Source organism: Leptidea sinapis, chromosome 1 (assembly GCF_905404315.1).
Source record: "Leptidea sinapis chromosome 1, ilLepSina1.1, whole genome shotgun sequence".
Lineage (NCBI taxonomy): Eukaryota > Metazoa > Arthropoda > Insecta > Lepidoptera > Pieridae > Leptidea > Leptidea sinapis.
Genome location: NC_066265.1, coordinates 13967012 through 14039100, shown reverse-complemented (window position 1 = coordinate 14039100; position 72089 = coordinate 13967012). Strand labels below are relative to the sequence as shown.

The 72089-nt window shown below is 35.3% G+C and overlaps 3 protein-coding genes across 4 annotated transcripts in view; 2 read left to right on the top strand and 1 right to left on the bottom strand.

Annotated features, from left to right (window-relative positions):
- LOC126966852 (cytochrome P450 6B2-like) overlaps positions 1-1002 on the top strand; it is a 23821-nt gene extending 22819 nt beyond the window's left edge. For both annotated transcript variants that reach the window (XM_050811122.1, XM_050811130.1), the window contains exon 2: positions 114-1002. In XM_050811122.1, the coding sequence (XP_050667079.1) occupies positions 114-292 (179 nt within the window). In that variant the 3' untranslated portion in view covers positions 293-1002. The remainder of the gene's footprint in view (positions 1-113) is intronic.
- A 24507-nt stretch (positions 1003-25509) lies between these two features.
- LOC126979598 (cytochrome P450 6B5-like) lies at positions 25510-27805 on the bottom strand. The gene is made up of 2 exons (XM_050828974.1): positions 26446-27805; positions 25510-25673 (listed from the first exon to the last, which is right to left on the bottom strand). Exons 1-2 carry the CDS (start codon positions 27803-27805, stop codon positions 25510-25512), a joined length of 1524 nt encoding a protein of 507 aa, XP_050684931.1.
- Positions 27806-42670: 14865 nt separating this feature from the next.
- Positions 42671-70844, top strand: LOC126966792 (protein unc-93 homolog A). The gene is made up of 7 exons (XM_050811052.1): positions 42671-42795; positions 45294-45500; positions 49419-49559; positions 50929-51663; positions 57510-57776; positions 62629-62892; positions 65455-70844. The coding sequence occupies exons 3-7, from the start codon at positions 49455-49457 to the stop codon at positions 65665-65667; spliced, it is 1584 nt and encodes a 527-aa protein (XP_050667009.1). The 5' UTR covers positions 42671-42795; positions 45294-45500; positions 49419-49454; the 3' UTR covers positions 65668-70844.
- The last annotated feature ends 1245 nt before the right edge of the window (positions 70845-72089 follow it).

The following is a 72089-nucleotide window of genomic DNA, read 5'->3' as shown; positions in this document are numbered from 1 at the left end:
TCACCATTTAAATATGCGAACCGATGAGTTTTTGTTACATTAAAAAGACCGGTTCATAGTTGAATTAATCTTATTTTTTAATTTGTAAGATGGTAATGATAGTTAATTTGCAGGTATGAGGTTCGGAATTATGCAGATGACAGCTGGTTTGATGACAGTTCTTAGGAAGTGCCGCCTGGAGCTGGCAGAGGGAATGCCAGACAAGTTAGAGTTCGAACCTCGAGCGGTAGTTGTGACACAAACAAAGGGTGGGGTCTATCTTAAGTTGATACCTCGAGATAATGTCGTGTAGATAATAGTATTTTATGCAACTGTTGTAAAAGAAGGGTCAAAAAACGTAAGTAGTGCAATGTGAACCGCATGCGAACATCGCAATCAATGACCCTATGAGCTAGTACATACACAACTAATACAACGTGACGCGTACAATTTTTTTTTCTACGACGTAATTTGAAATGAAACAAACAAAATACCACAAGTTTTCGAGGGCGGGAAATGTATTGTAGACGTATGGGTACTTCTTATCTCTGGTCAGTGGTTTTTCTTTTACTTCAAGGAATGGCAAAGGTACATACATACAGCCAACGTACAAATATAAAATTTACAAAAAAATTTGGCGACTATTTTGTACCTGCGGTAAACAATGATTTTTTAGTCCTATATTTTATTGAGTCTTTAAAAAATATATACTCTAAGTAAGCCTCTAAGTATAGATTTTTTTCAAAGATTCATTAAATGGTATTGGTATGTACCGTACCTACTTAAAGTAGTGGCCAAAGTTCGTGACTGAAAAATTGTAACATATTGTAAAACTTTTGTAATATATTATAATATATAAGTAAATTTATAGATCTTGGTGCTAGGGAAATTCAAATTCAAAATCAAATATTTTTATTCAAAATAGGATTTAAAATCACTTATAAAAAATAAAAAATAATTTTAAATTTATATAATAACTGTGAATATGTGAATTGAAATAAAATAATTGTGATTATTATTAAAGTGTATTTCATTTATTATATAACTTATTCTATTGTATTATTAAGTAATTAAAATTGTTGCATATCTTTAATTACTTACTTAAACTTGTGTGACTTTTAATTCTTATGTCAGTATATTATTACTCATATCTATGATTCTTAGTTAAAAATTAGCGCTGCAGATGGTTAAAAAAAAAGGATTACCTTTTAACTTGTATTTATTTTAGATCTCAGTCTTTAAATAACTTGTTATTAAAATACGGAAATAAAATTAAATCGAAATCACTTTATTTATGTATATTATGTAGGTCAAATTACACTTGTGAATGTCAAAAGTTTTTTTTTTTACATTTACCAACACTTCGGAATAGGTTGAGCATTCATGAGAAAAACTGGCAAGAAACTCATCACCACTCTCTTAAATCAATATTCACAGCTTCATTGTTTTACAAATCATTTCACTTACAATATTATAGCATGTAAAGCTATGCAACAAAAATAGTGAATGCCTTACACGAGTAAGTCAAAAAAGGAAAAAAGACAAGAGTTATTGAGTAGAGTAGATGCATCAATACACAGACACCGTGAATAAATAAAGGTATTAGCTATTCGAGAATTTTATTACCGATCATAGAAAAAATTGTAACTTTAATTTTTAAAAACATGAAGTAGAGTAGTAGTAGATCTAGCCACCACTAGTAGCGCCCATTAACGAGCATGATATAATATAGCAACGACCCAACCCACGCCACCGTCACAAGCAATGGCAGCGAGGGTGACGAAACCTGTCACGATAACTCAACCAAATGACAAAAGGACATCAGGACATCAGCTATTCTCACAAAATGGAACATTCTTTACGGTTCTATCATCAAATGAGAAGTAAATTAAAATTAAGTGACTTAAAAGATAATTTGGGTAGGTTAACACTTTCTTGGATATATTAACAGTTTTTTTTATGAAAAAGGAGGACAAACGAGCATACGGGTCACCTGGTTTTAAGTGATCACCGCCGCCCACATTCTCTTGCAACATCAGAGGAATCACAGAAGCGTTGCCAGCCTTGAAGGAAGGTATACGCGCTTTTTCGAAGGTACCCATGTCGTATCGTCACGGAAAAAAAACTGCTGATATATTATGTAGGGGCATTTCTGTTAAAATAATAAGTTCAATAATTGATGTCATAGCACCATATCTTGCAATAGTCTTTAATAATTGTATTAATCGTGGCGTGTTTCCTGACCTTCTGAAACATAGTAAAATTACACCAATATTTAAGTCGGGTTGCTCTTCTGACCCGAATAACTATCGTCCTGTGTCGGTTTTGCCGACCCTTAGTAAAATTTTTGAAAAAATAATTTTAAGCCAAATGCTTACTAATTATCTTCCTAATCTAATAGAGAAAAAACATAAGGTAGTATTGCTTGCGGACGACATTTCACTGATTTTCAAAGTGAAAAGAAACCAAGCTATGTATGACGAAGAGAACGATATTTTATCTGACATCGTGTACTGGTTTAGCGCTAATAACCTATTGTTAAATAGCAAGAAAACTAAATACATTAAATTTACCGTACCAAATGTCAAAAATGTAAATGCATATGTTTTGTTAAACGGAGAGGTGATGGAACCGGTGGAATCTGCTATATTTCTTGGCATAACTCTAGATTCCAAATTACAATGGGGCCCCCATATTGAAGGATTGGCGAACAGACTTTCTCTTAGAACAGACTTCTGCAGCATTCGCGGTTAAAAAGATTAGACAATTAACTGACATAGATACGGCGCGACTAGTATACTTTAGTTTATATTATTATATTTCCATAGTATTATGTCCTATGGTATACCTATTGCTATGGGGCAACGCTGCCGATATTAATACAATATTTGTGCTGCAGAAGAGGGCTATTCGCGCTATTTATAACCTAGGTCTTAAAGAATCATTGAGAGCAAAATTCAAAGAAATTAACATCTTGACTGTTGCTTCTCAATATATTCTTGATAATGTAATGTCTGTTCATAGGCACATAAGTGAATTTGCCAGAAACCGTCATAACCATAATGTTAACACCAGGAACAGACATAAACTTATGATGCCTACTACTCGGCTAAGTCGAGTTAGTAAGTCTTTTGTGGTTGCGATGTATATGCTTTTACAACAACAGAAGATGTTCAAAACAAAAGTATAACGTTATTCAAAGGAATTGTTAAAAAACGTTTGTGTGGTTAAGGTTACTATAACATAAATGCCTTTCTTAATGATACCACAGATTGGGAATGGAGAGGCCGCCCTCAGGCTATTAAATAATGAGTTTAATTGTACAATATTACTTTGTAAACATATTTATTCGATGAAAAAAAAAGCCCTTAGTTTGTTGCGCCCATTCTTCTCAGGTCTGAGGCATTCATTTTGGAATGGGTGGTAGTTTTTTGACTTTCAATAAGTGATGTCACATCCTATTTTGAATAAAAATATTTGAATTTGAATTTGAAAACACCGCACAAGGAAGTTCATTCCACAGCTTTGTAGTACGAGGAAGAAAGATCCTTGAAAACGGCACTGTGGAGGAACGCCACTCGTCCAGATGGTGGGGATGATATCCTAATTTGTGGTGTGACGTGCGAAGGTGGAATTCGGCGGCAGGAATTAGGTGAAACAGCTCTTTGGAACACTCCCCATGAAAAATGCGGTAGAAGACATACAATGAAGCGACGTCTCTACGCAACGCCAAGTGATCCAGCCGTTCACAGAGGCTTGGGGAATTGGAGGAATTTATTGAAGGTTTGGAAACTAATTGCTACAGCTTTCATTAAATTCAGGGCACCAATAGCTTCTGCCTTCTCTTATATCTTTAAGAACAAGATTAGCGCGATGCCACCACCCCAGTTACAAAACGTTTGCCCGAAAGCATCACAACGGATGAGAGGCGAAAAAGTCAAAATATTGCGAATTAGACTTTTTTTTTAAGATAATAAGGGACTAGCAGGTTGTTCAGCTGATGGTAATTGATACGCTCTGCTCATTACAATGCAGTGCCACTCAGGATTCTTGAAAAACCCAAAAAGATCTGAGTGGGACTACAGCTGCGCTCGTTGCCTTAATACAAGATGTCAAGTCTCATTTGCCCAGTAATTTCACTAGCTACGGCGCCCTTCAGACCGAAACAGAATAATGCTTACACATTACTGCTTCACGGCAGACATAGACGCCGTTGCAGTACCCATAATCTAGCCGGCATCCTGTGCAAAGGAGCCTCCCACCACAGACTTAGAGGTATACCAGGGAGGGCCACACGTATCAATAATTGACCTTGTCACCGCATTTATCTCTGGGAGTGTTCCGATGAGCTGTTTCACCTGATTCCTGCCGTCAAATTACACCTTCGCACGACACGTTACAAATTATATCATCCCCACCATCTGGTTGTCCGCATATTAGAGGAACACCATTCCTCTAATATGCGGTTTTCTAAAAACTTTGGAATGAGCTTCATGTGCGAGGTTTCTAGCACGATACTCACGAATACTATTTACAAGGATAAACAGCTCTTCATGTTTATCATCCTGGGTGTTAAAATCTTGGAATATTTCGAAGGTGCATAACTTCAGTTCACTGTCCACCAGTCGGCTACGTTAACCATACCGGAATGTAATATTGGATCAGATGTCATCAATAGGTGAGTCTGGCATTATATTCAAAGAAGGTTCAGAAGAACTAAGTGGAGTGAATAACGCCTGCTCAAAACTGACAGGCAAATTTGCATCACGGGTGATGCCACTGTCCGAGACGTTTGCGGCTGTATGGCCGGCGGTGTGCTTAACGGCATCATCAAGCGAGAATGTCTAATAAAATATTAATATATGGGCAATCTAAAGTCCTAATTTCAGTGTGCAGGATCAGAGATCGATGTTGATACCACGTCATGTGATCGGCGATTTCCTTGACCCCGAGTGATCGCTTAGTTAGGCGAACGTGTTCTCGGAGTTACGAAGTATTTCGAAGGCTGGTCACTGACCTTGGTTCGCCGCAATAGTGCGCAGCTTTTCAATGACACGATACCATGGCGCGCTTGATAGTTGATTAATTATATTTTGATTGCTCTGAGTATTCAAGAAAACTGTGTTTACTTGCTGATGACTGGGTGAAATAATGAATAAATTCGCGCACTTTGAAGGTAGCAAGACAACGTTATAAGTTTTAGAGATTTATTTAGAACTTTAATAAGAGAGCAAAGAAAAATACTTGTTGTCGCGAGGACGGACGATTGAAGGGAGGTATCTTCATTATGAAAGAAACAGTGATATACTCTTTCCGCTATATGCTCCTTAAGAATTTAATTATTTCATATTCTGTATTATTTACAGGGATGTGTTTATCCCTGTCTTTAAATTCTTGCTCAGAGCTTGTTGACCTATCTCTTTGCGCTAAGATGATCGGTCGACGTTGAAGAGGGGTCAACCTAATGTGAAATTGTTTGTGTCATAAATCTATAGCGTCAGATTAGATCGATCGATTATCGCTTGTAACAAATAAAGAGCTATTGTGAGTAAATTGTATATTCTTAAATACAAACTTCCTTACAGGACGCTAAGATTACTTTACTTGGCACTTTCAGATTCGATAATTAACTACGGCTTAGGCAGTTATGGTAGAAATTTTAAAACCTATCTGGATCGCATATAATGTTACAACTATATACTATAATTCTACAACGAAAAATACTTAAAACAATTGTACCCAAAAAAAAAATAAATTAAAATGCAATAAGAATTATGACGAATTATTTAAATATTGTAAAATACTGCCAGTGCAGGCTAAAGTATCTTAGCATGAAGAGATTAAAAGGTAGGGTGCTTAACGTCAATTTGCGTAAATTGGCTAACTATAATAGTTAGGTGAGTGGCCAAAAACCAATAACATATATGGTAAAATAAAATGAAACTATATTGCCCAAAATCTTAAATGACTTGCCACATTCTACTAGAGATACCAGTAATACAAAATCATTGTTTGTAGGGCGATCTAAGAGACATTACTTGGGAATGAGTACCGCTGATCATGGCCACATACTCTAGAAAATGTCTATTACTAATGAGCATAGCCTGGGTGTCTCATGGTCTACTTTTTTTCATTTCTTCTATTGTTTTTCTTTGTTTTAATTTTGCTTTGTCTTCTTTGTCATTTAATTCAGTCATGTTAATAAATGTAATTTGCTTTTCGACTTTAATTGGATATTAAATAATTATAATATTTAGAATGATAATTATTTAATATTAAAATATTATAAATTTAGAATAAGTGAACTCGCTATTCCTCACATAAACCCTTAAGTTTCATGAGAATAGCTTTAATTGTTAAGTAGTTTGTTTCTTGTATATTTTGAACAATAATAAAAAAAAGATATTATAGGTATACTCTGTTGACTGTTGTCATTGTCTGGCTGTGTATGATTGGTCGATACTGGATATTATTTGTTCAGGGTCATTTGCTAACGCAATACCTACCCCAGAGTAGGGATAGATACTTACGTTGTAGGAGTTTTCATTTTAGTTGATTATATATTATTACTAGCTGACCCGACGGACGTTCTTCTGTGCATAATAAATAAAATGCTGTTTTTTTTATGAATTTGTCAATAATATTGCATAACACCAAGAATTATTTTGTAAAATATGCTCCCTGTCAATGACGTTCTATATTATGTATAGAACGTCATTGCTCCCTGTTGTTAACTATCATGGAAATGTTTCACAGCAGAATTGTCAAACCGTGCGTCAATAAGTTCTCTCATAGAAAATTTATTTATTTATTTATTGAAAAACAAATATTGGAAATAAAAATAATTATAGCTCCGAAATCGAAATAAAAACTATCCAATCTCTCAAGTTGGACTAAACTGCACTCTATAAACACACTCTATTAAAATCCGTTCAATAGTTCAGAGTCCACCGCGGACAAACAACGTGACACGTAATTTATATATAATATTATTAAGATAAGATAAAGTATTCAGGAGTTTTTGGACATCTGTGGTAATAATCCTGATGGTATTTTTACTCGTACTGTCACAGTTTTTGAAACATGGATCCGACAATATGATGCGGACAATTTTTTATTGAAGTGGATAGAAAAGTAGGAAAAGCCGCCACGTATTTTCAAAGTCAAAAAATCGGCATCCATGCTCATGGCCACCGTATTTTGGTAGTGTAAAGGTGTTTTGCAATCTGTAACTCAGCTCTTCCACAGCGATGGGGCGCCGGTAATGGTCGCGGGCTTTACTGTAGGACTATTTAAAGATTTACATAATATCCACTGTACATTATATACGAGAAACTAAGGCTTTTATCCTACTTGACACTTATGGTTTTATTTTGGACAACTCACACAATATCTTTATAAATTAGATATGTGTTATTCTGATTGATGAGCTACATTATTGTAAAGTTTCATCAAAATCCATTTAGTAGTTCTCGTGTGAGAGAGTAACAAACATCTATACAAACTTTATAATATTAGTAGATAACTATCTTAAACAACTTATAATACACTAGCGGACCCGATAGGCGTTGTTCTGATCATAATAAAAAAAATCTTGTGGGTGGATTATCTTAAAATCCGTTCTAAGCTGACCTCTACTCGACGAAAGGAATATTTCTACCAAATTTCAAGCCTCTACGCCTTATGGTTCCAGAGATATCGTGATGAGTGACTATATACGTGGAAATCTCTTATATACACTGGCCTGCAAAATAAGTATCACACTTTTCAAATTAATTTTATTTCTTAACTATACAAGGTAGAGATTTAAGTTAAAAACGTTTTGTTGCAAATTTTATAGGCTTTAATTCTTAGAAACTAAAATTATATATTAGTTACATTTTTAACTTAAAAAAGATAAAACAATGGAAATAGACATTTTTAGTTTAGTCTAAAAAAATTCAATAAAAATGTATTACATGTTATTTAATTTTTAATAACTGGTATTGCATCCTCGAGCTCTGATTACAGCTTCGAGCCGGTTTGGCATACTGAACACTAGGTTTCAGAGCCGATGTTGGGGAATATTCTCCCATTCTTCTACCAGGGCCTGCTTTAGTGCGCTGAGGGTAGTAGGTGGTGGTCTGGTAGTGGTCTGCGATTTCTGACTAGCCTCCCAAGCTCATCCCAGGCGTGTTCAATCGGGTTGAGATCAGGACTTCTTGATGGCCAAGCCATCACGCTGATACCGACCTCCTGAATATACTCTTGTACGATATGAGCCGTGTGTGGCCGGGCATTATCATGCATCAGCATCGATCCATCACCCATATTTGCTAAATACGGCCCTGCATACTCATTGAGAATCTCTTGAGCATATCTTTGCCCAGTGAGGGTGTCATTTTCTATGGCTACTAGCTCTGTGCGATCTTCTGAAGATATAATAAAACATAAGGTAGTATTGTTTGCGGACGACACTTCACTGATTTTCAAAGTGAAAAGAAACCAAGCTATGTATGACGAAGTGAACGACATTTTATCTGACATCGTGTACTGGTTTAGCGCTAATAACCTATTGTTAAATAGCAAGAAAACTAAATTCATTAAATTTACCGTACCAAATGTCAAAAATGTAAATGCAAATGTTTTGTTAAACGGAGAGGTGATAGAACCGGTGGAATCTGCTATATTTCTTGGCATAACTCTAGATTCCAAATTACAATGGGGCCCCCATATTGAAGGATTGGCGAACAGACTTAGTTCTGCAGCATGCGCGGTTAAAAAAATTAGACAATTAAGTGACATAGATACGGCGCGACTAGTATACTTTAGTTATTTCCATAGTATTATGTCCTATGGTATATTGCTATGGGGCAACGCTGCTGATATTAATACAATATTTGTGCTGCAGAAGAGGGCTATTCGCGCTTTTCATAACCTAGGTCCTAGAGAATCATTGAGAGCAAAATTCAAAGAAATTAACATCTTGACTCTTGCTTCTCAATATATTCTTGATAATGTAATGTATGTTCATAGGCACATAAGTGAATTTGCCAGAAACTGTCATAACCATAATGTTAACACCAGGAACAGAAATAAACTGATGATGCCTACTACTCGGCTTAGTCGAGTTAGTAAGTCTTTTGTGGGGCGATGTATATGCTTTTACAACAAGATCCCAGAAAGTGTTCAAAACAAAGGTGTTACTTATTCAAAAGAATTGTTAAAAACGTTTGTGTGGTAAAGGTTACTATAGCATAAATGACTTTCTTAATGATACCACAGATTGGGAATGGAGCAACCGCCCTCAGGCTATTAAATAATAAGTTTAATTGTCTAATGTTACTTTGTAAATGTTACTTTAATTGTAAAACATATTTTTGATGAAAAAAAAAGCCCGCTGAGGTTGTTGCGCCCATTCTTCTCAGGCCTGAGGCATTCACTTTGGAATGGGTGGTAGTTTTTTTTTTGACTTTCAATAAGTGATTTCACATCCTATTTTGAATAAAAATATTTTAATTTGAATTTGAATTTGAATATGCCAGCCCATACATGTACACTGCCTCCACCGTATTGGACTCTTTCTGAGATGCAGGCTTGAAGGTATCGCTCACCAGGTCGCCTGTAAATACTTCGCCTTCCATCAGAAGTGTAAAGGGAGAATCAAGACTCATCTGCAAACAAAATTCTTGACTATTCTTCTTCATCCCACTGCATGTGTTCACGGGCGTATCGCAGTCTCGCTACTCGATGCTGTCTCTCGAGTTTTGGGCCACTCGCTGGTCTTCGGGGTTTCAAATTTGCTTCACAAAGTCTTCGTCTCACTGTACTGTCACTAATGTAGTCCCTCCGGGTCTGAAATAGCTGTTGCTGATAGATACGAGGGGTGGCTGATATAAAATCTACTTTGTTAAAGAAAGTTTTGAAAATCGAACTGGCCACTGCAAAATCATATTCTATATTTATTCCTTTTTCAAAATTATGACGCTTATTTTTTTTCGCTTGCTTTAGTTTTTTTGGCGCGGCTTTGATTTCACCATGTCGAAAGAAAATTGTAAAATGATGAAATTTGAGCATCGAGCAGTGATTAAATTCCTAAGTAAAGAAGGAAATACGCCTACGCAGATCAGAGAGCGCATGTTAAAGGTGTTTGGTGATTCAAGTCCTTCTGAATTCGTCATAAAGTTTGGTCGAAGCAATTTAAACATGGCCGTGAGAGCCTGGAAGACGACCCACGTAGTGGAAGGCCAATTTCTGCTGTTACCGCAGATAATGTTGAAAAGGTGAAGAACCTGATTCTTGTAGATCGGCGAATCAAGCAGTGGGAGATAGCCAGAGATGTGGGCATTAGCAAGGAACGAGTTCATGAAATTATTCACGAACATTTGGGCATGTCCAAGGTGAGCGCGCGTTGGGTCCCTAGAATGTTGACCCCCTTTGACAAACAAAGGCGAGTAGAATGTTGTCAGGCATTTCTAGACCTGGTCAAAGGTAAAGAAGAAGAAACTATCTCTTGAATTGTGACCTGTGATGAAACTTGGATTCGCCAGTGGGATCCGGAAAGCAAACAAGAGTCAATGCAATGGAAATTTAAAGGAGAAAAGCCGCCAAGGAAGTACAAGGTTCGGCCGCCGGCTGGAAAACTAATGGCCACCGTATTTTGGGATGTCGAAGGGATTTTGAAGATAGATTATTTGCCTAAAAATACAACAATGAATGCTGAATATTATGCAAACTTGCTTGACCAGCTTCGTGAACAAATCAAAGAAAAGCGGAGAGGCAAACTCAGCAAAGGTGTTCTGATTTTACAAGACAATGCTCCTGTACACAGCCTTAACGGCGAGGTCAGCCCTGAGCAAAAACGGCTTAACAGAAATTAACCATCCACCTTATAGTCCAGATCTGGCTCCCTTTGACTATTTCTTATTCAAAGATTTGAGAAAAAATTGAGGGGTCGCAGATTTTCGACGGACGAAGAAATGAAGGAGGCTGTGACTGACCATTTTGACGAGCAAAATAAAAATTACTATTATAACGGCATGATGTCACTTTTTTGCAAATGTCATAAGTGTATTTCACTTGCAGGAGACTATATAGAAAAATAAAAAAAAAAAACTAGCCATCAAAGTCTTTTCTTTCATAGTTAGGTAGATTACTTATCAGCCTCCCCTCGTAGATAGTTAAATCTATCCATGATTTGAAATAATAATAATTGAGATAGTTTTTTGTTATTTGTATTTTAAATATAGCATAGTATGTAGAAGTTAATACCTACCTTTTTAGGAAAAGGAGGATAAACGAGTGTAGGGTGACCCCTACACTCGTTTATCCTCCTTTTGTTAAGTGATCACCGCCGCCCAAAATTTCTTGCAGCACCAGAGGATCCACAGGAGCGATATGATTAAATAAAAACAGGGATTTTGGATTTTTATCCTTTTCTCGATAACCATAGCCGTAAATAAATACAAATTTAATTAGTTTTTTTTAATATATCTTAAATATTTAATTCTGAGGTAATTTATTACAATTTTGTGACGGTGTGTATAATAATGTATCAAAAATTACGTGACCTAAGTATAATTACAAAATATTTATTTCGAACGTAGATTCAACAATTCAGGTAGCATGTTTCCCCCTTATTCAAAATAGTCTGCTAACTTAAGGCATTGCTAATTCTCGCTCTGTCTTCTTCTATTCACCTAAGTCAGAATGAGAACACTCCTTAGCGGCTGTTCAAAGGTAGCGGACCATTATGAATAAGGGGGTTAGTGTATATGTAAAATGTAGGTAGGTAAAATACTTTTTCAAACGATTTTTTTAAACGTAGTTCTTTTGTTACTACTTATCTATAATTGATATTTTTTTATCAATAATTTTTGTCTTAATAGTAATAAAAATATTATCGACGTATTAGTTTTACGTGTATTTCTTGAATGGGCTGAGTCGTTATAGCCCTCGGCTCAAATTCCAGACTCCTTGGCATACCATCAGCCAGTTCCACTCGGCACTTCCTCAGAACAGTCAGTAAACCAGCCATCACCTGCATTTTGGCGAACCTCAAACCTGGAAAGATATCAATTCTCTTAATACTGAAAAGTTCACTTTGTTTCGTGAATCATCAAACTCTGGGCACGGACTACACTCTCGGGATAGAGTCGATGAAAACCGGAACGAAATTTTGTTAAATTAATTGAATTATTCTATTGAAAGTCTTGGAATGGAGCCGTTAAAATTTAGTCCAGTTCAAACATAAGGAAAATACAAGTTAGGATAAAAGTTAAAAAGTCTCGCTCTGTCGTAATATTCTCTCTATTCGAGATCATTCCTCTAACTACCACCACCAGCTTGTATCGGCACACTTGGCATCGATAAATCGAGTGACGATTCGTGGCGTGGTCGCTTCAAATAGAAGGGCAAATTGTACTCATTAAGGCGACATAGCACTTCACTTCAAGCCTCGCCTACATCTACATAGTGCGCAAAATTGGTTTGAATCTAAATAGTTAGACAATTTCGTATTCTCTACGTCGCAAACATCTTGTGTCATTTAACATAGGTACCTAATATACATTGAAACTTGTTTGCACACACAGTTTGAAATGTTTAGTTTTTATGCTTAGAACTGGCATGAAATCTAAAAAACGTAATAATAATTTACAATTGTATTATTTACAAAAATAGTTTAACCAATAGTTATTTGACTCAACTAATATACAATGAAGGTATTTGCGTAAATAAATAAAAAATGATAAAATAAGATAAATAATTTGAGGTATCAAACTCAAATATTAATTTAATAAAATGGGTTTCCACGATGACAGAATCTTTAGAGGTTAAATGTGTCGCAGCATTCTGGTTAAATCAGTGAGTTATTGAAAGAAATTTGAATTAAATTGAAGGAAAAGTCGGTTTATAGTATATATTATTTGGTTTTGTTGACCACTAACGCGCCAGTGGAAAAAAATAATGAAAATCTGAATCATTTGAATTTCATCTCCAAATGAATTTGTTCCATCATCGACTTGCTTAAGCATTCTATAAATAGACTAACTCTTTAATGAACTGGTTATATTAATTTACATACATGCCACTTAAAATTCATCTTTGCTAATCTGAGATTCAACCAACCAAATCTTTAATCATATTTAATTTTGGATGCCTCATTAAGTGTGATACAACAATGATGTGATTGTGATCATCTAAGCGCAAACAATCTCTAACCCGTTGAAAATGTTTCACACATAGTGTAATTGAAAGATTCACAGAAGGACACTATACTATTCTTTTAGGACTATTACACAAACCATATTTAAATTCCTATAGGCAGTATGTGGGGTTTGATGTTCACGGCCTAACAAATAAACGTGGTATAAATTTAAATCTGAGAATAAACTAAAAATATGCAAAATGTTTACATTTTGCATATTTTTAGATTAATAAGAAATAATAGTTTAGTTTAATAATAAATTTGTCTATTGGCAAACCAATAGACAAATTTATTATGATTAGTTATTTCGGACGTATAATGTTTCCCGCGTTTATTTGCAAGGCTGCCGGAGATTCGGAATCTTCAAAATTACCATTGTATTGACATTGTTGTCAGAGATATATTGATTTAACATTGTGTATATTACCTATACATATCCTTGGTCCTTCTCCAAACGGCATGTATGTAAATTGTCTGATGTTTGCCTTGTCCAAAAATCTTTCTGGTCGGAAAACTTCTGGTTCTGGAAAGTAATCTGCGTCATGGTGAAGGCTATACACTGGTACATGAACCCTTACACCTTTATTTAACGACACTCCAGATGGTAATACATAATCTTCTACCAATTCCCGCGTTAATACACCAACTAACGGATATATACGCAATGTCTCATTGAAGCATGCTTCTAAGTACTGGTTCTCACTAGCACATCCGTAAGATAACTCCTCATTCTTTCTGAAGTATTCATCAACTTCAATTAGAGCTTTCTCTTGAGCAGCTGGGTGTTTTGCAAGCTCATACAGGATATAACTTAGCGCAGACGCTGATGTTTCAAACCCAGCCCCAAACAATGAAATACACTGACCACAGAGTAAAACATCATCTATTTTGAGTACTGTTCTTTTTACAGATTCATCTTTATATTTCGCTATTGTATCGCCTGTAAGATATGCGTTTCTTTTGAATCTTAACATAATATCTACAAAGTCGTGTCTATCTGACTCCTTAAAATTTCTTGCCTGAAAGACACCCTTAATAAGTTGATTAAAAAAATTGTTGATTTCTAAAGGGAAGGCTTTGCATCCTAACATATAAAATAAGTTTGGCCAAACCGCCCGCCCAATCAGCTTTAATCCTCGTATCGTAGTTGATTCAAAAATCTTTTCAGCTATTTGAATAAACGGGTTATCTTCTTTTATTGTCATAGTATTGGTATTGATACCAAAGACACAGGATCCTATGCAGTCTATAGTATAACATGCCATTACAGATCTTAGTTCGGTTTTCGGCTTCTGCATTTCCTTCTCCAGTACCTTGTCGAAAACCGAGGAACATTCAGCAATCAAATAAAACATATTCTTCATTTTAGCTGATGAGAATATAGGGGTCAAGTTTTGTCGTAGGATTTTCCATCGGTCTCCATATGTGAAAAATAAACTTTGAGTCCAAATTTCTTTGCTAGTATATTTTGCAATTTCCCGGCTGTTGAAGTAGTAAAAATCCCTAGCCAGCACTAACTTAATATATTCAGGATCTCGTAGAATAAGTGTAGGTTCTGTGCCATAGAAAGCTCCAACATAAGGTTCATTAGGAAACTGTTCATAAATCTCATTTACAACACTAAACATTGTTTTATTCAACGTAAGGTATTCTTTATAGTTTCCAAAAATCAGCAACGGTTTCAGATAAGGTACATTTCTTTGCTTCCAGTACTTGAATTTTGTTTCCATAACATAATAACACAATATTAGTAATAATACAAAGCACGCTATTAGTACAGATGTCATTTTGTATCAAAATACAACTACCAACTATTCATTATCTATTTATATTGAGGACTTTTAAGCCCACATGTCTATTAGTATAATTATACTAACAAATATTTGGTAACAAATGACCAACAATTCGTTAGCATAATTATTATGCTATATTAAATTATAATGAGCCTATTTTTCACTGGCTTTAAATGTACTGTAAGTATAAACAACCTGACAGTCACATAACGCTTGAGTAATTTTGTCAATGTTTGCGTTAGGATAACAACTGTTAGATATTCAAAATCCTATGGAGCTAATGCCAAACGTGGCTGAATGACTTCTTATATTTTAGTAGCACCAGGAATATTACGAACATTTATTTAGTGAATTTACAGAACTTTAGTGCGTTATTTCAAAAGTATATTTATTACTAGCTGACCCGGCAAACGTTGTTTTGCCATATAAAGTATAATTCACGCGATAGTTTTATAAGTAATAAAATATTGCCTATATTATAGCCTGTACATCATTTTGTTCTATTGTCAATAGTTTTTGCAGCGCACGCAAAAATAGGTTTTCGATTTTACGCCTTGTGTTACAAAATAGCAATTTTATTACGGATCCCTAATTTTGAAAAAAAAAATAGCCTATAGCCTTCCTCGATAAATGGACTACCCAACACTGAAAGCATCATTCAAATCGGACCAGTAGTACCAGAGATTGTCACATTATAATATTTGAATTAATATTTTGAATGATTATTTGAATTGTATTTAATTAAAATAATCTTTGTGCAGAACAGTAATTATGGCAACATATAATTTGTATTATTGTTGCTAAGATAAATATAGGATGTAGTTTTTGTGAGGAAGTATAGAGACTTATTGTAATTTTTATATCGCGGATGAATTCCACGATTATTTTTATGTAAATACTTAAAACTTAGTATTATTACTCTTCACTACTAGAGTCGTCGAAGCTGCAGATATCACACATGAACACTGGCTATTGTCTACAATTTGACTGACAGTTAATGATCTTGTGAAAGTAATTTTTCTATGGCTGATTTTGACGTTGCGTCTTTATATTTTGTATTCTGTTTTGTCAAGTATTCGTTCTCGTCCGTCTGTTTCTAATAATACGAAGCACTAATTCCGTGATAAAAACAATGTATTTTTGGCTACGATTTAGAATCCATGGGCATGATATTTGATGAAACAAGGTTACTACTATACCAGAAAAAAAAGAAAGAAACGTCTACTTTATGAGATTTGAATTTTGAAAGTTTTAATATTTCATTGATTTTAACCACATTATAAAGTGTGACTTTGACAGTTAGTGATTGCAATGAGACATATTTTAAGATTCTGTTCATACAAATAATATCAAGCTAAAACTTATCTATATGGATACAAAATCCTTTTCCAGAAACTTAAGGTAGGTTAGGTAAGTTAGAACGTACATATACGAGTACGTTTAAGACTATTATCTAAATTTCAAGAAGGTACATCAATGTTTACTATTTTTAAAATGAAATAATAATCATATATCACATAACATGGCCGCCCGAAACGACAAGTCACTTCATTATTACTATACTTGTTTTACATCCTTATTTTAACATAATTTCACACACAAAAAGAAGCTTAATTACGCTATTTAAAAAAAAAAGTCAGTTTTGTTCCTATTGGTGCGTAGCAACGATTCCGACGTACATGAGGAGAGTTGTCAGACTTCAAGGCATTGATAATTTCGACAGTTCCGTTACAAGTAGCTCAGCGGAAAAATATTTACTAAATTTGCAATTTAAATTTAAATATGGACGAGAATCGTTTTGAATATAGAACACACCCGGGGCTACATAAGCCGCACTAAGCTTGGCCTACGGCATTTATAGTTCAGACTCGAAAGTGAAAAGCAAGAGAAGAAGAAGTAGTCAAAAGTATGAAAAGTGGAAAGTGATCCAGTGAAGAGAAGATAGAAGGGAACGAGTGTGGTGTTATTTGCTGAAGGCACCGCCATTTGAAGAGAAACAGCGGCAGACCGGAGAAGTGCAAGTTCCTGGAAGCGGACACAAATAAAGGCTCGTTCCTTTAAGCTGTGTATTACTTTCCAATCAATGACCCACTCTGGTGACACTAACAAGTGGTGGGATCCGTCAAATATCAAATTCAAAGTCAAATAAAATTAATTAGGCTTAAACTAAGCGCTCATGGATTGTATCTATAATAAATATTTCTTTTAAATTAATAAATCTACCATAATATGTTCGGGAAAAGTAGAGCGCGTGAGTAGAACATACAAGAATAGTATTTTGTAAATGATACGCCCTGCCCATTACAATGCAGTGCCACTCAAGATTCTGGAAGGTCTGGAGGTACATAATCGTTCTATCACACCTCGGAGGAGATCAAATATATGATGCAGTAAGCTATCTTCCAAAAGAATTGGTTTGAGGCAAAGTTATGAAACAGGCTGATACTACATTTGAATTAAATATGTAGACTAAATCATCCGTCACCGTACCGCACCATGGTATCGCGCACTCGGTTGTTTGTCATCTTCGACATAACTATTCAAATAAAAAAGAACTGTTTCTGATATAAGGATTGAAGTGAAACTACCTAATATGCATTAGAAATAAGTTACCAATTTTTATTGTATTTGTTTTTAACTATTTTGGCGATAATGTCTTACATGTAAAAGATAGATATATGCTTAAAGCAAGCTTTTTTGTCGGACTACTTAAAATAAACATTTCCATTGTACAGTAGAATATACGTGTAACATTTTTTTACCTTTGAACTTGAATAAAATTTTTTCCTTACAGGGGAAAGATGGGGAACTTTAAAATTTTGTTTTTAATGATATTTCAAATAATCTTACCGATTTTCAGCTTGGTGGGAATTTAGGTAACTTCAAATGTCTAATTTGAACGGACTATGGATATGTATGTATAGGACGGTTTTTGCACGCACGCCAGAATTGCTTGCAGATGACAGAATTTTTTCCTAATTGAACCTTATCGTAAAAGTTTGAACAATTCACACAATATCGTTATAAATTATGGTCTATGTGTTATTTTGATGTATAAGATTCATGATTGAAAAGTTTATTTAAAATTAATTTAGTAGCCTAAGCTTGAAATAGAAACAAACATCAATACAAACTTTCTCTTTTTTCGTGTTTATAATATGAGAGTCGATTTTACATAGCCAATAATATATCAACCTAACCTTAATTCTAAATATTATATGTAATATAAAAGGGATAGTATTTTAAATAAATCAAAGTACGTAATAATAATAATAAAAATAATAATAAAACTTTTATTTGGAACAATTTAACAAAGATAATACAAACAAGTAAAACGATGATAGCTCCAAAAGTATAAACTGCAGCACAGCTAACAACGCCCTTCTCCGAATACAATAAGGAATGATGTTCCATGCACAAAGATCTAAATAGTAAACAGAGTACGGTTATTAATAAAAGACATTAAAAACTAGTACAGGACATGTGATTTGAAATATATACATCATTATTATTACATTATGTGTTTAGTTTTGGGTGAAGTGTGTGGGTGAGTGTTAGAGATACGTATATAGTAAGTGAAGTTTGTTACATTTGTGCTGTGTGTGGTTTTCTTAGGTGTGTGAGGGAGTGATGAATATTTTACACATCCACAAGTTTCTCTGTATTTCCATAATCTAATGTTTTTAACCAGGAGTCAAGTTTTGCTTTACATTACCTCTTGGTCAGTGGGTAGATGTTTAAGCTTTTGTTGATTTTGTTATAAATTTGGTGTGTTTTGTTGTAAAATTGTGTTTGTAATGGCGACTTGCAGCTATGGTTCTACGTGAATCAATATTACATACCCTATTTGAGCGGCGTGTGGTACAGCATTGGTCAATTGCAGCGGGTCAAAGGTAATTTCGGAGTGTTTGCGAAGAGCAGTTTGAAATATAAATAGCTGTCTAACTGAGAGGACCTGGCAAAGGGTATACAGATCGGTTGTCGGATATCGGATTGGTTTCCTTGCTAGCACTTTCAGGGCTGCTCTCTGCGCACGCTCGACCCTTAGCACGACTGTTTTACCGGCACCACCCCATACCGTAAGGCAATACCCCAGAACAGACTGGGCAAGCGCAAAGTGCACAGTTATTAAACAGCTGAAATCGGCTGCGGCTCTGAGCTTTTTAAATATATATATTAGTTTTCTTACACGAGCTACAGTTAAATCAATATGTTGCTTCCATTTCAGATTGCTATCAAGAGTAACTCCAAGATATTTAATAGTAGCAGTATTTTCTACTTGTTGACAACCACAGATTCCGTGTCGGTTTGGACAGGTATGCGCACGAATTTCAATCGGTGTAGAAGGCTGACTAGATTTTGTATTAGAAAAAGTGATAAATTTGGTTTTATTCACGTTTAGAGAAAGGAGATTTCTGGTCAGCCACCTCATAACTGTGGTCAAGGCATACTCAGAGTTGAATCAAGTATCAGTCCAGTCCTTACCATGAACAATTAGAGCTGTGTCATCGGCATAAGCTATAATTTTACAGTTGGGTAAGGATAACTGACACAGCTCATTCATGTATATAAGAAAAAGTGGGGGACCCAAGACACTGCCCTGGAGGACACCAAAAGTGAGAGTCTCCTGGTTGCTCTGGTAACTTTCAAGCTTTGTTATTTTTTTACGACCTGTAAGATAACTCCTGAAGAGACTGTGGGCCGTTCCACGAATACCAAGGTGTTCTAGCTTTGAGAGAAGAATGGGAATGGAAACAGTGTCGAAGGCTTTGGATAGGTCTAAAAATATGCGTAGTGTTTTGTATTTATGTTCCCAGTGGTTAATAACCGTATTAGAAAGTTCCAGTACAGCATCTTCGGTGGATTTTCCACTTCTAAATCCATACTGATTATTAGAAAGAAGCTGAAATTTATTTAGGTATTTGGTGAGTCTATGGTTTATCACTTTTTCGAATATCTTTGAGAGGGTACTCAACACTGAAATGGGTCTGTAATTAGAGACTTTGTCCTTGTTTCCCGACTTATAGATAGGGTGGATAACTGCAGTTTTGAAAACATCAGGAAAAATTCCTATTGAAAAAGACAGGTTAAAGATGAAAACGAGAATAGGAATAAGAGTGTGCCGAGTCGCCTTCACTATTGCGGGGGATATACCGTCAAATCCAACTGCACAATTTTCTTTAAGGTTAAGGATGATGTTTTCCAGCTCAGCACTATCCACGCTGTGAAGAGCCATTGATTGAGGTGCGGATGTCGTGGAAGTGCCCAGTATCTCATATTCAGAACGATTTTCGGAGATATATTCATAAAGAACAGACTGTTTGATATTAGCCGCCAAAAGTCCACCCACATTCGCAAAGTAAGTGTTGATATTATTTACAGCCTGCGACGGTTCAGCACTAGAGTTTAGAAGGTCAGAGGCCGTATCTCTGCTTTTGCTTAAGCTTGCTACCCGTTTGATGAGTTTTCATGTAGCTTTTGGACTGTTTCTAGCCTGTTTGAATTCGGAACTTTCATATTGACGCTTCACTTTTTTTAAGAGATTGTTACAGAAGGTTCGATAGCGACAGAAGATTAGTTTGCGTGTCTCATCTTCAGGGGTTTTTATAAAGTTCCAGTGCAACTTATCCCTGTGATGTATGCACCTCAGCAGGCCAGGAGTAATCCATGGCTTAATGATGCGCTTTCTACAGGGAATTTGAGAATTATGTGAGTGCGATTTGATGACTGAGGACATTATGGAAACAAGAGATTCGGCAGCCTCATTCGGGTTATGACACTGAAAGATTGAAGAAAAATCTGTGCTGTCAATTTGTTCCACAATCTGAGGCAAATCAATTTTTACTTTGGTGGAGTGGTGGGTTTTGGTTATTACGTTGACGTTGCAAAAGGTTATAATAGGAGAATGGTCAGTGATGGGAGAATCAATTATAAGAGTAGTAGCAGAGCTTTGAGTCCGGAGTATCACATGGTCAATGGAGTTTGAGAGTCTAGTAGGTAGAGTGTACGCTGGTAACATAGCATGCAAAGCTGTAAGATTGAGGTATTCATCAGCATTTGGGTCGGTGTTCCCAGGAGTAATGTTTAGATTAATGTCACCAATGATGGCTACGGTTTTAAATTGAGTTAAGCTACTAAGTAAACTGTCCAGGCTGCGCAGAAAATTATTCAAATCTCTATAAGAAGGAGGATGATATTTTGCGATGAAGGCAGCTTTATTTGATATTTTAAGAAGAAGAGCATTTGCCCCATTTAATAAAGGGATTTCGACAGTGGTATCAGAGAAATCTCTTAGATAGACAACCACGCCCTTATTTTGTGTTTTATACGACGAAATGTGCGAGGAGTAGCCAGTTAGTAAGGGAGTATTTGGGCATTTACTCAGCCAGCACTCAGTCAAAATAATAATGTCCGGCATGTATGTTAATCTACTCAAAAATACCAGTAGTTTATCAAAATTGCTCATAAGGGTACGAATATTAGTGTGTAGTATTTTAATATCATGGAGAGAACAATTAAAATACTTATCACTTGCTTCTGGGGTACAAGTATAGCAATTTTAGACGGCTATTTGCTCAACTTCATTTGTGATCACAGTCAGATCATTCATTTTTAATTATAATAGCAACAGGGTAACAAAATTTTTTGCTAGAGTAATCATACTCATGGTCACAATGTAGCAGCCCTAGGAATAATAGACTAACAGTAGCACATACTGAGTGTTTTACTGTGGAGGCGCTTTTTAAGCGAATTGTTTGAGAAATACAGAGTTTGTGGGGATGTGTATATAGATGTGTGAAAGATGATTTGTGTTTAACAATGTAACATTAATACCAGTAAGAGTCCGAAAACTATTTTCTGGTGTACAGATATAAAATTTTGAAGCGGAAATATTTTCTGAGTTATTATTTACTATACATAGTATTATGCAGACTAGTCATTCAACGTTATTAGAATTGTCTAGGTTTTTCAAATCTTATTCATTGTTGATGAGAATTAGGCCTGTTCCATCTTGCCTACGCAGAAATATCTTCCCATTAGTCACCCAACAGTACTTGAAACCATTTGACTTAGCGTAGTCCGTCGTGATATAATGCAGCCGTTTCGTTTGAGGGGATAAGTTTTCTGATATAAACACTGGGTTGCACGGGCCATTGACGTAAATGTAAGATATGTATAAATACCTAAGATATGATTTAAAAAAAGAGGGAAGTTTTATCTACAATCTTTATTACAATAGCCGTAAATAATAAAAAAAATCATTCGTTTTTGTATTACATATTTCTTAAAATTTTTACTTGACTTAATTTAAAAAAGATTTGACGGTGTTTTAACAATTTCGTGAATAATAATGTTAGGTACACTTAAAGAATTAAGTGACCAATAATTACAAAAATTTGTGTCGCATGTAGATTCAGCAATTGAGGTAGGTTGTTAGTGTGTGTCTGTTATGTAAAATATAGGTGGGTAAAATACTTTCCTATAAGGTTGTGAAAATAATTCGTTTATATAGAATTTAGTATACGACGTAAAAAAAACTACTAAAAATCACCTACACGAGTAGTTAACGGTCTAAACAATTTGTTTTTTTTTTGAAGTGATAATTCTCATTTAGTACTTTGTTGAACACCGTTGAACATTCGGCAATCAAATAAAACATTTTCTTCATTTTAGCTGATGAGAATATAGGGGTCAAGTTTTGTCGTAGGATTTTCCATCATATGTGAAAAATAAACTTTGAGCTATAATTTCTTTTGCTTGTATATTTTGCAATTTCAAAAAAAGTAGTACTGTTGAAGTAGTAAAAATCCCTAGCCAGCACTAACTTTATATATTCAGGATCTCGTAGAATAAGTGTACTGCTCATTATCTATTTATATCGAGGGCTTCCAAGTCCCCATGTCTAATCGTATAATTATGTTAGTATAATTTATTATTAATATTTGGTAACAAATTACCACTAATTTGTTAGTGTAATATTTACTTTAATATTTTTAGCTATATTACATTATAATGAGTGTATTTGTAAATTAATAAAAGAAGCTTATTATTTATTGACTTAGAATGTACGTATTGACGAACCAAACAGCCATATAATGCATGACCTATTTTGATTTGTCAATTTTTTGTTTTAGGTAGTGGTTAGATCTTAGAATATTAACACCACAGAAGTAGCTCGGCTGATTCTGGAACTAATTATAACTAATTGTACTAGTCGGTAACTTCATTACAAATTGTAATGGCAAGCGACACACTGATAGGGCTTAAGCTGAGGTAGAACGGAACAAAATCTTGCATCATCATGTCAACATTGAGACAAGCAAACTAAGAGCTGTCTGTCATGTTATAGGTTGGCGTTTTCACCTTACGTTTTCAATTTATTGCACAACAAGCACATATGAAATATTATTTCCAAAAGTATTGATGTTTGATCCATAGTCACCTATTTTCAGTAAATTTATCGCAATCAAAATAAACTGACATAAAACAGTGACAACGAGAGAGAGTGTTGCTATAAAATAGATGTTGTTTTACCCGATGTTATAGGGCTTCTGCTTACATCATGTTTTTTTGTCAATTTTATTCAAAAAGTATACAGCAGGTATTTATTATTAGTATTAATTTACAACGGTATTTGTACGTTTTCCTATAAATTGATAATAAAATAAGGGGCATGATAGCTATGTGTAATTAAAATTAATCATTTAATCCAATCCAGTCCAATAATAAAAAGTAATTGATTAATGCAAAAGGACGATCAGATTTATGGGTACCAGTAAATATGAAAGAATGGTAAATTGAAAAAAAAAACAAGAAATTATAGGAAGAATATAAGAATAATATTAATTATTATAATAAAACAATAATATTTTTTCAAAACAAATGAACTTACGTAACATACTTAAGTAACACTTACTTACGTAATTAATCCGCAGTTGTTTTTTTTGCCTTTGTATTTCTTTAAAAGTACCTAATACATACCTGTTACATTAATTTTTAAAGTAGGTAAATAATCATTCTTTCACACCTCGGAGGAGATTAAATATATGATGCAGTAAGTCATCTTCCAAACGAGTTAGTTTGAGGCGAAGTAACGAAAATAAAGAAGAGAAGGCTTCGTTAACATATTTTTATAAAATTACTGCTCTAAGTATGATTATAGATAGGAAATAATGTATTTTAAACATACTCCATGTAGTGAGAATATACATGTGTGTCGTTTAAATCTAACTCAGATGCTCTATTAAACAGGCTGATGCGACATTTGAATTAAATATATTCATTAAATTCATCTGCCGCCGGACCGCATCATGATATCGCGCACTCGCTTGTTTCTCATCATCGACATAACTATTCAATATTTGTCCAAATGATGTAGAATGAAAGACAAAGTTTATCTACTTTAAATACGAGATGCGATAAAAGTATGGTTTTTGACGTAAGGATTGAAGTGAAACTACATTACTACTATGTGCATTAGAAATAAATTAACAATTTTTTGTATTTGTTTTAAACTACTTTGACGATGATGGCTTAAATATAAAAGAGAGATATACGCTTTAGCAAGCTTTTTGTAGGACTATTTAAAATAAACATTTCCATTATACAGTATAATATACGAGTAACCCTATTTTGCACGCACACGAGAATCGCTCACAGGTTGCAGAATTTTAACCTAATTGACACTTATCGTAAAATTTTGAACAATTCACACAGTATCGTTATAAATTATGGCCTATGTGTTATATTGACGTATAATCTTTATGATTGTAAAGTTTCTTTATAATCTAATCAGTAGGTTTGCGTAAAATATAAACGACGATTATTACGATTTTACATAACCAATAATATATCAGCCTAACCTTAATTCGAAATAAAATATGCCTATCATAATAATATAATATATTATAATATAAAAGCAAAGTACGTTAAAGTCAGATATTATGTATATATATACCTGATATATGGCGGCGTTTTAACATTTTGGTGAATAATAACGTTAGGTACACAAGAATTAATTGTCCAATAATTACAAAAATTGTGTCGGATGTAGATTCAACAATTTAGGTAGGTTGTTAATGTATATGTAAAATGGAGGTAGGTAGAATACATTCCCAATTAGGTAGTGAAAATAATTTGTTTACATAAAATTTAGTATATGATATAAAAAAAAACTATTAAAAATATTCTATAGTTATCGGTCTCTCACAATTGATACCAAAAACTGAACTGTAATCGCGGTATGCGTCCTGCGACTTAAGGAACAATATTTCATTATAAAACATGATTCACTAATTAAGATGATCTATTTCTAAACATATATTGACCATTAAAACAAATCTGTGACAGTTTGAAGTACGTTACAACAACAATAACTGTTTAATGTTTCACAATAAAAATGATTCACCTTCTATTGCTGAACCCAAAGCTCTTATACACATTTGAAGCTCATCGCTGTTACGTATTTACATTTCATTTTGTTACTACTTATCTATAATTGATATTTTTTACTTAAAATCAAAAATGTTTGTCTTAATAGCAATAAATATACTATCGACGTATTAGTTTTACGTGTATTTCTTGAATGGGCTGAGTCGTTATAGCCCTCGGCTCAAATTCCAGACTCCTTGGCATACCATCAGCCAGTTCCACTCGGCACTTCCTCAGAACAGTCAGTAAACCAGCCATCACCTGCATTTTGGCGAACCTCAAACCTGGAAAGAAAACAATTCTCTTAATATTCTGCTAGATGATTTTACTTTTGTGAGTGAAAATATCACTCTGTTTTTGGTTTTTCGTGAAACTTCTCACTCTTGGCACGGGCCTCTCGGGATAGCGTCGATGAAAACCGGAACGAACTTGTGTCTGAAATACGAATATACTTATATTTAAATTATGCAAAAGCATAATTTAAAAGTGCCGTTTCGTTGCGTGGTCACTTCGAAGAGAAGGGCAAATTGTACTCATTAAGGCGTCATAATACTTTACTTTAAGCCCGCGCCTGCATCTATATAATGTGCAAGAAAATTGTGTATTCTCTTAAGTCGCCATTCTCTTGTGTCATAAAATAATATACGTTGGAACTTTTTTGCACATACAGTTTGAAATGTTTAGTTTTTATAGTAAGAAGTGGCATGAAACCTTATAATAAAATGAAAAATAGATCATATATTATGACTCAGCTAAGAAGAATGAAGATATTTGTGTAAATAAATAAATGTGTGACGTGGTCACATAACAAGTAAAATAATTTATGGAATCAAAATTACATATTTATCTAATAATATAATGGGTTTCCCCGATGACAGAATCTTTGGAAGTAGATAATACATATCGTGCTTATCTGAGACAAGCCAAAATTTTTGTTTCGACGTTTCGGAATGAATCCCTCGTGCAAATTGGCAGAGTATGCATGAATAAATAATATTAAAGTTCGCATTTGTTAAGTTGCAACACGCGATTTATTTACTAAAAACATAATATTACCTATACATATTCTTGGTCCTCCTCCAAATGGCATGTATGTATACTGTCTGATGTTATCCTTGTCCAAAAATCTTTCTGGTCGGAAAACTTCTGGTTCTGGAAAGTAATCTGCGTCATGGTGAAGGCTATACACTGGTACATGAACCCTTACACCTTTATTTAACGACACTCCAGATGGTAATACATAATCTTCTACCAATTCCCGCGTTAATACACCAACTAACGGATATATACGCAATGTCTCACTGAAGCATGCTTCTAAGTACTGGTTCTCACTAGCACATCCGTAAGATAACTCCTCATTTTTTCTGAAGTATTCATCAACTTCAATTATGGCTTTCTCTTGAGCAGCTGGGTGTTTTGCAAGCTCATACAGGATATAACTTAGCGTAGTCGCTGATGTTTCAAACCCAGCCCCAAACAATGAAATACACTGACCACAGAGTAAATCATCATCTATTTTGAGTACTGATCTTTTTACAGATTCATCTTTATGTTTTGTTAATGTATCGCCTGTAAGGCATGCATTTCTTTTGAATCTTAACATAATATCCACAAAGTCGTGTCTATTTGACTCTTTAAAATTTCTTGCCTGAAAGACACCCTTAATAAGTTGATTAAAAAAATTGTTGATTTCCAAAGGGAAGGCTTTGCAACCCAGTATATAGAATATTTTTGGCCAAACCGCCCGCCCAATCAACCCCAATCCTCTCGATGTAGTTGATTCAAAAAGTTTTTTAGCTATATGAATAAACGGGTTATCTTCTTTTATTGTCATAGTATTGGTATTGATACCAAAGACACAGGATCCTATGCAGTCTATAGTATAACATTCCATTACAGATCTTAGTTCGGTTTTAGGCTTCTGCATTTCCTTCTCCAGTACTTCTTCGAACAGCGTGGAACATTCGGCAATCAAATAAAACATTTTCTTCATTTTAGCTGATGAGAATATAGGGGTCAAGTTTTGTCGTAGGATTTTCCATCGGTCTCCATATGTGAAAAATAAACTTTGAGTCCAAATTTCTTTGCTAGTATATTTTGCAATTTCCCGGCTGTTGAAGTAGTAAAAATCCCTAGCCAGCACTAACTTAATATATTCAGGATCTCGTAGAATAAGTGTAGGTTCTGTGCCATAGAAAGCTCCAACATAAGGTTCATTAGGAAACTGTTCATAAATCTCATTTACAACACTAAACATTGTTTTATTCAACGTAAGGTATTCTTTATAGTTTCCAAAAATCAGCAACGGTTTCAGATAAGGTACATTTCTTTGCTTCCAGTACTTGAATTTTGTTTCCATAACATAATAACACAATATTAGTAATAATACAAAGCACGCTATTAGTACAGATGTCATTTTGTATCAAAATACAACTACCAACTGTTCTTATATGATCGATTTATATTGAGGGCTTCTAAGCCCCTATGTCTATTAGTATAATTATACTAATAAATATTTGGTTACAAATTACCAATAGTTTATTAGCGTAATTATGGTATATTACATTATAATGAATGTATTTGTAAATTAATAAAAGAAGCCTATTATTTATTTACATTGTTAACCTATAATTAGGGTTGCAATCATAGACTTTGAATGTACTATACGTATTACCGAACCTAACAGCAATATAACGCGTGACCTATTTTGATTTGTCAATGTGTGTTTAAGTGGTTAGATCTTAGAATATTAACACTACAGCAGTAGCTCGGCTGCAAGTTGTACTAGTCGGTAACTTCATTACAAATAGAAAGGACAAGCGATACAGTGAAAAGGCTTAGGCTGAGGTAGAACGGGAAAAAAACTGTTGATTTTGCATCTCTATCCCGTAACCCATTTTATTGTTTGTCCCTATGTCAACTTTGAGACAAACAAACAAATAGCTGTCATGTCATTGCTTAACGGATTGGCTTGCGAATATTATATTTGTGATTTTATTGTTTTCAAACATATTGTGTGATATAGGTATTCCTTTGAGGTAATGAAAGTTAACAATATAGTTGGGTGTTGTGTGACTTCCTGACAAAGCCGTAGTTAATGTAAAATATCGAGGAGATCGCTTCCAAACATTTAGACCTAATATTTTCAATATAATGTGCAACAAGCTCGACTTAACACTCGACAATCAAAATAAACATAACGTAAAACAGTGACAATGAGAATTTTGTCATAAAATAGATGTAGTTTTACCCATTTTTAGAATCATGCGTTGAGCTCCTTCAAGACATATTTTGGTTGGTTTTTTTTTTGCTCCTCCTCAGTATATTACACAATACCCCAAAATATAACTGACCAAGGCATTGTAAATTTTAAACAAAAATCTAGATCACCTAGATGCCTTATAGTTTTGAAAAACTTTCCTAGTTTTCGGATTCTCCCTGAAAGTGTTTTAATATGTTCATCCCATCTTAGATATTTGTCTATGACAACCCCCAGATACTTAATTTGATGAACATGATCAAGTTTAATACAATAATGCACTTTAACTGCGAAGTTTTTGTTTGGTTGTGATTTGACACTTGCAGAGAATGTTATAAATTTTGATTTCTTAAATTCAAGGTTAGAAGGTTTTTCTCGAGCCATAGTGGGACATTTTTAAGTCCATTGTGTTTTAAATAAAAATCGTGTTTTCACGCGATCGCCAAGGCCATATTATATTTATTATAAAAGATATTTATATGAATTACTTAATAACTTAAGACAGAGCAGACAAGACTTTTAGAACGTTGACGTCGAGTCAACGTTCTAAAGTCAGAGTCATCTTAGTCCAGATAGTCCTTACGGAGAACGCTCTCAAAAGCGAGGCAAACAACTTTGATCAATTTATCAAGCGGTTCTCGCTAAGCGGATGGCTCAAAGACACATAATATCTTGATAGCTCGATCTGCAGCCCTGCCACCGGTTTGAGATTGAGTCTAGTTCTTAGTAGTACTTTAAAGCATTTTGTTTTTATAAATATATATATAACATGTATTAGATACATACTATATTACATATTTTTCCTATATTTATTTTAAAACCTTTAAATTTAAAAAAGAAAATAAATACATAAGAAAAGAAATAAAAAAGAAGACAATCTATTTCCTGATCATTATTAGAGTTCGGATTGTAGTGAATTTATTCACACAATATTTTAATAAGCAATCGTGATTTTATCTGAAATCACATTTGTAATATTACTTATCTTTTATTATGTTATGGTCCTTTAATAAATATATAAATATTAATACATGCTTTTCTTTGTTGTGTTTAAGCCATTTTCAGCCACATTCCAAATCATCTGCTGAGTATGTGACATTGTGTCATACAGATTCCGATAAGGGTAATTTTAGTCATAACAATAATATGGCAACACCTACGACTAGGTACTCCTATCAAGACTATTGCTATCTAAAATGCTCACGCGGAGACTAGTAACCAAGTAGTTGTTATCTTTGTTGTAATATAAGCTGTTTCGTTTTTAAATTATGTTTTATATTTATTCACAACAAAATAAACTTTACATTTAACAAAATAGCTGCCAGCGGTCGAGCTTCCACTAGCTCTATTGAGTATTTTTTTTTTGTAGTTTAAAAAAAAAAGATGAAGTATGAAAAAGACTTATTATATATTAACGTAACGTAACTTTTTAAGTATGTTTTGTAACTTTTAAATAATTAATAGGTTTTTGATTCAGCGATATTCAGCTTCACTTCTAGAGTCGTCAAAGCTACAAATGTCACACATGCAAAACTGCTTGGATATCGTCTACAATTTGACTGGCAATTAATGTTCTTGTAAATTTTTAAATTGCGATTCAAAACATTTTTATTTCTGATTTCAACGATGCTTCATTATATTTTCTATTCTGTAGATGTAGACGTTATTGAAACTTCTTATTTCGTACCGAACGCCATTGCTTGTCATTTCGAATTTATAAACCTACTCTATTTAATTTACGTTGCGAATGAAAACATGAATATGACAGCTTTTTGTTCGGAATTTTAACCTCAACTCGACGAAACCAACCAAAATCATATGATTTTCGTTTGTGTGGAATTTGTTGCAAATTTGCTTGAAATGGCTTCAAGAATACAGGAGGTCTACTCTAATTCAACGAAAAACGAAGTTTCGATTGAAGTTTCGGATGTTTCCTACTACGGTTCCATTCGTTTCGAAGTTTCGTCCCGAACGTCAATGCTTGACATTTCGAATTTATAAACCTACTCTAATTCATTTACATTCCGAACGAACATAAAGATGACAGCTGTTTCTTCGGAATTGTAACGTCAATTTGACGAAACCAAAGATGTGTTTCAAGAATGATTTTCGTTTGTGTGTATTTGGTTGCAAATTTGCTTGAAATGGTTTCAAGAATGCAATCGAGGCTGCTCTACGTGAAGAACATCAAGAAGCAATCAATTTAATATTAGTGAAATTCCCTACTTAAGAGTTTGTAGGAAATTACAGAATATAAGTGGAAGTTATACAGCAATTTTAAAATTTAAAGATGAACTCCAATGTGAAAGAAGCAGGCAGTTTCCCTTTTAATCAGCTCCATCTTCACGTCAAGCTCTACAGGCAGGCCGAAGGCCATGAACTGCATTAGTACAACTGTTAGAAAGGATAAAGGTAGAAGTTTATCTTACTTATTCCTGTTTAAACGGAGTGGTATTCCTATCTTTAGCGATATTTTAATGTAAGTTTCATTTTTGTTATTAATAAGAGAACTAAATTTATTTTCTATTTTATTATAAAAGGAAAACTAACTTACTGCTAATTCAGAGTAGATACTCAGGCATATAAATTAAAAGGTATAGCTTCATCATCGTATGTCCACCAATTTGAAAAGTGTTATCTTTAAAAGGATGGCTATATGTAGAAGCAATATTTTTTGTGAAAAAAATAAATATATAACTGATATTTACTTGAAACTTTCTGATATAATGAGTAGGTAACGCGTCTGCGAGGTTTGTTAAAAAGCACTTTAAAAGATGCTTTATTAGCACCATAATTAAAAACTCTTTTTAGAAACCTTTTTAAAGAATTCAAACAAACAATCTAGGGGTCTACTCTCTTTGTTCCAATCGAAACTTCGTAAACGAACGAAATTTAAACGAAGCTTTAGGAGTGACTCTACTCTATTTTGCTTTCGGACACGTCGACGAAGTTCGGGACAATAGAAAATATTCGTGAACGGATGGTGAACGATTGAAATGAACATTATATTAATCCAACTAATTTGAAGAGTTCTATTTCATTCCAACGTTGGGTAGTAGGTAACTTATGACAACCAAAAATGTCTGTATTACAGACGCAATGAATACATGTCAAATTAGTACTTAAGGTTTTTTGTTAGAATTCTTTAAAAAGTTTTCTAAAAAGAGTTCCCAATTATGGTGCTAATAAATGATCTTTAATAGTACTTTGATTAGTAGTAGGTATCGCCATTGCGAGGTAACACACCTCGCAATCGCGATACCTACTCATTCTATCAGAAAGTTTCAAGTAAATATCAGTTATATATTTATTTGCTTTTTTTTCACTAAAAGGATTCCCTCTACATATTACCATCATTTTATAGGTACATATTTTACTGCTGCACATATGATGATGAAGCTATACTTTCTATTTTATATGTCTGAGTAGGTACTCTTTGTTAGCTGTAAGTATATGTTATAATAAAATGACATAAAAAATAAATTTTGTTCCTTCATTAATAACAAAAATTAAATTTATTTGAAAGATACCACTACCTAACTTTTTCTAACACGTGTACTAATGCAGTTCATGCCCTTCGACCTTCCTGTAGAGCTTGACGTGAAGACGCAGCTGATTAAGAGGGAACCCGCCTGCTTCATTCACATTGGAATTCATCCTCGGTGAACTCGGGAATATTAATACATAAGTTATATAAAACATTGCATGATATAATTTATTTTATTCTGTAATTTCCTTTGTAGGAAATTACAAAATTTGTACTCTAGAGTTTGTACTCTAAGTTATTAAATTGATTGCATAAGCAGCGTTGGTTTCTTCAATGTTCTTAATGTTTCTCACGTAGAGCAAGCCAATTTGCAACAAAATACACACAAACGAAAATCAAACGGTAACATCTTTGGTTTCGGCAAATTGACGTTAAAATTCCGAACAAAATAGCCGTCATCTTCATATTTTCGTTCGGAACGTAAATGATTTAGATTAGGTTTAGAAATTCGAAATGTCAAGCAATGACGTTCAGGACGAAACTTCGAAACGAATGAATTAGAGTAGACCTACTGAAGTACTAATTTGACATGTTTTCATTGCGTCTGCAATACAAACATTTTACTACCCAACGTTGGAATGAAATAGAACTCTTCAAATTAGTTGGATTAATATAATGTTCATTTCAATCGGTCACCATTCGTTTACGAATATTGTCTATGGTTCCGAACTTCGTCGATGTGTCCGAAAGCAAAATAGAGTAGGGTCAATTTCGAAGCTTCGTTTAAATTTCGTTCGTTTACGAAGTTTCGTTTCGGAGAAAGAGAGTAGACCCCCAGTTTTAATTTAAAACGTATTAGGCCAGTTCCTTCCAAGCGGATGAGCTTGCAAGGCGGGCATCGGCAAATATAGTGACTGGTCCATTGCCACTTCTGCCACTGCCCTTCAGCTAAATGCGCTCATGGATACGCTTTCTCACCAACGACCTATACAACACCCGATGGATGAATGTCTCAAGCTGTAGACAATCGAAGGAGGCGATACCTGCACTGTCGCCCAAACTGACACGTAGACTTATCAGCCTCAACAGACATGACACCCTTATAGTGGTGGGCACCCTAACGGGTCACACATCACTAAACAAACACCTTTTCACAATCGGCGTAACGGACAGTCAGACAGGCGTGCAGAGACTGTCTGGTCGAAGACGAAACGGTCGCTCACGTAATCCTGGAATGTGCGGGGCTGGCCAAACAACGGGCAAAAACCTTAACCAAAACGAGGTCGCTCCAAGAAGTCTGCGAATACCCCAGGAATGTTCTGAACTTCTGGAAGGAGCTGGGCTGGTTGGAGTAACTGGCCATTACTGCACGCAAAATGGACCCATGCTAGTGGTTTAATTGCGGAAACAGGAGCCCCTATACCATACCACACCATACCATAGGCCAGTTCCTTCTACGTTTGAAATGTTACCGCTTGCGCAATAATTTAATACAATAATAGTGAAATTCCTGACTTAGTGTGTAGGAAGCCGAAATAAATTATAGCCTGCTGTGGGGGGTGTGTAAGGGGTGGTATTAATATTCGCGAGCTGACTTTGCCTGAACTACAATCTAAAAGAAGTATGCGGGTTCCCTCAGCTACTTCTTCACCTCAATCTCTACTGACAGGTCGAAGGGCATGAGCTGTATTACAACTGTAAGAAAGGATAAGGGTAGAACTTAGTCTTACTTATTCCTTTATAACATTAGTGGTCATTTATAGTGGACATTTATAATAAGTTTCAGTTTTTTATTACTAAAAAATTCTACCAAAAAAACACTGACCGTGAACCGTTCACGTCGGCTCCGCGATAAAAAACGTTTTAAAATTGTAATATAGTCAGTTCAGTTAAAGAAACTAGTTTTGTGAAGTTCTACGAAGTGTGTGACTCTTAAGATACCTTTTTCTAAGTTAAGCGTAAGTGATTACAAGTATAAACGTTGTTTCGAAATTCAAAACAAAATTAAGTATTATTTATGTGAAAAGATAATAATTGACATTTTATATTAGGGTGATTCTAAAAATTACAGTGATATTGCTCAAAACAATTAATGTCAATGAGCTATTCATTCCTGTCACTCAAGACTAATCACCGTCATATCATACAAATATTCACAAGGATTAGTATCGCATCAATAGCTACTCACAGTATAACAAAGAATACGCTTCAAGGATCGAGTCACCATAAAATATTTTTTTTGTTTTTTTTTTCTCTTTTTTTCTTTGTATTAATTGTATAATTTTTCTTTTTACTTAATTTTGTATAATGCCGGTAATGAAAACCAAATTTGAATGTTGTAACAGACAACTTAACTCTATAGAATTCGTAATTTGTCACATCTGCAAGAAGAAATACCACCACGCTTGTATTAACACAACAAAAATACTCTTCACTGACCTGGGTGAACAGTATAAGGCTACATGGTCGTGCCCAGCATGCGCCCGCCCCAATAAAGATAATACCAATACACCGGTTAGGGGATCTCCGCTACCACGTGAAACCACCTCAGAAAGCATATTAACCAACGCAACCTCCGCCGTAGGTCCTGAAGCCTTACGTAGGATTATTCGTGAAGAGTTAAACTCGGTGCTGGATTCATTCAAAATAAATATTTTGGAACGCCTAAAGTCTGAAACTAAGCAAGTTATTGATCAAGTGTCCTGCATCACAGCTTCCTTGAATTTTCTCGAGCAGAAGTACGAAGCTACTGTCACAGATCTGTCCGAAAAAACCAAGTTCATAAACCAGCTTCAAACTGATAACGTAAACCTGACAACAGTTGTGAGGGCTTTGGAAACCAGATTAGTGTCTATGGAAACACAATCCCGTGCAGCAAACATAGAAATTCACTGCATCCCTGAATTCAAAACTGAAAGTCTACCAACCACAATTAATTTGCCACTTGCAGTTAAAACATTGCACGCCAAAGCCCGCAAAAAAGCTAGAGAACTTAATTACAGATTTGTTTGGGTCAAAAACGGTAAAATATTTTTGCGTAAGTGTCCTAATTCTAATTACAAGTATATTAAAGATTCCGATTGCCCGAACAATATTACTGCTTAGCTTGATTGGTTATACCTCAGTTATATTCAAAGTCAAATCCCTTAGTTGCTACTATGAAAACGTTAGAGGTCTAAACTGTACTCTACAAAACTTTCGACAGCGAGTTATTTGTAATAATTTTGATGTAATTGTATTAACTGAAACATGGCTGAACAGTAGCGTTTTTGATTCCGAAATCCTTGATGATCGATATGTGGTTTACAGAAGGGATCGCGAAACTTCCGCCTTAGCGAAACATAAAAAGTCGGGTGGAGGAGTTCTCATAGCTGTATCTAAACTGCTCCAGTCTCAACGGCAGCTTGAATGGGGAAGTGATAATGAGGATTTATGGGTCTCAGACAGTATAGGAGGAATAAAAAAACTTAAATTATATGGTATTTATCTTCCACCACCTGTTAGCAAGACAACAATTGAAGCATTTATTGAAAATGTCAATATGGTTCTAGATTCCTTTCCCGAATCGTATGAAGACTCCACCTTAATGCTAGGCGATTTAAATTTGAAATCAATCACGTGGTTTTCTGAAGACGGTAGCACAAATATTATCAACAATGGAAACTCTGGCATTAATAGGTAATTTATTGATTTTCTCCAAGTAAGTGGTTTCACTCAATGTAATGGTGTGCTTAACTTTAAGGGCAATTCTCTCGACCTCGTAACAGTAACTGAATGCGTATCTCCATTGCGGGATGTAGACCCATATCACCCTCCGCTTCATATTAATATCCGTACTAGCTTACCAAAATACAACAGTTTCATGAAATCTCGATACAGATACAATTTCTTCAAATCTAACTTTACAAATATTATAAATAACCTCAACCAAGTGAATTGGCTTGAAGAACTGAATAAATGCAAGAATGTTAATATAATGATTGAAAATTTTTATATAATTCTAGAATCTGTAATTAATAAGCACGTGCCTAAAACCAAACCACGCAGCTGTAAATGCTGTTTGGTTTCCGCCTAATCTCATACACCTGCTTAGGCTGAAAAATAAATGTCACAAAAGATTAAAAAAATACAATAACCCAATGGATAGAATTGAATTCCAATATTTAATAAAAGATTGTGACCACTTAATAACTACCTCGTACAATAATTACATTTGCTCAATCGAACAAAAAATAGCTAATAATCCCAAATACTTCTGGACTCATATTAAGAACTTGCGTAGGAGCACTAATAACTATCCCTCCACAATGAATTTAGGTACAATTACAGCCTCTAACACTCAAAATATCACTGATCTTTTTGCATCTCATTTTTCTTCCGTCTACGACAACAGCCCAACTTTAAATAATAGAATAACCCTAACTAACAGTGAACCTAAGACATATGTTGGAAATATATATCTTACTGCTGGTGACGTCTCTAAAAAACTAAAAAGACTTGATTGTTCCAAAGGTAGCGGTTTGGACAATATCCCTCCACTCTTCTTCAATAGGTGTTCTGAAGTTCTCTCGGTTCCGCTAGCAATCATTTATAATTACTCCTTGAGCACCGGTACTTTTCCAGACAAATGGAAAGAAGCAAAAGTTGTGCCTATATTTAAAAAGGATCCAATTACTCGATTGACATTGACATTCCAGTTTCTATCACAAGCACTCTTGTCTCGTCCACCAGTGATGGTGAGTCACTTCTTCTGGAAAATGTTAATAATGTCAAATTCAGTGTTGTTAGCCCATCTTTTTTTTAGGGCTTGGCACCTGCTTCAAAGCTATCAATATGTAGTACATACAAATAATAGTATGTTTTTAATATTAAAGGTAAAGGTTTCCATAAGAGGTGTATTATACATTTTTAGTTATTTGATACTTTTCAGTTTTTGAAGTCGGTTTTTTTAGACGTAGTTTTTTTTTATTTTTTACTTTTTAGTGTAAGTTAATAATAATAATATATCAACAACCTGAATGAAAACTTCTAAAAAAGCTATAACATAAAAAACAATTACTTATATAATCCAAGTAGACAAAAATTTTCATAAAAAATGTTCATAAAATGAAAACGACTGGGCCAAACTATTTAAATTTTTTATGGGACCAAATGGCATCTATTTCGCATCGAACTAAAGAAGAATTACGTAAATCGGATCATAAATCTCTGAGTAATCGTTGTACATACATAAAAAAAAATACTGATCGAATTGATAACCTCCTCCTTTTTGAAGTCAGTAAAAAAGATTAAAGCCTTCGAGATGTGGACGTATCGTAACACTGCTCCACATATGTTGGACCATCAAACAGCGTAAGATCTCGGTCATATACTGTGCAACGATAGGTACCGCCTGCTGCAAACTATAATAACAATTATAAATCTGTATTTATCCATTAAATCTTATTCAATTGTACAAATACAGTGTGATTACAAATATGCCAAACTTATAGAAATGTAAGAAATAATTTTATGTTACTATTATTGCAAATTTATAAATAGCTCATTTAGGTCAATTAAATATTATGTTCCATCTGTGCTAATATATACTTTAGTGAGGTCTAAACTAAGTAGGTAAACTACTTGTGTCTTTAATATCAAATTATCTTATTATAAGAGCTTTAAGTCATTTGAGCCCCACTGATTCCTGTAAACCATATTTTGATATATTTAAAATACTTACTTTCCCATAAAAAAAAAGTATTTACGTAATCACAATGTGGGATACCAGTTAGTTTCGTATCTAATACGATTCCCAAAAACTTAACATTAAACACAAATAAAGAAATAGTAGGAGTTTTTGATCTCGTGAATTAAACTATTGTACTTTTCGCAGGTGATAGATCAAGGCCATTGAAGTCCAACCATGTTTTGAAATTTATCAGCGATTGTGTTACAGAATAACTAGCTTTTTCAATAGGATTATCAAGACAGTAAATTAATAGATCATCAGCATACTGAAGAACATTTACACTATTAAGTGATGATTTTAAATCTTGTGTATAAATATTATATAATATTGGGCTAAGTACTGATCCCTGGGGGAGGCCCTTTGAAACAAGTCGAGATTTAGATATTTAAAGTTCACATCTTTATAAAAAAAGTTATTTTTCACATTTTAATAATATTATGATGGATAGTAGACCGTACACTTTTATGAATGATTGACGTAATACCAATGTACTCACTTAATCTATGCAAATAAATGACTTGATTTGATTTGATTTGAAGGAAGTAGGTGACCTTTAGTACGGCTCTCTGTGCTCTTTCTAACTTTATCAATATTGTCTTGTCAGCGCCGCCCCATGTCGTGATGTAATAGACTAATAGAGTAATAATAACTATTTTGATGGGGAAAATTGATGGGAAAAGAGTCTTGGCTCAGAAATATAAGGGAGTGGACTGGCATCAAGACAGTCCAAGAACTATTCCGCTTAGCCATGGACAGGAAAAGTTTTAAAAGCTGACCTCCAGTGATGGATAAAGAACCTTACAACCTTGGACTTCTTTCGGGGTCAGTAATAAAATTACATACAATTATATGTACAGGTATGTGTTCATGTTATTGATAGAAAAAACGTTTATGTAATTACAGTTCGTGCACCGTGAAGAGATAACGCGACGATATTTTTAAAAGCTTTAAAATTACATATTATTGTATTATTGTAAAAAATAAGAGACTTCTCATCGTTGGTGGGTCATTACGATGAGCGTCTTTGTAATTTAACAAACAAAGATTTATTAATTTAATAGTACATAATACTATAATATATACTATACTATATATACTGTACTATAATAAATAGTACATAATGACATAGGTAATAAATGGATTATTAAATTACTTACGTATTATATTATAATATCATTGAATTTTAATTTTATAAATAGCATTGTAAAATCCGACATGTTTCAGTATAACATTAGTGTGTGCGTATTTAGACAATTTTATAACATACTAGCTGACCTGACAGACGTTGTTCTGTAGATAAAAAAATACTGTTTTATAATTGCGTCTCTAAATTCTCTCATAGAAAATATGTCCATACAAAACAAATATTAATAATTATGGATCCCAAATTTAAATAAAAACTATCCTATCTCTCAAGTAGGACCAAACTGCACACTATGAAGTAGGTATATATTAAGATTTTGATGTCAATTGACGAAACATATTGTATTATCAATAATATTATGCTAACATCTTAAGTACAATGTTGCTTGCAAATAAAATTTCCTTTCATTTCATAATTTCTGTTGTACTACTTAATTATTTCTCTTAGTTTTTTCGTAACTATCGCAGCTATTTTGTATTCAAATAATAAAATTATTAAATCATTGTTCCGATATAATTTCTTAACACCATCCGCAAAAATTTACCAAGATACCGAAATCATGAATATTTCTCAACTCTATAAGTATAAAACGTGCGTTCTTATTAGGAAAATTCTATCTAAAGAGATACATTCCCAAGTGACTTTTACAAAAACATTCCAAATACAAAAAAGGATAACTCGACAAGCAAATAATATTTATATAAAAACACCTAGAACTAATTACGGAAAAAAGAACATCATGTTTGAAGAGGCGAAACTTTACAACAGCCTCCCCAAAGACATTAAAGAAATCAAAAGCTTAAATACTTTTAAAAAAATATTAAAAGAAAACATTTAGATGATAGATGACACTGTAGGACAGTGTCATCTTTACACAGTAATGTCACACCATTCGGTCATTTGTAACTCATACATTCAAAAACGCTGGGTAACGGCTGTTTTCAATAACGTATCTCTAGTTACGGATAAATTGCTGTTACCGTTTAATGACAAATCTTATCTATCCATAGTTGTGTCTAATATAGGTTAGATGTTAAACGATAGGTTATTGAAATGTAAGTAAACGTAAAAGGATAGATTTGTCTACCTCTAGTAAGTTAAGCTAAGGATAGATAGCTTATGGGTAAATAAAAATAATGATGAAAACGAAAAAGACGTGGCTTGGTTAAACGACTGTTAGCTGATAACAGATAGGTTACTAATCTCAGCGTAATCGGAACATACATAAAAAACCAATCTAATGAAAATCTCATCTTTTTTGAAGTCTGTTAAAAAAAAACATTTCAATTTATATTAGGTGGCTGGGTCGTAATTTCATGATTTGAAAATCTATCTTGGGCCGAAATGTCTACATATTTTTGTCATTGAGTAAGGTCGCTGGGCCTTACGAGGATATCTCAAAGGTTTTAGACAGCGTTTTCGCTTTGATAAAAATAAATAATGAAAACGAAATAAAAAAGTGGCTTGTTTAAACGACTGTTAGCTGTTAACAGATCGGTTACTTAATCAACGATTATTTTGTCGTTGATAAACTCAAGCCTTCGTATTTTAAATAGTGAAATAGTATACACATTGAAATATCAAAATTTATCACGCACAATCGGTCTATTAGTTCATCTATACGTAGTATATTCCTAAGTCTATGATATATATACCCAAAACCGTTATGTAATCAGGGATCATGGACCTCTATTTACCACGGTCACGCTGGGGCAAAAGTAACTTCTAATATTATCTCTTATTAGTAGGCACTTTTGCCCCAGCCCCTTGACAACAATCATTCCGACTGATCACGATACGTTAACTCAGTTTGACCATTCTCTACACTTCCCTCCATTTTTATGACAATAAGAGACGAGCAGGACGTTCAGCTGATGGTAATTAAAACGCCCTGCTCATTACAATGCAGTGCTACTTAGGATTCTTGATAAACCCAAAAATTTTGAACGGCACTACAATTGCGCTGGTCACTTTGAGACATAATATTATGCTAAGTCTCATTTGCCCCGTAATTTAACTACACCGCCATTCAGACAGAAACACAATAATGCTTACATTACTGCTTCACGGCAGAAAAAGAAGCCGTTGTGGTACCCATAATCTAGCCGACATCATGTGCTAAGGAGTACCCCACTGATAATTATATTATATATTTGAGTTATAAAGTGCTGTCAATCTTCTTTTATTCATCATCATTCATCATCCACACACACCACCCCAACTATTACCGACTTTTCTTCAATGCAAAGAAGAGAAAGAAACACTGCTTTTCAGTATATCTCTCAAATAACTCCACACATACCAATAAGCAATAATAACTGACCGAGCCCGGCCGATCACTTTTATTGATGTATCTAATTGTAATTTATTCTTCCCGTCTGTACACAGCATCCACTGCGCATGCGCGAGACACCACCCTCATCCCTACCTCATATACTACTCTTGACGAGGGTGACTATGAGATATGCAGCAAATTGAATATTATATTATTATTTAAACAAAAATGCACATAATAACTAATTTAAGATATTATCTAACGTACAATCTTTATAAATTTGTTTATAACGTGCACGTATTGTGCACTTTTTTACCGACTTCGAAAAAAGAAGAGGTTCTCAATGCGTCGGTATTTTTTTTATGTTTGTTACCTCAGAACTTTCGACTGGGAGAACCGATTTTGATAACTCTTTTTTTATTCTATTCCAAAACAATATTTGTAACTAGAATTAGATTAATAAATTAGATGGTATACTAAAAATACGCATATTTTTTTTCTTTTTAGCGCATATTATATCTGTTTTAGAATAGTTGTTTTGAAGGCGCTTGTTTTACGTTAATTTTTTTTTTAAATTACTTATAATAAAATTATAATTTATATTATGTAAATAATAATAATATAAGTGATGAGTGACCGTAAGGAACGCAAAACGTAAACAAATAATGGTAATTATAGTTAATATAATACTTGATGTTAAAATGTATTTTATTTGGTTCTAACATCAAATTAAGATTTTATACATTAATTGTAATAGTTAAGTATGTTGTTTTGATTTATTTTATGGAGTAACAGGATTTTAATCCTGGTTAGTGTTTTTTGTTTGATGTGTATAAAATTATCATAATTTTACGTTGTAGTCGTATAGAATTAAAAATGCATAAAAACCAGAAAACATTTTGTCATCACCGCGACCCACATACACTGGGACCATCAGAGTAATCACCGGAGCGTAGCTGGTGTTTTAGGAAAGTGTACGCGCTTTTCTGTAGATAGAACGTCCTGGCCCATATTTTATTTGAATGTGGCTGAAAGTTCCATGATAACCATGCTGCAGAGGAACGCTAAGTTTGTGGCGTCTCGTGCGAAGGTGGAATTCGATGTCAGAAATTATTTGAAGCAGCTCTACTGATCTTCTCCGTGATAAATGAGGTACTCAATAAAGCTATCCTTCTAGACGACCGCGGAATTGCCAATAGCTCAAGATTTCTAGTGCTAATTTTCCAATAGCGAGGCAATAATGGCAGTGTTCTCAAAGAGCGGTCATACGACATACTTGTTTATAAAAATATAATACATCCCAAATTATGCTGAAACGATGGTCACCCAACACGAGCCTCGTTCCCAGCATTTTGCTACCATGACAGCGTTCACCTGTTTCATATCAATAATAGTGTCTGCGTAGTAAATAACCAAACATATCTCACAGTGATATCTAGAAGTAAAATGTGTTAAATATAATTAGATGATGTGCTCATGAAGATACTCCATATAAGACAACGCGTATAAGGTTTGGATTTCAGTGATTAGTTAAAGCAAGAACTGATCAAAGTGGGTTAAAATTTTTAGTAGCTCATATTTTCATACTTCTCTAACCCATTAGGCTGTAAATAAAAGAAAGGAAATTAAAAATTATAGTTAAAGGACACGCGATTTTATATGCATGTGTCAGATAAGTATTGATACAATACTGTCACATCAATTATTCCGTCGCGTAAGTCTCTTTCATACTTAAAGAACCATGATGATATTAAAATTTTTCTACATTGTACAAGTACTCTTACCGTAGATTTGAATCAAAATGTTTGAAATGTTTTATATTAGTGTCGATCAACAGTCATTCTAATCTTGCTCCTACAAACTTCACATAAATAAATAATAATTATTGGTAGACCCAAATAACGAAATAATAAGCATTTGGCCAATATGTTCATCATACGTACATTAGATACTAATAATAACAATAACACTAAAAATAAACATTTATTTTCGACCAGATTCATATACTTGTTAGTAATGTTTTAACTAAACGAATGTTAGTAAATTAGAATTAATTTAACTTGATGTGAAGCCGTATTCACGGATTCAAGGATGTGTATCTTTTTCTTATCAAATTATTATCAATGCGCCTCCGCGAACTTCCCTGATGCACTGCAAAGCCATGACAGACCCAGCCAGTACACTGAATGCATTGTTATAATGCACATGTAGATCACTGAATGCCCATTGCGTGTGTATGATTGGTTTGTTTAGTAAATTCTAAGATATCTGCAGGTGTAATAAGATTCGAAATTATAAGACAAGAAAATTCTAAAATATCTGCTGGTGTAAAACGATTGGAAATGATTTAGTAAATTCTAAGATATTTACAGGTGTAGAAAGATTGGAAATTATTAAGTAATTTTTTTTTATATAAAATAGGAGGACAAACGGGCGTACGGGTCACCTGATGTTAAGATCACTTAACAACAGGTGACCCGTACCGCCCCCCACATTCTCTTGCAACACCAGAGGAATCACAGGAGCGTTGCCGGCCTTTAGGGAGGTGTACGTGCTTTTTTTAAAAGTACCCATGTCGTATCATCCCGGGAACACCGCACAAGGAAGTTCATTCCACAGCTTTGTAGTACGTGGAAGAAAGCTCCTTGAAAACCGCACTGTGGAGGACCGCCACACATCCAGATGGCGAGGATGATATCCTAACTTGTGGCGTGTCGTGCGAAGGTGGAATTCGGCTGCAGGAATCAGGTTAAACAGCTCTTCGGAACACTCCCCGTGATAAATGCGGTAGAAGACACACAATGAAGCGACATCTCTACGCAGTGCAAGTGATCCAGCCGTTCACAGAGCACTGGGTCCCTGATAATTCGAGCTGCTCTACGTTGCACGCGGTCAAATGGATCGAACTGTTGATGATGATGATGATGAGCTGGGGTGCGCCAGACCAGAGATGACAGCAATACTCTATGTGTGGCCGGACCTGCGCTTTGTAGAGCGCTAGAATGTTGGCCGGCTTGAAATATTGCTGTGCTCTGTTAATGACGCCCAGTTACTTCGAAGCCAATTTTAAAGATATCTGCAGGTGTAGAAAGATTGGAAATTTTTAAGTAAATTCTAAGTTATACACGAACACTGCATGTTACGTTTCTTATTAAGCTAGTGACCAGTAGCTATCTTAACGCATGGGTGACGACTACATAGAAAGATAAAATACGATAAGTATTACAACTTAGAACAAAAAAGTACATATTTAAAACACAAGCTCGTTTCTACTTATATAATAAAGTTAAAGAAAGTCAAGATGAAATAACACATGTAACTTGTAAATCGCATCGATACGCCGAACCAACAACGACCTTAGATGAACGGGAGGCTAAGGACACGACGTGTGGGTCGAAATTAAATGTTTAACACAGTGTTGGTTACTGTTGTGGAGGACATTGTCATTTGTGTCTTACGCTGTTTTTCATCTGACATCCAATCACCTAGTTAAATTAAATTTTACTAAGCAGTATAGGCACAGTAAACATATGTATAATGTACATAGGTGTCTAAACTTTACCATAGTCGTTTATTCATTCGGTTTCTTATGTAAACTCGAGCACTTAGTTGTAGTATCAACGTAATTTATTTAAATCGACTTTACTCGTTATTCATAGGTATTGATATCGTTACCGCGAACTCACTACAGCCTGTAGACCAAAGTGCCAAGTGTGAGATTTTTTTGTCTATTCGATCGCGTAAGTTATTTAGGATTTCTATGGGGTCGAAAGAGCGCCATCTAGTGAAAGTAGAGGAAAACATCATAGACAACATTGCCCATTCCATTCTCGTTTAGTTACGAGAATAGGGTCGAAGCGACTGTATGGTTATGGTTTGTAAAGTGGCTTTGGTGCAGTTCAGTGCAGCCCTGTTTCACTGCGACCAATGTGATTGTGATAGCCACTGATAACTATAGCTCACTGCTAACATTGATTCTTTTTATGAATCTTATTATGACTTTTGCAGTGAGCTGACGTATCTCAAGTGGTTGAAGAATTGGACTTCCCAAAGAGATGCTACGTTTACGGATTAAAGGACCACATTCAGAGAGAATGTGTAGCGAGTTTGCATCAGCACTATTACAGAATCTACACGCTCTGCAATCTCTGAGACCTAAGATTGAGAGGTGTTTGTTTAATCTGCAGTGCCCCGTTAATGTCCTGGTTAGAATTCGTAAGTTTTCTCCACTTAGCCCTACATAAGCAACCCTATGTCAAAAAGTTCATTTTCGTAAAATTTTTAACACAAGTCCACGGTTCAGTTTCTTCATTTCATTAACATATGGATATTATGTTATGATGCGTTTTCTAAGATCGAACGTCAATAGTTGGGAGATACGTTTGGTTGAGTTGACAACTTAAAACATAATATTTTAATAGAGCATAGATAACCCTTTTCATTGTGGTAGAAACAATATCACTATATACCGTAGATAGAAGATGAACACTAGATTCGCTGTCAGCGTATGTGAATCAGACAGCAATAGTCTTTGATGTGTGTTATGTTTTCATTCTTAACGATTTCGAACGTCATAGACAACAACGTCCCATAATTTAATAATAACTGACTTCACACCAAATCACTCAATTACCTATTAACAATGAAAATTAATTCAATTACAATTTAACTTAAATAGTATTGCACCACGCCAGCGATTATTTGTTGTGCGCCGATGAACTGAACGCACAGAATACCGGCGTGAAGTAGCGGCCTAGTGCCGCTATGTTTGGCATAGGTTAGTGTCGAGGACCGGAGGCCAATTCTTCTGCATATCAATGATATGTTGGACACCTCCAACATTCATTGCTATGCGGATGACAGCACTGGTGATATACACGGGCCATGCAGGTCTCTCTCGGGAAATCGTTGACCAGTGCCGGGAGAAACTTGTGTCTTCTATCGAGTCCTCTCTTGAGAAGGTCACGGAATGGGGAAAATTAAACCTTGTCCAATTTAACCCCCAGAAGACTCAAGTTTGCACGTTTACCACTAAAAAAACCCCATTTGTCGTATCACCGCTCTTTGACAACACTTCCCTCAAAGCCTCGCCTAGTATCGGAATACTGGGTCTCGAAATCTCGAGCGATTGCCAATTTCGTGGTCATCTGGAAGGCAAAGCCAAATTGGCTTCAAAGAAACTGGGCGTCATTAATAGAGCACGGCAATACTTCAAGCCGGCCCACATACTAGCGCTCTACAAAGCGCAGGTCCGGCCACACATAGAGTATTGCTGTCATCTCTGGTCTGGCACACCCCAGTATCAGCTCGATCCATTTGACCGCGTGCAACGCAGAGCAGCTCGAATTGTCGGGGTCCCAGTGCTCTGTGAACGGCTGGATCACTTGGCGTTGCGTAGAGACGTCGCTTCATTGTGTGTCTTCTACCGCATTTATCACGGGGAGTGTTCCGAAGAGCTGTTTAACCTGATTCCTGCCGCCGAATTCCACCTTCGCACGACACGCCACAAGTTAGGATATCATCCTCACCATCTGGAGGTGTGGCGGCCCTCCACAGTGCGGTTTTCAAGGAGCTTTCTTCCACGTACTACAAAGCTGTGGAATGAGCTTCCTAGTGCGGTGTTTCCGGGACGATACGACATGGGTACCTTCAAAAAAAGCGCGTACACCTTCCTTAAAGGCCGGCAACGCTCCTGTGATTCCTCTGGTGTTGCAAGAGATTGTGGGCGGCGGTGATCACTTAACAACAGGTGACCCGTACGCTCGTTTGTCCTCCTATTCCATAAAAAAAAAAAACAGAACTGGATCCAAATAAAAAAAAAAATTAATGTGTGCTGGGACACATAGTAGAAGTAAAACTTCAACGGATTAATTTTAAAAACAAATATGTCAAAGTTTCCGTCAATATTTTACAACAATTTTTCAAAGATATATTCTTTACATATATTTAAAAAAATATCCTAAAAAAATATATATACAAAAGCAACATTCCATAAAATATTGTTTAAAAATATTTAAAAAATAAATAATTCTTTGCCGGCTTCATCATACACATTTAAGTATCTTATCTGTCGTTTTTTCGGTTGCATCCGGTTTGAAATCACAACGATTCTAAAGAAGTTTCACTTCAAAAATCGCATACGCGAAAGGGACAGTAGTTATTGTAGGGTATCTCGCTTACTCTCGATACAAATGTAATTTATGTGTCTCTGACACATTATTACTGTTATTTTAGTGACGAATCCATTGTTTATCTTCTATCTACGCATTATAGATAATTACGTGCGAACTTGTCATTTAAATATCGTAAAACCCGTTTTAAGATATTTAAATGACAAGTTCCCCGGATAGGATTGGAACTTACCGTCAACAAAGTTACGAGAATAGAAAATGGGTGATGAAGGACCTCTGGAAATCCGGACAAAACTAGTCGATAGCAGCACATTCTTGAGTAAAGCCGATTTAAAGAAATAAAGTTAATATATTTCTTACGAATGCTATAATAATTTAACTACTAGTTTTAGTAGTTTGGCAATTTAACATGTTAGCATTGTGAGTGATTGGCATAGTCCCAATGAACGGACTACAGAAATACAGCGGAGAAGCACACCACAAAAGTGGAGCACAAAAACGGCCGTTTTACTTAACTGGGCACAATATTACCCCATCTAGGAACCGCTTCAATGAACGAACAAAGTCCTTAACATCGCTCGGCTTCCTCGCGTACAGAAATAACTTGTTGAGTAAACGTGTTATTTTAGAACAAATGATACGTTGAAAATATTTTTTTTTATTATAATTTAAATCGACACATAACCTTGTCTAGGCACTGATTCAATGAACAAAAAAAGTTTTTAATACCGTTTCGCTTCCCTGCGTGTAGAAATAACCTGGACTTATTTTGATATAACAAATAGAACGAATACTTCTTACTATAATTTAAACCGACACACTGCCTCGTCTAGGCAATGAATGAAAACAGTCTTTTATACCGTTTCGCTTCCTCGCGTACAGATATTAATTATAGAGCTAATAGTGTACTATTTATTTTAATAGAACAAATTAAACACATACTTTTGACTATAATATTACTCGACACGTAACCTTAACAGGCACCGATTCAATGAAAGAAAACAGTATTTAACACCGCTTCGCTTCCTCGCGTGCAGAAATAATATTAAACTGGTTATTTTAATAGAACAAATTATACGCATACTTTTCACAATAATTTTATTCGATATTATGCTTTCCTTATCTCCTTTATCCTTGTTAAAATTGTAGGTCGAACTGTATTCTGTACTTAAATTAATGTCTTGCAATGAGAGTGGTGTATGCACCAGTAACTGGCATTCATACCAGATTATGTACCTATTAGACCATAATTATTTTTAATGTTTTGTATGTAATGCTGTTGGTATTTCAATAAATAAATAAATACATAACCTCTACCAGGTACCGGATTCAATGAAAGAAAACAGTCTTTAAAACCGCCTCGCTTCCTCGCGTACAGAAATAACTTGCAAACTGGTTATTTTAATAGAACAAATTAAACGCATACTTTTACTAGTTATGCTTATTATGTATTGGTTAATGGTAGAGATTTTACTTTGACTCGACTTAAAGTACCAAATGGGGATCTACTCCCGATATTGATAGGACATGTTTTTCTCTTCTATATCTTTTTGTTAGTATAACTGGGCTGTTTACACACTTAGCCTCTTGATTAGGCTTTTGCACGTGTTCGTTCGTCTTCTGACTCCAACCAGCCCAGATCATCCCAGAAGTGTAGCAAGCAGTCTTTATAAATTTCTGCAGGGCTTTCTTCCGAGGTCGATGATAAAGATCGGAGGATATGCGCCCGTTATTCGCCCAAACTCCTGCACTCCATAAGCACGTGTTCTGGCGTTTCTTTTGCCTCCATGCACCCTCTGTACAAAGAGCTCTCTGTTACACCTATGATAGATAGATCCTTGATACGTATTACGTCTCATCATCGCATTCTTTGTTTGCCTGCATCCTTTTGCTTTTTCTCAAAGTGATTGGATCTAACAGTATTCTGTTAGATGGGATCTAATCACTTCTATCTTAGTTAAATCTTTACACTTGGAGTGATATTTGAAAGTGTTTTCTACAGATACGTATTAAGTGAGTCAGTTTGCCGGATGGCCGTATGGGCAGCCTACCAGACCTGACGGAGCGCTCGCGGTCGCACAGCGTACGGCCGGCGACGCGGACCATCTCAGATCCTCACCGGCATCACGCTGTGATACCCCAGGTAGCGCCATGTGTCAATCATATCTTGTATGTTTACATAATATAAGAGGATAAATAGATTTGTGAGCCTTACTTACTATAATGTAACGAAGTCTTCGGTATGATCTGATGAATAAATAGATCGGGATTAAGCTGTTTTCACGTACTAGAATCACAGGAGCGTTGCCGGCCTTTTAGACGAGTTCATGTCGTATCGTCCTGGAGACACCGCACAAAGAAGCTCATTTCACAGCTTGATGTACGTGGAAGAAAGGTGCTTGAAAACCGTAGGAGTGAGGAATGCCACACATCCTGATGGTGGAGATATTACAGTAGTTTGTATTGTGTGTGGCGTGTGCGTGCGAAGGTGGAACAGCTCTTCGAAATATTGCCCGTGATAAATGCGGTAGAAGACACACAATGTGACGTCTGTACGCAACGCCAGGTGATTTCGCTTTGTAGATACCTATAATGACAAGGACAACTTGAAGTATTGCCGCGCTCTATTTATGACGCCCTGATTGTTCGATGCCAATTTCTCTTTTTTCAAAGTTTTTCAATGACTTGAAACAGAGTACATTACCACTTTATTTTTTATTCACAAAAGAAGTAGAATAAATCTACCTGATAATACTTTCAACAGTATGTGTGGTGAAAAAGCATAATTTCCTTCATCGTCCTTTGCTATAGTAATATCTTTATGTGTTTTTATTCCCTTAATGTTCAAATAATAAAAACTTTTAAAAACAAATTAAACTATTAAAGATTTTACTATGCACTAGTTAGCATTCCGTTAAACACTTTAAAAAACTATGATAGATATTTTTTTTATGGAATAGGAGGACATACGACCGTACGGGTCACCTGGTGTTAAATGATCACCGCCGCCCACATTCTCTTGCAACACCCGAGGAATCACAAGAGCGTTGCCGGCCTTTAAGGAAGGTGTACGCGCTTTATTGGAAGGTACCCAAGTCGTATCGTCCGGGAAACACCGCACAAGGAAGCTCATTACCCAGCTTTGTAGTACGTGGAAGAAAGCTCCTTGAAAACCGCATTGTGGAGGACCGCCACACATCCAGATGGTGGGGATGATATACTAACTTGTGGCGTGTCGTGCGAAGGTGGAATTCTGCGGCAGGAATCAGTTTAAACAGCTCTTCGAAACACTCCCCGTGATAAATGCGGTAGAAGACACACAACGAAGCGACGTCTCTACGCAACGCCAAGTGATCCAGTCGTTCACAGAGCACTGGATCCCCGACAATTCGAGCTGCTACTGGGGGGTATATATAGATAGGGGTAAAATAATTATTAATTTATATTGGATTTTTTTCAGATTTCAACAAATTTATCATTTAATTACAGTTTTTAAAAATGTTATGTTACAGATACCTGTTGGCAACTTCTGTAAGAAGGAATGGTTATGGCGCAAATCGAAAACACCAACAAAGATGCCACAATTAGTCTCAAATCGAAGACGAGAGTCTGTTGCATCCTCCCTCGGTGCCACTTCTGTTCGACGGCTCATTACACGACCTCCCCAGAAACTCCCGAAACCAATCATAATACGCTTCTCGCTACTCTGTGTGGCAAGTGGGCTTTGCTCGACAGTAATATTACCTTTCACGGCTTTCGCTGGAGCAGAAGCCGGGGCGACACCACTTGCAATTATGCATGCAGTTGCTGCTATAATTGCACCGTTCTCTCCAATAGTTCTACAGAGAACTGGAACAAGAGCGGTAGTTGCAGCAGCACATGTATTAGTAGGCATTTTATTATTAGCTCATTCCATTGCAACACCTTTAGCAATCCTACTGGTCTTATACGCCTTATGCGGCTTAATGCTCTCACCAATGCAATTGGCTCTAGCTGCCTCAGCTACTTCATTTGCTCAAGCAGCTGGTGACGAATTGAAGAGGAAAGTTATGCTTAGACGAGCATTGAGAGCTCTCAAAGCAGCCCAAGATGTGGGTCTAGTTTTTGGTTCATCTATGCTTGGACTCGCGTTAATAATTTGGCCTGAAAATCTGTTACCACTGTTACAATTGCCAACTAGACTACAGAATTATTCTACTCCGGGATGGCCACCATCTGAAGACGACTTAGCAGAAGAAGATTTTGAGGTTGGTATTTGGAAGCTATAATACAACATGTTTCAGTAAGAAGAGAAAGAAAGCGATTTCTACTAAAGTATTGCACTCTCTAAAGACTCGAGTACTCTGGTAGATTTCAATACACCTAAGTCAATATTTGGATCGCTACTAAGTCCGTGTTATATATGGGGCTTCACATTATTACACTTTCATGAAAATAACACATATTAAAATTATTTTGTTGTTTAAGCTAATATTTTCATATATTATCATTAATACCAATATTTTTACATAAATTCATAATTCAAATATTTTAATTAAAATTTTTGTAGTATGAAATCACTTATTGAAAGTTAAAAACTACCACCCATTCGAAGCACTGTCAGACCTGAGACAAACTTAGCGCTATTAAAAGTATTCCTAATATATTTTTCTTCTAGTTTATATAGTCTAATATTTAGCGGCCGTTTTCAATAATCTATCTATCCTTAGTTTAACTAACTAGACGACGAAATCTATCCTTTTACGCTTACTTACATTTCAATAACCAATTGACAGATAGCATTGGATATTGGACATAACTATGGATAGATAAGTTCTTGTCATTAAACGGTGACAGCAATGTATCCGTAAGTTAAACTAAGAGTAGATAGGTTATTGAAAACGGCCGTTAAAGAGCTTACTTTAGCCTGTCACATAATATGTATATCAAATGCAAATAGCTTAAATAATCCTTAGTCCGTTAAAATATTGCGAATCAATACAAATCATATCTAATTCAGCCGCATACGAGTATATTTTGTACTTAAATACTACTAGTACTACTTATAAAGTCAGTCCGTTCATAATAATTATGTATGTGATTGATACCTTTATTTTTTTATCGTATATAGCTATCTAAGCTAGCTAAGAATAAATAATCTGCGATTCAGAGTGATACAGACACTACACATACTCGAGCGCATTATGCGGCATAACGCTCAACGTTGAGTGTTCCAACTACAGCAATGCTTCGCACATTCGAGCACTGTCAGAAGTACTGCTTTCGTGTGATACGTAGAAAAGATACCAACTCAGTGGCAGAAAATTAACGTGTGTTTTTCTATAAGTTGACATTGATCCAAATTTTATTTACTATCGGTAGGAATATTATTTAATGATGACAAAATTTTTCGTCGTAGTTTTTTAGAAATCTTGTTACGAATGCTCTAAATAAATAAAACTTAAACTAATGAAGGTACAACCATTGACTATTTAATTTATAAACCACATTGAAAATGTGAAAACAATTTCATTTTAGGATTCTAAAGTATACACAAATTTATTGAACAGTAATATACTTTTGTCAACATTGCAATGGCTTGATCGAATCATTTAATGAAGCAGATATCATAAATGTTTTCGTGGCAATGAACATATATTTTATCAAAATGAAGAAGACATCATCTTATTTTCTTATTAGATTGCTAACTTCTATGAATATTTTTTTTCAACACTGAACTTAGTACACACGCACTCTGCTGGTGCATTTTAAAACTAATTCACACACACACACACACATACTCACGCCTTGTTCCCGTCGGGGTAGGCAGAGACAATAGAATGCCATTTGCTTCTATCCTATCCTATCCTTAGGTCTGTAACCTCACGCGCTTCCTCTACATTCATTACTCTTTTCATACATGCTCGCCGGTTGCGGGTGCTTCGGACCTCTCCTTTTCTCAAAACGTCGCCAATTTGATCGACGAATGTTCTACGAGGTCTCCCGCGACCGACTTGCCCACACACACTTGCCTTATATATTTGATGCGTCATTCTTTCTTCACTCATTCGCTCCACGTGTCCAAACCATTTAAGCATTCCTTTTTCAGTCCTTGTCACAACATCCTCTTTCAAAGCACAGCGCGCTCGTATTACCGCATTCGGAATATGCTCTGCCATTGGAAAATTTCCACAAGTTGCGAATAGGTTAAATATAATTTGTAGGCAAAGAAACCTAGCAAATGTTGTATTGGCTTATAAAGTAATAAAAAAAAACAATAATTTAAATTCAATAAAAAAAAGATATCGCCCGATTCTTAGACCTACGAAATATATCATACAACAATAATCATTATATTCGATTGCCATCCTGCAACTCTATTGCGTATCTGTGGATGGAATAGAATAATATTAAAATCAGTATACAAAAATAGGTGATCATCGCAGACGGGTGAAAATTTGAAGTTGTGTATATTTTTAATGTTGAATCATAATAAAATAAAAATAAAACAAATTGTCAAAAAAATATTTAAGGGTGTGTGACCCTTATCATTTAGGGGCATGAAAAATAGATGTTAGCCGATTCAAATTCAAATTCAAATTCAAATATTTTTATTCAAAATAGGATGTGACATCACTTATTGAAAGTCAAAAACTACCACCCATTCCAAAATGAATGACTCAGACCTGAGAAGAATGGGTGCAACAAACTCAGCGGGCTTTTTTTTCATCGAATAAATATGTTTACAAAGTAATATTGTACAATTAAACTTATTATTTAATAGCCTGAGGGTGGTCACTCCATTCCCAATCTGTGATATCATTAAGAAAGTCATTTATGTTATAGTAACCTAAAGGTTAACAAAGTATGCGAGAGCAACAAAGAGGGCGAAGAATTACATATCAAACTGAAATACAGATAGATAGAAAGTAAAGCGAATCTTTTGTTACTGAAACCGATCTGATTTACATGTCGCAAACAGACAGACAAACATGGAATTAGCTAATTAATTAATACCTTAGGGTTTTTAATTTTATTTAATTATTGTTTGATTCGAATTGCTAATTATGACAGTAATTACGATAATTATGTTCACGAAGAATCCTAAACACATGATCGGATTTGGTACGACCGATCCATCGGACACGGTCTGGGGGCCTAACCCTACTCATAGTTGTAAATGTCAGTGAGGTATATTCGAATTTGACAAATAATCAAATGTCACTTTTACAATATCTCAACTACACCTTCTAGGCTGTCGTTGCTATTATCGTTTCCGTTGTAGTTGTGCTTTTATTGTAACTGTGGAATCGATTCTTGAATCTTTAGGTGTATGCTTTAGTTTAGACCTATATCGTACTTTCTAAGCCATTGCTTTTCAATTTGCACAGTGATTAATCAAAGTAAAGGTAAATGAAGACATCAGAATTAAAATAGTTGCATAGTCATAGGTCTCATCACCAAGTTCTTTTCCAAAATTAAATACTTAGGCACAACTTTATACTCTAAACTACGACAAAGCAAATTGCAAAAATACTTACTTTATTATGTTAGCACTTTATTTTTTTCTAAATATGTCAAATTGCCTCCTTCGTTTTTTTTTTGTAGAATAGGAGGACAAATGAGCGTACGGGTCACCTGGTGTTAAGTGATCACCGCCGCCCACAATCTCTTGCAGCACCAGAGAAAACACAGGACGCGCCTAAACGTCTAAACTATATATTGACTTTTGACATTTAACAGCGATATACAACAGATAATATTTAGTTTTTCAAAGTTTGCACATAATTCACTCACTCTAACAACGTAAAAAATTCACAATATTAGTCTATGGTTACGAAAAAAAAAACGTTTTTTAACTATTCTTTTGAAAAACGTTATACTTTTGTTTTGAACATTTTCGGGGATCTTGTTGTAAAAGCATATACATCGCCCCACAAAAGTTTAATTTCTTTAAATATTGCTCTCAATGATTCTTTAGGACCTAGGTTATAATTAGCGCGAATAGCCCTTTTTCAGCATAATTCTGCAGCACAAATATTGTATTAATATCGGCAACGTTGCCCCATAGCAATATACCATAGGACATAATACTATGGAAATAACTAAAGTATACTCTCAGACCTACCCGATAAGGAGTTTGGTAACAAACACCGGGACACGAGAATTTTATATATTTATAACGCAGTCGTCCTTTTCGTTACAAATTTAATTTGTGTAATTTATCCCAGAAGTGAGGGCTATCAATTTTAATATTAATTATCGTATATTGGGTGCATCAACCTTTAGAGCTTGAATTCATTGTTTGTGTTATAGTGTACACACATGGTCGGATTTGGTACGGCCGGACCATTGGACGGTTCGGTGGACGTATGTGGGTGCCGTTGTGATGTAGTCGGGCGTCGTACTCAGTAAGGTCCGTAATAATTTTTGAGCGATGGAAAATGCAACATACCATCGTACTCTACTTTTTTTTATGACAGTAAGGGACTAAACGAGCAGGACGTTTAGCTGATGGTAATTGATACATCCTGCCCATAACAATGCAGTGCGGCTCGGGATTCTTGAAAAACCCAATAACTCTGAGCGGCAATACAAGTGCGCTCGTCACATAAGATGTTAAGTCTCATTTTCCCAGTAATTTCACTAGCTACGGCGCCCTTCAGACCGAAACACAGTAATGCGTACACAATACTGCTTCACGGCAGAAATAGGCGCCGCTCGCAAAATCGACAACGAACGAAACCTACGATAGTACTCCGAATATATCGCTTCTACCCTAGTCTAACAAATGTTCGAATTCCATAATGTTTATCGTAACCATAGACTAATATTTTGATTTTTTTACAATTTTAGAGTGAATGAATTATGTGCAAACCTTGAAAAACTAAATATTATTTATGTCACTGTTAAGTGTCAATAGTCATAACAAAGTTTAGACTTTTAGGCGCCTTAATTCAATTTGTTTTGGATTGGCGTTTAAAATTATAGAGAAGGAATATGTCAAATGGCCTATTTGACATACTTATTTTAAAAAAAATAAGTGCTAATACAAAAAAGGTAAATATTTTTACAATTTGCTTTGTCGTAGTTTAGAGTATAATGTTGTGCCTAAGTACTTAATTTTTTTAGAATGTCTCAGTCGTGCATTTTAATTGAGCACAAGGTCTTAGCGATGAGACCCAACCCTGTTCAACAACTCAAAAATCGATTCCAAAGTCACAATAAAAGCACAACTACAACGGAAACGATAATAGCAACGACAGCCTAGAAGGTGTAGTTGAGATATTGTAAAAGTGACATTTGATTATTTGTCAAATTCGAATATACCTCACTGACATTTACAACTATGAGTAGGGTTAGGCCCCCAGACCGTGTCCGATGGATCGGTCGTACCAAATCCGATCATGTGTTTAGGATTCTTCGTGAACATAATTATCGTAATTACTGTCATAATTAGCAATTCGAATCAAACAATAATTAAATAAAATTAAAAACCCTAAGGTATTAATTAATTAGCTAATTCCATGTTTGTCTGTCTGTTTGCGACATGTAAATCAGATCGGTTTCAGTAACAAAAGATTCGCTTTACTTTCTATCTATCTGTACCTCAGTTTGATATGTAATTCTTCGCCCTCTTTGTTGCTCTCGCATACTTTGTATGTATGTAGTATGCACTAGTATATTGTAAAACTGCGGTATAAATATTATAAATTATGAAAATTTAATTTACATTCACAAAAATCATCCCCCTTAATAGTGATTTTCATTATTGTAGCTTGTAACTTATTCTAGTGGGCTTCATAAGATACATAATAGCTTTAAGGGTAAATAATACACTTTTATAATAAAGTCCCAGTCGCTGCTCAGGCATTATCTATAAATAAATTTAAATATATCTTTTTTTAAATGGCTGATTATGATTCTTTAGTAGCAAAAGCAATGGCAGTACCTACATACATTATTCTATATTTTCTTTATAAGTGCGCGGAAAAGATTGCTGAGAGAGTTTCTTGCGCCATTTCGTCTCTCTCAGAGCACGATCTATTTCCGAAGTGGTGGTACGTAGTGTTGTAACTGACATCTAATCAATCACGAATGATTTAAATTGCAGGAAATGACATGTGGCGCGTCAGGATGTCCAGATATTCAATCATTAGTCGGCATATCTTTAAGTGCTGAAGGTCGAACAGTGGTTGTGGTATTGTGGGCCATATTGTCCTTTGCTGCTGCAGCTCTGGCAGTGTATGGGGCAGCTTCAATACCATCTCCCCCACCCGATGCTCGGTCAATTTACAAGGACCCACGAGCCTATCTGAGTTTCCCAATGGGGTTATTTATTGGACTGCAACAAGGATTTATATACACATCTTACATTAAGGTAAGGTTATAGTGTAATTGTTTTTTTTTAATTATATGGAAGAGGAGTACAAACGAGCGTACGGCTCACCTGATGCTAAGTGATCACCGCCACCCACATTTCTTTGCAACACCAGAGGAATTACAGCGAACAGGCCGTTGCCGACCTTTTAGAAAGTATACGCGCTTTTCTTGAAGGTTTCGTATCGACCCGGAAACGCAACACAAGGAAGCTCATTCCACAGCTTGGTTGTACGTGGGAGAAAGTTCCTTGAAAACTGCACCTAACTGCTTTAATTTTTTTTAAGTTTGGGAACACTCCTGAGTTATCTCGTTGTATATGAATGGCACCACATATTATTTATTTTATCTTTTGTGATTAACTTTTCTTCCCTCACGCTTCTGGAGTTATATTTATTTCTCATAGAAACTTTCATAATGTCATTAAAATAAAAATCTATTGCTAATTGGTATTTAGTTCTTAAATCAACAGGTCTGCAAATTTTGAATATAATCTAATAATAAACTATACTAAAATCCACTCCGAGCAGGAAGTAGCTTCTGCTTTTGAGATTTTTTTTCTGACACTCCTGTTTTTATCACAAGCACTCTTGCCTCCTCCACCAGTGTTGCTGAGTCACTTCTTTTGGAAAATGTTAAATTGAATGTAAACAAAATTTCATAATTAATCATCATTCATTAATAATCAAAATTCAGTGTTGTTAGCCCAGCAGAAATAATTAAAACATTCAAATCTTTAGAAATGAAAAAAAACTGCTGATATATGGGGCATATCTGTAAACATAATAAGTTCCGTTATGACGTCATAGCACCATATCTAGCAATAGTTTTTAATAGCTGTATTGAACATGGCGTGCTTCCTGACCTTCTGAAATATAGTAAAATTACACCAATATTTAAATCGGGACTCACTTCTTAGTAAAATTTTTGTAAAAATATTTTAAGCCAAATGCTTATTCACTTTAACTCGTATAAGTTACTTCATATAAAACAATTTGGCTTTAATAGGGGACGCTCGACTACGGATGCAGGCGTTGAACTCATAAGAATATTTTTGAAGCCTGGGAGGAATCACAGAACGCACTTGGTATCTTCTGTGATTTATATAAGGCTTTTGATTATATTCAACATTCAACGCTGGTCAGAAAGCTATGTCATCATTATTAAATATTTAAATAATAAGATTTAGAGGGTCGATGCGAATGGAAGGATATCTCCTGGGACACCTCTCGGTATGGAGGTACCAAAAGGCTCTATTCTTGGACCCTTCCTCTTCCTAATTTATATATCTACCTAACCCACACAAGGTGGTATTGTATGCGGATGACACTTCACTCATAATCAAAGTGAAAAGAAGCCAAGTTTTATATGACGAAGTAAACAATGCTCTATCTGACATCGTGTACTGGTTTAGCGCCAATAACTTATTGTTAAATAGTCATAAAACCAAAAATATTAAATTTACCGTGCCAAATGTCAAAAATGTAGATGCTAATATTTTATTAAATGGAGAGGTGGTAAAACCAATGGAATCTGCTGTATTTATTGGCATTACTCTTGATTCCAAATTGCAATGGGGCACTCATATTGAAGGATTGGTGAATAGGCTTACTTCTGCAGCATATGCGGTTAAAAAAATAGACAGTTAACTGACATATATACCGCGCGACTAGTATTAATTTGAGTTATTTTCATAGTATTATTATGGGGCAAGAAGGCTTTTCGCGCTATTTATAACCTATGTCCTAAAGAATCATTAAGAGAAAAATTTAAGGAAATAAACATTTTGACTGTTGTTTCTCAATATATTCTTGATTTATTTATTTATTTATTTTTATTTATTTATTTGTTTTCAAGACTTACATCTAGCTTTACAGGATTATTCCTAATGCGCTAGTGTAACATTCATCTTATAAAAATAAATTAACATTTAAAATGAGCATACACTAAAGAATAACATACATAACTTAGTTAATTATATACACTTAATCTTATATTATAAAATTAATACTAAAGAACCTTATCCAATAATTATTATGCATAACTATCATAACATATAGCCCACATTGCAATCCTTGTGAATTCACTGAGAGAACAACAAAACAGGTCGATCCGCTCGGACACAATGTTGAGAGTTCCAAAGGCGCGCCAGCGGCGCCTTCTCGACCAGGTTGGTGCGCCCGCGTGGCAACGCCAGCAGTGACGGCCTGCGCCTGCGCCACACGTACCGGTCCGGCACTCGAAGATAAACCTGCCCTAATACGTCCGCATTAAATAACTTGCCTCTTATAATTTTAAAAATATATAGAACAAGCGCTAATTCCCTTCTAGACCTTATCTCATTGTATCCGACCGTACCCAAAACAAATAGTGTAGGGTACATTAATGGGTAAAATGGGTAAACCCCATAAAGCCTCATGTACAGGAATCTAACAAATTTGTTTTGCACCCGCTCCAATATAAGACTGTATTTAGCCTCATGTGGAGCCCAAATGACTGCGTTACTTTCTAGTTGACTTCTTACCAACGCGTTGTATAATGCTGTAATAGCACTTATGTTAGTGAAACCACTAACGGTACGAAGCAAGAAACCCAAATTTCTGTAAGTTTTCTTACAACAATGTATAATATGATCACGAAACGAAAGCTCAGTGTTAAACCTGACTCCTAAGTCTCTGACTTCTAAAACTCTCGACATTGGTATCCTCTCCATATTATAATTATAATAAATAGGGGCCCGTAATTTAGAGAAAGTGATGACTGAACATTTTGAGCTATTAAACTGTAATAGGTTGTCCTGGCTCCATGTCACCACTCTATCTATATCCTCTTGCAGCTTCACACAGTCATTTTCGGCATTCACAGTCAAAGAGAGCTTGAGGTCGTCCGTAAATAACAAGCATTTAGCATCCTGGACCACCTGCGGTAGATCGTTTATCATTAAAATAAACTGCAAGGGCCCTAGGTTGCTGCCCTGACTGACACCTGACCTTGTGAAATATGGTTCAGACTTTCGGCCTTTATATTCCACATATTGCTGCCTATCTCTCATATAACTCGCAAAAAAGTTAAGTAAATGTGGAGTGAACCCGACTGATGCTAACTTTTTGAGCAATACATCGTTATCGACTAAATCAAAGGCTTTTCGAAAATCAAAGTATGCTGCATCAGCCTGTCCCCCACCGTCCACTGCTGGAAATATATGAGACATATAGCTGAGAAGATTGCTGGTAGTGCTTCTCGAAGGCCTAAATCCAAGCTGAGACTCTGATAGTTGCGCACTAACTTGATATAAATACTACTATGAATGGCGGATTCTAATACTTTCGCTGCAGTTGACAACACTGCAACTGGCCTGTACCCCTCAACCTGTTTTCCAACCCCACCTTTCGGCACTGGGACGACTCGGGTCACTTTCCACTTCTCGGGAAACACAGCTGCCTTCAGGCACAGATTGTATGATAATGTTCTATATCTTCATAAGCACATTGAGGAATTTGCTAGGACCTGTGACATTCATATTGTTAACACTAGGAACAAACATAAACTTGTTATGCCTACTACTCGGTTAAGTCGAGTTAGTAAATCTTTTAATGGGCGATGTATATGCTTCTACAATATGATCCCAGAAAATGTACACAATAAATGTGTTATGAAATTTAAAAGAATTGTTAAAAAACGTTTGTGTGGGAAAGGTTACTATAGCATAAACGATTTTCTATATATAGTTTTTGACGTTCAATAAGTGAATAATAAATTTTGAATAAAAATATTTGAATTTGAAAAGTATTTTAGTTGAATTAGCTATTTTTAATAGATGTCAATTTATAGCGATATAGCATCTGGAATAGTAGAAGTTCATGAAATTGACAATTCAGCGTGATAGTACAAATATAACTTTTTAAGTATAGTAAATAAATAAATCTAATACAAAAATACGAATAACTATCTAATTTTGTTTTATTTCCATATTAATCGAATGACAACTACAAGTTACTACCTAAAACCAATACATATATGTAATTTAATAATATACATGCATAAGACGTTTAAAACATAAAAATATTAGTCATTTTCGTACGAGAAAATAAAGTGGAAACATTAACTTTTTTGCGCACTGTATATTGCATAAACGACTACGTACACTACGCTACGGATGTAGAAGTGGTAGAGGAACGTGTGCAGCAATTGTGTGCAAAATGACAGCATTACAATTAAATTAAGAACCTCATAGTGAAAAATGATCGCATACATCTGATTTAAAATACAGCAGTTTATATACACCAAACAGACTAAACCACGAAAGATAAATGTTTTAATTGGTATAGTTGCAATCAATCAATCAATCAAATTCTTTATTTGCGTACAAACATGGTATGTAACGATGGTACAATCTTACAGTTTCACATGCTTTAACTAGGCATGCAAATTAATTTAATACAGTAAATGGTATACGAGTGGAACATCGCACATCAGGATGCGCCCTGTCAGCGGTTGCGCTGGCGCGTGCATAAATAATTAAGCACATAACAAAATTAGATGGTGTCTGCATGTCAGTAGCAATAAAATATTAATTAACATAATAATAAAAAAGAAGATGCAGGAAGAATTTCCGTAGTTAGTTGTACTACAATACACCATATTTGCGTGTCGTTTCACGTGGGTTCACATTTTACTGGATCAAATACTGGGTCATCATACTGGTGTCTAAAACTATAAACTTCTACAACCTTTTTATTTAGATTTCTATGGTGTGGAACGAGAACTCCATAACACGAATGTTTTCGCGTCTCTCATTTTGTTGGTGTTGGAGGTTGTTCTACGTTTGTTAGAATTTTGTCTATAATTGACAGTGGTACGGGGTTTGCATCGGTGGTTGGAGCGAGGCGTGGCGAGCATTGTGCGGTGCAGGAGCGCTACAAGCGATTGCTGCCGTGACGCTGAGCATGGCAGCCGCACGAGGCCGGAGGGGCGCCCTGGCGGCCGGCGGCGCCGCAGCACACGCCTCGCTCCTGCTCGCTCTGCTGCGCTGGCGGGCTGCAAGAACTGACCTCGCCTTGCCAACTGTTGCTGCGTCTGCTTGGGGAGCCTGTGCCGCTCTTTGGGATGTCTTGCAGGTTTGTGGGGATTTGGTATATACCAGCTTGGTTATCAGACAGTCTCTCAAAGTAGATTTTAGAAAAAAATATTGAGACTGTTCATTGTCAGTACATTTGTTAAAAATTTTCATTAATATAACACTAGAGATAAGGGATTGCTTGTAACTAATTCTAGTAGGCTTCATAAGATATGTTAAGTTTATATAATAGCTTTTAGGGTAAATGTATAAAATATACTTTTATAATAAAGTCCCAGCCACTGTTCAGGCATTATCTATAAACAAATTTAAATGTTTTATTAAAAACTGTCGTAAATCCTACTACTCCACAGCTGAATATCTAGGTGATCCGACAGCCTGGGACTAAATTATGATTATTTTATAGCAATAGCAATGACAATACAATATTGTATATTTTACTAAAAAGAGCGCAAAAAATGATGCTGGGAGAGTTAGAAATATATTAGAAATGCCATCAAAAATAATTCTAAAGGAATCAATTTTGAGAAAATAAATGCGTTTTATGCCTTTATTGAGATATTGCTTTCATGTTCGGCTATGTATCAATCGTTATTTCTTGATTGAGTAACAATTGATGCCGTGACTTAAGCTCCTCACACTCCAAGACCTATCACTTATAAAGGTGATGATTATTTTCCACCACTTAAAAGCTATTGAATGCAAGAAAGTATTTGAGTAGAGCTTACACCGGCTATGTAAATAAACGCTATTAATGCCTATAAATTGCTTAAGCACCTACACCTCTAAAGGGATTGAAAATATTAGCGCGTAAGTCTGCACACGTAGAGGGCACAAGTGCTCTACTTTTGAAGTTTCAATCGGCGTTAGGTGCAGACTCCTCGCAGGCCACGCATGGGTTCTCCTCGTTCTATCCAATGGTTAGGAAAATGGCTATCGAGCCATCGCCTTACATTGACACGAAAATGGGCGGGACATGCGTATTGCAAATGGTTTATTTTGTTATGAATTGCCGGGTAGCCAAAGGCATTTCTTAGAGAAGGTCAAAAAATTTTCGCAAGCATTTAGCTTGCTCGGTAAAAAATGTGGTCCGACTAAATTGTCGTCAATTATTTCCATCCACACATTGACCGAAAAACGGCGTTTTATATTTGACACAATTTAACATAAATTATAATAATAATAAAATAACATACATAAATACATATAAACATCCATGACTCGGAAAACACATCCATATTCATTATATAAATGTTTGCACCTACCTTTTGGAGGTGTTTCACATGTCGAGGCTCGAGTTAAACAGGTTCTATTGTAATTGTATAATACTCTGGTACATTTTTTTTTCTGACTGATCAATCAGTCTTTGAATTGACATATGTTTCCACGCATAAAAGTGGACCTACTCTACATTAATTAACCGTTTAGAAAACGTTCAGAGAAGGTTTTTGCGGCATCTATGCTTCCGCACTGGTCAATGCTATGACTCTTTCGAATATATTAATCTTTGCAAAAGGCACCACCTGCTTCTTTTTGAAATAAGGCGCGAAATCGCTGATTTAATATTTCTCATGAAGATTGCCTCTGGTTTTATTGACTGCCCCGAACATTTATGCTTAGACTCAGAACCCCGTCTAGGCCGCTTAGGTTCAACCCACTTTTATATCTTCTTCTTACTAGTACCAACTATCGACAAAATACATCCTTATCTTTGGCGAGCAAGTAATAATTTTAATAATTTATCTAGGGATAATATAAACCATCTTTTTCAGACTTACTTTATGTCAGCCACGAGCATGTTAAGCCGGCGTTTCTTTAATCAGTATTTAGGTTTATGTTAAAAGTAGTTATGTAATGACATATAATGACATGACATAACACAGAATCTTTTGTTGAGTTTTAATATTGTAATTATTTTAAATTGTGCATTGTATTTTATTTGCATACTTTAGTGTTTATTCGTATTGTTGAATATAATTATTCTCGCACAACGGGGAGACCTATAATTGGCTCACAGTTATGTAAATTATTATAAGATAGCTAATAGCTGTTGGTCTTCCTAATAAGTAATAGTTATTTATGCATCCGTTAGTGTGATAATAGTATCACATGAGTGTTCTAATACCTAATTACTCGTATCAACAGGTGCATACAAGACTTTGTCTACACCCGTAATATGAATTTTCTGTAAAAAATTCTGAAACTGTTAGCTTACTGCTAACATTAAAAAAGGCAGTCTAGTAACCATTACATAATCTAAACGAGTATTGTAATGTTGTACTGAATTTCATTACAACACTCGTTTGGATGTAATGGTTATTAGGACATTGCGTGTTTTAATGTTGGCAATAAGCTAACTGTTTTAGAATCTTTATAGAAAATTCTTATTACGGGTGTAGATAAAGTCTTGTATGCACCTGTTGATACGAGTAATTAGGAATTAGAACACTCATGTGATACTATTATCACACTAACGGTTGCATAAATAACTATTACTTATTAGGAAGACCAACAGCTATTAGCTATCTTATAATAATTTGCATAACTGTGAGCCAAGATTTAAGGCATGGGTGTAGATAAATAAATAAAAATCTTTTCTCAGGTTGGTCTGTGTGTGGGAGGAGCAGGATGGCGTGGGCCGTGGTCGCTCACACTAGCGGCCCGCCACGCTGGTGTAGCGCTTGCGTGTGGGGCCAGGCAATGCCTGTGTGTACGAACACAACTGGCAGTTCTAGCGTTAGCGCTTGTGGCAGGGTTGGCATCGCACACAGTGCTAGAGCTCAAGATGAGGCGAGATCAACGTCATCGCACCTAGCGAAGGAGCGGCCCTAGCGCCGACATCGATATATCTAATCACGTTACTTCAGAAATGTAGGTTTACGATAAGTAACCATATTTAAGTAATGTCGGAAACACTGAATAATTGTGAAACAATAATTTTAAGATGTACTGTAATTAATAAATTAAGGCGCTTCGGTCAACCGAATTAATTAACAGACAAATTAAATATAGATTGAAATAGTATAATCGTGGATTTACCACATACCTAGTATAATCTATGGATTATACTGACTAAGGATTATGACCTAATGAAAATAATCTAATATGGCGCAGATTATCATTCCTTTTCATTCACACTCTATTGCTACATAAATATTCTATTTAATATTATAATTTTTTTTAAAGGTATAATTTATCATAATATCATTCCTGATCACATTTTTCCTGACTAAATGATCTGGAGGCACAATGGTATTTCCTCTTTAGAACTTTGTAGTTGGGATCCTTTGTGCCCAGTGCCGCAACCCAGATTCTTATGTTTTATATATTTAAGACCTGGTAACTACCGGTATATGTCGTCATCACAAGATCTAATAAAGATGGCATGTGTCTGTCCATGTTTGGGAAACGCGTAGGTGACTCAAACGATTGGGACAGATCATATGCCAATTGGAAACTGAAGTGGCAGTGGGTAGGGCACATATTTCTACGGACCCTTGCCGACCACTGGCATGGGGCAAAAAAGTCCTCGAATGGCGACCACGTACCCGAAGACGGAGTGTTGGTAGGCCCCCCACAAGATGGACCGATGATCTAATCAAGATCGCCGGAATACGTTGGATGAAGGCAGCGTGGAACCGATGGTCGTGGAGATCTTTGGGGGAGGCCTTTGAACAGCAGTGGACGTCTTCCGGCTGATGATCATGGTACGCCAATGTAATTTTATGCACGGATCACCCTGCATAATACGTGGTGCGCGACCAAAGTCACCCAAGCCTGCGATTTCAGTGGACGGGATCTGTGCAAACCTTCGTTAATGGCCGTTTGAACGCAGCCCATGAGATGATCCATTTCTGCGTGCTATGAGACCTGTAGACACAGGTGTAGATGCGGGCGTGGTCCTCAAAATCTACGTGCAGCCTGAGAGTAGACAGGTCCCTACTCTGAAAACGTTGGTTCTCGACATTAACCTATTGGAAACATAGCTATGTTTGTTGAAGAAGCTTCTTCATGCCGGTTTTCTGTGGAAGTGTGATTATAATTCAGCAGATTCTGGCCCGTTCGGGATGCAGTCACAGGACGGCAGCGTGACACTCTCGTATCGCCCTTAGTCGCCTATCTCCTGGGGCTACCCTATTCTTTATACGCCCGGGGTAAACACATTTTGCATATTGTTATAAATCATCGTACAAGCCGCCAATTTAGATTATTTTATGGCAAATAACCTCTATTGACCCAATATTCAGTAAAAGGGCGTTGTTAAGTAGTAAATCGGTAAATGTATTATTACTAAATAGAATAAGGACTTCTTAAGTATCTTGTACATAATATTCCAACGCCTTTCTTTCTGAACTAACAATGTTTCTTAAAATAAGTTGATATCAATATTTATGTGTTAAAGCAAAACGTAAGATTTATATACTGTATTTTGAGTAAGGTTATATTGCCTCTACTGTCCCGCACAGGGTTTCTATAATTGTGCTGTGAATGTTTAGTGATACTTATCCCTAGATAATTTTAAGATCCCTTTTATAGCATATCTGTGGATATTATGCAAGAGTTGTGAATTCACCATTATAATCGATGTAAGTTTACTGTATACCTACTGCATCGCTGTCATAAACTTGTTTTGTACATCTATAATATTTCGTTATATTCATTATTATTAATTTAATTGAAATAATCAAGATATTACCGATGAATTTAATACTTACCTACCTTATTGACTACCACTACTACTTTCATGAGAAGTTTTAAGTGTTGCTTAGTATTGAGTTTTAATACTATTTATTTATGTAGGTACATTGGAAAACCCAGTAAGTAAGTTGATGTAATTTATTAGTTGTAAGGTACGATAATGTAATTCCGTGATTATCTTTTTTTGACTAGGTTTTTCATATATTTGTATGAGAAGTTGTACAATGACTGTGACTGTGAATTATATGGAACTGCACTCAAATAATTTAACTTGACGTAGGTAACTTAGTTAAGCTAGCGAGACCGAAATATTTTCTCACATAAACGTCACAAAAAATGTTGTGATTAAATCTGGGTAGTTGTATCAAATCAAATCAAATCAAAAATATTTTATTTCGCAGGTAAATTGAAATTACACTTGAAATATAAGTATCATTTTTTCATACAGCTCATTCAGAAGGCAGATTTCCTTAGAGAATCACTAGTTACGGTGCCCTTCAGACCGAAAAATAGCTTACTTACATTACTGCTTCACGGCAGAAATAGGCGCCGTTGTGGTACCCATAATCTAGCCGGCATTCTGTTCAAAGGAGCCTCCCACGTCAAACGAACTTCTTGAATCTGTCATACTGCCAACTGTAAGCTAATACCGTTATATAATTTTGGTACCCTAGTAGTACCAAGACTACGTATACACGTACTTTTGAAATTTTATCCATAAGACTGTTCGTAGAATAAAAACATATTAAACATACCAACCAGGAGGCTCCTTTGAAAAGGATGCCGGCTAGATTATGTACCACAGCGGCGCCTATTTCTGCCGTGAAGCAGTAATATATAAGCAATACTTTGCTTCGGTCTAAAGGGCGCCGTATATATTGAAATTACTGGGCGAATGAGACTAAATATCTTATGTCTCAAGGTGACGAGCGCAATTGTAGTTCCGCTCTGAATTTTTGGGATTTTTAAGAATCCTGCGGCACTGCATTGTAATGGGCAGAGCGTATTCATTACCATCAGCTGAACGTTCTACTCGTCTCGCCCCTTATTGTTATAAAAAAAAACTCTATTCAAATTTCAATTGAAAATACCACCCACTTCGACGGTTGTTACACATGAGAACCTCGTATAATTTATACATCTAAATAGAGTCTCTTACTGTTATTAACTAATAAAAACAGATAAAAAAAACACTCGTGATTGGCACTTTGTGTTAGTGTGCGTGAATTGCTCAAAGTAGAGTTTAGTTCTAAGCTCTACATATTTTTCGACGTTTTCACAGCTGTCTGATGATTGAGCTAGGATTTCCATATCACTGTCACTATCACTAGAACTGGAGAGTATTGCCATTGCCAAATCCATTAGGTACGAAATAAATCTACAGCAAACCAGCTAAATATTTTTACTCGTGATCTACAGATGCAATCTTAAGTCTGAGGAAAGTCTAAGATTACGATTTTTGCTTCTTGATCGAAAGGTTAAAACGAAAGATATGTTATTGACACGCTCAAACTGTCATTTTCGAACAGAGTTAATCTGTAATCTATGATCCCCAAAGATATATTGATTTTAAATATTACAATTTTGATCCATGGTTTGTTTATTGGAACACTTAACTAAAGACTTGGATTATATTTTTGATCGAAAATCCGAAGATCAAAGATTAGATTGATTATTAATTTCGGCCGATAGTCTATACTCTATCTACACGTGTAAATGATCTAAGATTACCAGTACATCGACGTTGTTGTGCACACTTTTACAAATAATCAATTTTACTGTGGAAAATGATATAATATGAATGCAATTTTGTATTTTCCAAACTATTTTCATACTACATAGGTAATATGGCTACACATATGTCTTTTTTAATGAAAATAAGGGACGAGACGAGCAGGACGTTCAGTTGATGGTAATTGATGCGCCCTGCCCATTATAATGCAGTGCCGTTCAAGATTCTTGAAAAACCCCAAAAATTCTGGGCGGTACTATAACTGCGCTCGTCTCCTTGTGACATAAGATGTTAAGTCTCATTTGCCCAGTAATTTCACTAGCTACGGCGTCTTTTAGACTGAAACACAGTAATGCTTACACATTACTGCTTTTTCGGCAGAAATAGACGCCGTTGTGGTACCCATAATCTAGCCGGCATCCTGTGCAAAGTGACAGGCTCCCACTGGTAAAAAAGTGTATGTAGTATAGATTTTATGTAATTAGTTTAAGAAGTGTTTTGTTAAATTTAATTGTGTATACTTTTATTATTCTTGCAGTTCTAATATTCTTATAAAATAATCGATATTACTTGTACGTGTTTATCAATTTCTAAATTTATAAGAAGAACCTTCAATCTAAATGTTAAGTGTTTTTGCTTAAATAAAGGATTGGTCTAAACTCTAAAGTCTAAACTAAATACCGCACTACCTAAGAACAACTACGTCTGCGGTATCTAGTTGGAGCACAGCGGAGAACAATCCTTAATCTAAGGTTTTCTGTTATTATCAGCTGTTACTCAAAATTATTGTAATTTTAGCTGATGCTTATGTAATTAAATTTTATTAGATGTTAATTATTAACTATAATAAAAACAATAGATTTACAATGTTTAAAATAGAAAAAAAAACATAAATTAAATTATACCTGTCAGGCTGAAACCTATAGAGCGCACTAAAACTTTATTTACGTAAAACTTGTCTGAGTATAAGGTTAGCATAATCTTTGATTTCGTTTTTATCACTGACCTCTACTATACCACTGGACTGGCGGCTGTCAAAAGTCCTTTTGTGCCTGTTTGATATTCGCCATTTTTGCGCTGTTGGCCATGTAGTGAGAGTCTGCGGTACTAAAACTAGCGACGACAACCTAAGCAAACATCAATAGATGGTGGGAAACTATTTACAAAAATAACTGTGCACTTTATTACGTTGATTCTTGAAGTATAAATAACACGGAAACGAACGAAATTAATGAAAAATGCAAAAATACTTCAGACGTATGTACGTTCCTTCGCAGCCATTTGTACTATACGTCAAAATTAGTTCTCTGAACGCTCGCGAGTGGCGCTTCAAATAGGCACAAAAAATTTGTAGTCAAACATATGGAACAACCTGTCCAGTGGTATTTATGCAGGTGGTTTTTATAGTCATTTGACAGCTGAAATTATTATGTGCTTAAGTTAAGACAGCCCAATGCAAAAGTCAAGTTCGCGTTTTATCACACTGAGCTAAGTTTTATGTAAGTAAAGTGTAAGCAAAGTCTTAGTACGCATTATAAATCTTAGGCTGATTCGCACCTGGTGTATATAATTGTATAGATCATTATAAGAGATTTGTATTGAAATATAGAAAAATCTGTTACCTGTTTTTTTTAAAATGGCTTCTTATTTAAGTCGTTCCTCCATAGGGCGGTTTTCAAGGAACTTTCTTCCACGTTCTACAAAGCTGTGGAATGAGCTTCCTTGGGCGGTGTTTCCGGGGCGATACGACATGGTAACCCTAAAAAAAAGCACGTACCCTAAAGGCCGGCAACGCTCCTGTGATTCCTCTGGTGTTGCAAGAGAATGTGGGTGGCGGTGATCACTTAATACCAAGTACGCTCGTGTGTCCTCTTTTTACATACAATTTTTTTATCTGCGATTATATCCAAATTTAAAATCAGAAATGCCAGGTTATGTCAACTTTGGAAGCGTTGTGAAACAGGGAGATCCATTATCATCTTAACTGTTCAACTGGGTGAAACTGTTGCGACAGCAAAAGCGAAGTCACTTTGCAGACATAGTTACTAATTGTAGAAAACACAACTCTAGCATTTGGTCAAATCACTAGATTTGTTTTCAATTTTAGAACTTGGTAACCTAATGCAATATAGCATTCATTTGTCATTTGTTTTTGTGAGTTGGCGGCAAATCTAAAACTCTTGTTACACGTGAAAATGAACCTAACGCGAGAAAATTTTCGCTCATGATTTATTATGACTTTCGTTGTGGGCTTAGTCAACCACAAAGCTGTGATAGGCTGCGATTAGCATTTCTTAATGAAGCCCCATCTCGTACCACTATTTACAATTGGTTTAACGAGTTTAAGCGTGGACGTAGCATTAAGCAATCTCAATGATGATCCGCGTGAGGGACGTCCTTTAACAGCGACTACTGAAGATAACATCAGTGCTCTGCGACGCATGATAGAGGAACATTAGAGAGTGACCTATCAGCAGATACGGGCAAGCCTAGGCATTGGTATGAGTCAAGTTCAAAAATATTACACGAACATTTAGGCGTCAGGAAACTTTGTACCAGATGGATTCCCAATACTTTAACCGACGACCAGAAACACCTTCGCATGAACTGGTGTCGCCAAATGTTAGATAAGTTCCACGGCGGTGACTCAAATGCTGTATTTGACATTGTCACAGGTGATGAAAGCTGGATATATTGCGATATATACGAACCCGAAACCAAAAGTCAATCAGATCAGTGGGTGTTTCCTTTCGAGAATCGGCCAACTAAGGTAAAGAAAGGATGAAGATGAATGCCTCATTCTTTGG

Coding starts and splice junctions, on each gene's coding strand:
- LOC126966792 (XM_050811052.1), top strand. CDS start 49,455: ATGGGCAGCCTACCAGACCTGACGGAGCGCTCGCGGTCGCACAGCGTA. Junction 49,560..50,928: donor ATCACGCTGTGATACCCCAG/GTAGCGCCATGT, acceptor GTTATGTTACAG/ATACCTGTTGGCAACTTCTG. Junction 51,664..57,509: donor TAGCAGAAGAAGATTTTGAG/GTTGGTATTTGG, acceptor TTTAAATTGCAG/GAAATGACATGTGGCGCGTC.
- LOC126979598 (XM_050828974.1), bottom strand. CDS start 27,805: ATGACATCTGTACTAATAGCGTGCTTTGTATTATTACTAATATTGTGT. Junction 25,674..26,445: donor AGGACCAAGAATATGTATAG/GTAATATTATGT, acceptor TTTTCTTTCCAG/GTTTGAGGTTCGCCAAAATG.